The sequence below is a fragment of the Gouania willdenowi genome, chromosome 1 (assembly GCF_900634775.1).
Source record: "Gouania willdenowi chromosome 1, fGouWil2.1, whole genome shotgun sequence".
In the NCBI taxonomy this organism is placed as follows: Eukaryota; Metazoa; Chordata; class Actinopteri; order Blenniiformes; family Gobiesocidae; genus Gouania; species Gouania willdenowi.
In genome coordinates, this window is record NC_041044.1 from 38003269 (window position 1) to 38053777 (window position 50509).

The 50509-nt window shown below is 39.3% G+C and overlaps 2 protein-coding genes across 3 annotated transcripts; one reads left to right on the forward strand and one right to left on the reverse strand.

Annotated features, from left to right (window-relative positions):
* Positions 1-1244: 1244 nt before the first annotated feature.
* Positions 1245-16789, reverse strand: LOC114468451 (zinc finger protein Eos-like). The gene is made up of 8 exons (XM_028455361.1): positions 16553-16789; positions 16084-16150; positions 15814-15903; positions 10594-10926; positions 8634-8801; positions 6776-6892; positions 4441-4554; positions 1245-1880 (listed from the first exon to the last, which is right to left on the reverse strand). The coding sequence occupies exons 2-8, from the start codon at positions 16133-16135 to the stop codon at positions 1279-1281; spliced, it is 1476 nt and encodes a 491-aa protein (XP_028311162.1). The 5' UTR covers positions 16136-16150; positions 16553-16789; the 3' UTR covers positions 1245-1278.
* A 4085-nt stretch (positions 16790-20874) lies between these two features.
* On the forward strand, positions 20875-45849 carry LOC114468480 (insulin-like growth factor-binding protein 4). 2 transcript variants are annotated; one of them, XM_028455411.1, is made up of 4 exons: positions 20875-21690; positions 37862-38025; positions 39023-39148; positions 41319-45849. In XM_028455411.1, exons 1-4 carry the CDS (start codon positions 21315-21317, stop codon positions 41454-41456), a joined length of 804 nt encoding a protein of 267 aa, XP_028311212.1. In that variant the 5' UTR covers positions 20875-21314; the 3' UTR covers positions 41457-45849. The 2 variants fall into 2 exon arrangements, with proteins under 2 accessions (XP_028311212.1, XP_028311220.1); XM_028455419.1 differs by having other exon boundaries at positions 37865-38025.
* Positions 45850-50509: the final 4660 nt, after the last annotated feature.

Sequence of the window (50509 nt, forward strand, 5' to 3'; positions counted from 1 at the left end):
TGCCAACAACGCTCAATTGTCAACAGGGTTTAATTTAGACAATTCTAAAGCATGATGGATTTAGTAACAGAGATAATTGTGATGGGCAGCACAGAGACGTAGAGCTTAGCACGTCTGCCTCACTGGAAGAAGTCTGTGATGGACACTTGGTTGTTTTCTGTATGGAGTTTGCATGTTCACCCTGTGTTTGCTTGAGTTTTCTCTGAATACACCTGTCTCCTCTTACCATCCAAAACATGTATACTAGCTTAAAGCTGCAGTATGTAGAATCGAGGAACTTGTATAAAAACAACCAGGCTCCCCCCTCCCCTCCCTGTTTCAAAACCTATCATCCCTCACTGATATTCTTGTGAACGCGCACAACTGTAGAGCTCTGTGCAAATCTTTTCTCAATAGAGACTAGAAACAAATTTGGGGACTTTATTTTGTGTTAATAGAGAGTTTTGAGAGTTTTCTTTAGAGCACGTGTCAAACTACTATTATTATTCTACTAAATTAAATAATTGTTCATAATAACAAGGAAATGTAAGTGAATTTAAGTTTAAGATCACTTAATGCTTGGATATAGTTGGTCTCTTATATACTTTATATGTAATTTATACCTGGTAGTGCAAACTTATGCACATCAATGTTGAAATTGCTCTTTTTCCAGCCTAAAATCTGTGGCCCACTTGATATCAAACAGGTCTTTATTTGGCCCCTGAAGTAAAATGAGTTTGACACTCCTGTTTTAAAGACATGGAAGCACGTATTACTCACTGCTGTGAGAACTGTGCATGTTCTCTCCACCTTGGATATGCTCCTCTTAGGCTTACAGGGGATTAGTCCCGTCTGTTTTCACTCTCTCTCTCTGACTCGAAATGTGGGGATGACTGCGCGCAGACTGAATCCTTTCTGCCCCAACATGTTTGAGCCTTTTAACTGTTGCTTTTCCACTTCGGTCTTCCTTTGTTTAGCTTGCTTTGCCATGTAACTGCTGTAAAGCCGATATGGGGACTTCTCCTGCCGGTATATCCGCTATTGTACTTTTACTATCGATGGTACGAGAATGCACATTGACTTCAGTCGAGCAGCCAATAGTAACGCCCAAAACACATCATGGAGCACTCTGTTTGTAGGAACATCTCTGATTGGCTGATAATCAGCATTACGCTCCTGGATTTCTGAAAATGATTTACAGGGCCAGGAGAAGAAGAGAATCACTGTCCACTCAGAATCTTGACCAAATGACGGCAAAAAAGACATACATACTGCAGCTTTTATTGTGTTCTACTTCAGTTAAACCCGGTGCTCGCCACGGGCTATGTGCGAGGAAAACTCGTAGCGGTCTTGGCTACGGTGGCCGCACACGTTGCACTCGAGTGGGTCCCGAAAGCCGTGGCAGCCCATGTGGATGGTGAACATGACGTAGTCCAGGAAGATCACTTTGCAGTGACCGCAGGGATAGACGCTCCCCGTCCGCTCCCCGTCCACCTGCGCCATCCGCAGAGCCTCGATTGGCGACAGCGGGAAAGGCTGTGCGTGGGCGTTGCCGTTCTTGTGATTCAAGCTGCCCAGCAGGTGCCCCAGGGTGTACACAACGGGATGGGAGCCGTCGGAGTGGAGGGAGTCCACACCAAGGTGTGGCTGCTGGGTGGTGTGAGGAACGCTCTGGAGCGCCAGGCCCATTTTGGTGCCGTTGGTGAGGCTCATTGGGCCGACGCTGTTGCGGTGCAAGGGCACAGGGTAAGGCCTGTGGGATGAAGGTGCATCGCCGCCGTCAGAAGCAACGGATCGGTGCTGGTGATCGAGGCCTGGAGAGCTCGGTGAAGGCCCTTTGAGGTCATTTTGTTGGCTGGGATCCCGGTTAAAGCTCAGGTCTAAACAGACTCCACTGTCACCTAAAACCATCACAAATAAATAAAAACCACTCAAAAACTGTCCATCATCAAATATTTCCGCAGCAGACACAAGAAGCAGCAGTGAAATCAGCTTCAGGGACAATCCGTGCACACTGAGAAAGAAAAAGCCTCTCATGCAGCTGGTTTTCAAGACAAAAAACCATGAGAACATTGAGCAAGCGCTGGATCTTTGAAGACGCAAAGGCCTCCAGTGCAGCTGCAGCACCTGCTCACGTTTCCACTCTCTCACTGCGGTTGCAGGAAATTACTTCTTCTTCCTCCTGCGGTTCACATATTGACATATCACACTTTATTTGTCGACCAAATGGGACGCAGGAGAGTTGCAGGTTTTTACTTGTGCACTGTTGTTTGAAAGCAGCTCAGGGCTCGATTGCAAAACTACAAACTGACCTGGAGGCTGAGAACCAACAATCCAAATGTGGGTTTGTGTTCTAAACTCATGCTAAGTCATACAGTTCCTTAAACTCTTATCTGTCAGTCCTCAGGCAGCAGTAGGGTGTAAGTCACCTCGGGGTGGAGGGATGAAGAAACAGCAGCGTGTGAGGACAGGAGCTTCTGTGTTTGATGCTTTTCCTCATTTTCTACCTGTTTATCCTGTGTAGGAGCTACAAGTTCACCAAAGGAGCACTATTCTAGAGCAAAGCACCGCTGAAGCGCAGAGCGGAAGATTATGTTTTACCCTCCGTTTATCTGTCTGTTTGTTAGCAAGATAACTTGAAAAGTTATGAACAGATTTGGATGAAATTTTCAGTAAATTGATTAATGGGACAAGGAACGGGTGATTAAATTTTGGTGATGTTCTGGCTACCAAAAGAAAATATATATATATATATATATATATATATATATATATATATATATATATATATATATATCCCATTCATTTCTCCATCCACACTGTGGAACTTCTGTAAAATTCTGACATAATCGCTGTTGATGATGTCATCGGTCCTACCGATACAGTGATGACACTGGTATACTAGAACATGTTTGATTGTTCAATCATACAAAGAGAAAACAAAAACGTCAGGCACCGTGCACATTATGCTGAGTCAGCTTTTGGTGATGTTCTGGATTACCAAAAATGAGAAAATACCACTCGCGGAAATCACAATATGGGTGGATGTGAGCTGTGCCTGAGCCTGCTCCTTTAAGCACAGTGGCTTATGGGTAATGTCATAGTGGTAGGGAAGTGCATTGTGTGTACGTTCCGCCTCGTACTCGTGCTGTACTCTTTACGTGTTTGTGACAATTCTTAACAAGAATAAATGTGGCACCATTTAAATAAATTAGTGCACTGTGGTTTAATAAATCACTTGGCGGAGGTTTCACTCTCCGAGTGCTTTTCTAGTTTATGATGTGATATACTTGTGTTTCTTCACCAGACAATTTTATTTCTAGTTTGTTCCCTGTATTCCCTGTGATATCACCTCACTCTGCAACACTACATTTTGGCTCGATTTAGATCTTTCTGCAGGTCTTTCAGTCTGTGAAAACACCGGAAATGTGTTGCGAAGTCACTTTGCCACTGTTTTTGGTTGCAAGCACATAAAAATCATGGTAAGAATGAAGTAAAAAACACTTCTATGCACAGGACTCCACATCCCACAATGCAAAGCAACTTTTCCAAAAATCTCAATAAAAAGAGTGTTTACAGTCTACAAATTATTGATCTAGGATAACCCAAACACATTTTTTCCCTCTAATATTCCTCAATCCACCGTCTATATTTAAGGTTAAAAAAAAAACCTACAGACATTTTTAGCAAATCAATAACATCACCAATACCCATTCATGACATGTCTCTGAGTGAGCGTAAAGTTGAGAAAAGTGCTTTCTTCTCTGAGTGCGATAAAGACCAGCAATATGCTGACGACAAATAAAGAGGAGGAGGAGGCGGACGGGCAGGCAGATGTCGCTGAGTTCAGGAAAGCACATTGAAGACACATTGAAAAACAGCTCAGTCCTGTAAGCCAGTGGTTCTCAACCTTTTCAGCCTGCGACCACCAAAATAAATGTAATTTAGGAACAATTACTTTAAACTGGCAAATAATGAGCATGACAAATTGTGCATGCAAATAAATTGGCAAAAAAAAACATGAAATATGGTGAAGAGAGGTTAAAAGTGAAAATAATGGGTCAACATAGGAAACGTTAGGTGGGAAAAGTTGTGGAAAGGGTTTATAAATGCTGAAAAGGCATTGAAAGTGGAAAAAAAATTACAGAAAAGGCATTGAAATTTGATAGAGAAGTGACAGAAATGGGGGTAATGTTGCAAAAAGGCATTAAAAAGGAACAAAAATATGGCAAGAACAAGTGATGAAAATAGATTAAAAAATATGGCAAGTTCATTGTAGTTGCAGAAAAAGTGTAAAAATAAGCAAAAATGGGCTAAAATTGTTTAAAAAAATATTATTAGTTTTTTGAAGGCATCTGGCGACCCCCTCCCAGTGTCTCGTGACCACAAGGTTGAGAACCCCTGCTTTAAGCAGTAACAGCACCATGTAGGAAAAGTCAGACTTTCCTCTGTGTCACTCACCGATGAACTTCTGGGGCATCGTACTCTTCCTTTTGGCCACGTTACTGGCCAGTCGGTCCAGCAGCAGTGCACGCTCAGTGCTCATCTGAGTCCTGGACTCAACGTGGCTGTCCTCTATGTGACGGGAAAAAACTGTTAGAATAATGACACTAACAAATCTTTCGGTTAGATGGTGTAAAGTACTGACAACCTGCATATCGGTGATAAAAGAGGGAGTGATATTCATTAAATGTGTGGCTGTAAGTTCCTGATTTGAGTGAAAACAGCACTATAACTTAACACACATATGTCAAACTCATCCGGCCCTTTGGAGCATCCGATTCGGTCCGCAGGAGAAAATAAAAATGACAAAGAAAACAAGAATCATTGTGCTCACAGTTTTCCTGATGCTTATATTGCACGACTGCAGTCTTTTTCAATGTTAAACAGCTGAAAAAATTTAAAATTCTTACAAAATACTTACATTTTCCTCAAATTATGACATATTTCCCTCAATTAAATAGAAATTGGTCACAAAATCCCTGAAATTTTAATTTATCACTTATTGCTTGGATATTGTTGATTTACTACATATTTTGTATTTCATGTATATGTACAAGTGCAAACTAAGGCACAATAATGTTGAAATTACTAATTTTCCTGCATAAAATCTGTGACCCACTTGAGATCAACACCCCTGACCTAACAGCACACGCAAAGACATGTTGCAGTTGATTTACAAACCAGGAGCAATGAGAACTTTAACACTTTAATGAATATGTATCCTGGGCTGGTCTCTGCAAACGAATCAATTTAGCGCATGTCATGTAATTTAGGAAAGCTTTGGAAAGATTGTGGCTGTTTTTACACATTTTTCACGTTTGACAAGCAGGTTTTAACTGTCACAGCTTTACTCACAGATGGCTGCAGTTACAAGTGAAAGAGGATGAAATTTTTTGTCATGTCGAGTCAACATTTTTGGAATAAAATAAATAAATAAATGAATAATGGGAATATTTCTTAGGAGCAATTTTTAGTTTTTTTTCTACATGTCGATATTTTCGAAACTTCCTCCTCTGTTCTTGCTTTCTTCAAAGTATTGACTTTTTCTATAAATGGCCACTCCTATGGTATTTTTGTAGCTTATATTCAAATTTGATGGCTGTCATCTATAATTCCAATTATTCTTTTCTTCCACTAACACCTCCAACATTTCATTTTGCTTTTATGGCTTGGTGAACAACAGAGCGTGCAATCCATGTAAATATGCACCTAAGCCAGCACTATTTTGTGGGGGGATCTTTGTAAATATGGTGTAAACCAGATTTGACAAAACAGAGCAGCATCATGACAGTAAATTAGACAAATAGATATTGCTCCTATTTTCAAAATAAATGCATTTTTCCCATTTAGAGAAACTGAAGAGATTGAATGAAGCCAACGTTTGTTTAATTTGCCACATTCTGGAAGATTTGTATGTGTGTGATTCTGCTAAATGGTAACTCATTACAATTTTTAGAGCAGATATGGGCAACTGCCGGCCCGGAGGTTACATGAGGCCCTCGGTTTAATTTTGTGTGGCCCCAAAACGCACAAAATAATAATAAAACCATTAAAAAAATGAAAACATTACTCCAAATTATGAAAGACTGTACAAAAAGTACACAAATTTACTCTAAAAATTCAAAAGAGAGCAAAAAAAACACAACAGAGAAAAACAAAAAACGAGAACGCAAATGACTCCAAAAATGCACAAAAGGACTCATAAATTACAAAGCAACAAAAAACAAAACACCGAATGACAAAAAATACACAGTGACAACATAAATAGACAAAATGACTAAAAAAAAAAGCAAAACAACCAAACTAATGCAAATAACGACTCCAATAATATGCAAACACAAAATGAGAGAAAAATATGCACAATAAAAATTAAAACAGACTAAACCTGTTATTATTAATCTTCAGATTGGTTCGTATGCTTATGCTGAGATGATGAACCTATATTGTGGCCCTCGGATCAGACAATCACAGTTTTGTGGCCCCCATTGTGATTAAAGTTGCCCATCCCTGTTTTAGAGGATCTCAGTTGAGAAAGCGTTATCGCGTTGACTCGAAAAGATAAAAACAGCCACAATTAACGTGATGAATGCTCAAAACTAACTAAAACAGTTCCCAGGTATGTGCATGAGTAAAAACTGGAATTTCTGTCTTAGAAGTGTGAGTGAAAGTATTTCTTCAAAGTACTGAAAATACATGCTTTTGACCACTGTAAGTTGGTGCTGCCATAGCCAGAATACATCTGGTGATGAGTGATGACACATTGATACATGAACTGGTGATGATTTCTGCTCACCTCGCTCAGAGCGACACGTGCTCTGGATGTAGAGGTGGCATCGCTCACGGTGCTCTTCAAGGGAGCTGCGCTGCTTGTAGCTGCGGCTACACTGGTTGCACTTGAAGGGCTTCTCTACTGTAGGCGGGAGTTTCAGTTATTTACTCAACGGTAGACACTAGACACCAACATGCAGTCAAGTGTGGTTCCTATACCTCATTTTATTCAAATTAGGTTGACGTATGATGGCAAACAGGATAAAGAGATGAATAGAGCACTGTTTTTCAGTTAATGGAGGAGAAATGTGTGTGTGAGTCATGTGTGTCTTTTAACTGCCACCACGTCACCAGATAACACGATTACCCTTTTAAACAGATACCCAGCACATAAACTGCTGTGATGCAGTAAAATAAACCATAGCAATGTTCAGTGCAACACTTTCTGCAGATGAAACAGTTTCATCTGATGCTGCATCTTCCAAAACAACATTTTTGGTTCTTGCTGAAGAATTTTTTAAACAACTCTTATCATTTAAAGGTGCAATATATATGATAGATATATTCAGTAGATATAACATAATGATACCAGTACCTTTAAGATTGACTGGAAATCCCTCCAAGCCAGTAGAGTGTAGAGCATTAGGGTTTTAATGTGTTATAAATTGTTAGACTTTAACTAGTTTGGAACCAGTTTCAATATATAGTGTGTTTGTAAAGGCTTAATAAAGCTTGTTAAACACTTATTTAGAGCAGAGAAGTGTGTCAGTAGTGGGCAACTGGTTTCCCGGGGTCTAATCTGGTGAGACACACAAAATGACAACAAAAATACACAAAAGTACAACAAAACAAAACACAAAATCACAACAAAAACATACAAAATGACTCCAGACACATACAAAACAGGTAAAAAAAGGATAACAAAAACACATGAAATGCCAGAGAAAAAAAACAAAAATCAAAAGTGCAAAAAAACAAAATTACAAAAAAAGCACAGAAAGACAAAACACCAAGGGGGTATGCTACGAAGCGAGATTACCTCTTATCCCTCTAACTTTTGGGATTTAATCAGTGTGTGCTGAACTACAAAGCTAAATTACCATAGTTACTAAGGCTGAACGACTAGCCTGGAGGGGAGCAGGTTTTGTTCTGACTAGGATCTAAGCGAGTACTAAAGTCCCGCCTCCTGACCAATCAGTTCTCTTGGAAAACGAGATGTCCAGTAAAATGTGATGTGTGAACACGTCACCGTGTGGATCTGACAGGAGAGAGAATATTTAGACATGGATGCAATCCTTTCATTTACCGATGACATTCTATAGGAAACTAATTATTATTTGATGTACTGATGAAGTAAAATAAGTAAGATAAGTCAGCTGATAAAGCCTGCGCGCATCGGGTACTTTCAGACCCATGAATTAATTAATTAATTAATACTTAATTAATTAATGTGTTCTGGGGTACATCTTTTGTCTGACAGGGAATGTTTGGTGAGGTGAAGCCCGCTAACAGAGATTAATCCAGGATGTAATTATTTAGCTTCGTAGCAGAGGCCCCAAATGTCAATAAAAATACACAAATTAATGACAAAAACACACGAAATGACAACAAAACATTTTGTAATTTTCGTAATTACCTGCCAGCATTCCTTCCTTTGTGCTTTTACAGCAGCAACACTGTTGTTTTTGGCCTGATTTATGGATATTATTTTTTCATATTTTTACAATTGGTCCTCATGATGTTGTAAGTTACTCTGCTGGGTTTCTCTGTGTTTGTGATTGGTCAGATGCTGCAATCTCCGCCCCTTTTTTGTGAGCACGCACACACACCCAGGTTGGAAACTAGTCTAATGCATGCTCAGTGTGTGTGAGGTGAACAGGTACCGGAATGTGTGCGTAGGTGTCCGCTCAGAGCGTCCCGTCTCCGACAGGCGTAGCTGCACATCGGGCATTTAAAAGGCTTTTCTCCAGAGTGCAGCTTGATGTGACGAAGCAAGTTTCCCTTCTGGGTGAAGGAGGCCCCACACTGGGAGCAGTGAAAAGGACGCTCACCTGAGAGAGGAAGAATTAGCATGTCACAGGACTAATCAATCACCAGAGTGTCAGAATCACTGGGTGGAAGTGGGAAGACTTAAGCACAATTACCCTGATCAGCCATTACATCATGAATAACAAGTAAAGAGTCCTGGCTCCTGTCAGTGGGAGGGATTTATCACAAAGCAAGTGAACCTGTTGTCCTAAAAGTTGATGCAGGAATTACAGGAAGTATAGACAAGTGCAAGGCTTTGAGCCAATTTGAAAGGACAACCTCATGATTGTCAGAGCATCTCCAAATCGCAAATCGGAACGTTTTCTTGGTGTTCCATAAAAAGTAAACCAGACTCATGGACAGTGAAGGCTCAGTAAAAGCTGGTCCCATCCCTCATCCAAGGAAGTATTCGCTGACACGAAGACTCGGCAGTGGGACTCCATTCATCCATGTGATGTTCCTCTGAAATGTAGCTTGTACTTGGCCACCGCAGAGACTTTGGAAACACTGATAGAAACGGCCTCTTTCCATTCAAAGCAGGAAGGTTTTCGGAATAGAAGAAGCAGCTTAAATCTGCTTGATGATTTTATCAGATAAAGACACAGTGTAGGCCTCATAGATCAATAAATCAAAGATCTTTTGCTCAAAAAAAAATGTAAAAGGTTGAAATTGCTGCTCAAGTTTGTCTTGATCTCCACTAAACATTTGGTTTATTGACATTGTTGGAAAAGTTCCATGCATTGCTTTGTGGTGTTTTTACTTCTTCTTAACGTTATTTCTTTGTGTTTCTTTGCAAGGAGGACAGTGATTTGCTTGCCAGCAATTTTGTTCTAGTTTGTTCCCATATTAATCGTTACTCCGCAAGACGTTAAATTTAGGCCGAACTCGGATCTTTCTGTGTAAGCCTTAAAATAAACATCCACCATTGTTTTGCCACAACTTTCAGAGAAAACCAAAGAAATGTGTTGGGAAGTCATTTTGGCAAAGTAAGGGCAAAGAAATGATCATCTCCAGCTGCTTTGAGGTAGAGTTCTCTAAATTCCCAAATCTGAATCCAACCTGGTATTACTGAGATGTGCTAAAAATGTAAGCATCACTGTACTATTTCATACGTTCCTGAGTGTCAATAAATCACAAGGAAATTCCTGAGGTGTTAAAGTTTCACAAACACAAATCTGATATACTTAATTAATTGTGTTTTATTTTCATTCAGGCAAAACTAAAATAGCTTATTAGCCAAAGTTTGGTGCAGATTCCATAGCACAACTTTAGGAGTCCAGAGGAGTTACTGTCTAAAATGGTTGGTTTGTTTTGTGCCAATCGTCTAAATCTTACTATACTGAATTAAATAACGATTGTTCATAATATCAAGGAAATGTAAGTGAATTTAAATGTAAGTTCACTTAATTATTGGATATTGTCATTCTCTATACATTTTATATGTAATTTATACCTGGAAGTGCAAACTAGGACACGTTAATGTTGAAATTGTTCTTTTTAAACCCCCAGCTATAATCTGAGGCTCACTTGAGATCAAACTGGTCTGTATTTGGCCCTGAACTTAAATGAGTTTGACACCCCTGGACTGAATACTACAAAAATGATCATTAAAACTGTGGCTGATCAGTATATTTGTGCATGTCTTGTGTGAATGAAACACTGCAGAGTGATGAGAACATTTACATCTCCATCAACTCATCTGCATTTCACAACCTGAGTACATTTTGGTCGCTGTCCTGGTAACAGTGTGGCGGTTGTGCAACCGTTGTTGTTGTTTGAGGTCATGGTTTGCAGATTCTGTGTTCCTGTGCTCACCCGTGTGGCTTCGCTTGTGCACCAGAAGTACGTTGATGCTGATGCAGGACAGGCCACAGATGTCACAGCTGAGTTTGCCTGACGTCTGAGTGCGGGGGCCGACGGCACCGGACACGTAGGCGTTATCCGCCGCAGCCTCGTAATGAGAGTAGTCCAATAGCGACAGGTCCTGCGGTTCATTCGTGGCGTGTTCGTCTTCCTCACCCTCTGCGTCCCTTTCGTCGTCGTTTTCTTCATCGGACATCTCCTCGCTGACCTCCTCTTCTTCCTCTTTTTCAGTCTTGACAAGTGTCTCTTTTTCTTCTGTCACCTCAGTCTCCATCTTTACCACGCCTGAACACAAGGAGTCAAAGGAATCAGAGACACTTGATCTTTAATTCTGAGAGCAAAGAGGGAATGAATCACTGAATCAATGCAATTTTCCCCTCAGCTCTTCACTTTATTCAGGCTGATGCAAAATGACCAAACTCATGATAATTAACCCATCAATACATTTAAGTTTTCCAACAAGTATTCAAGTTTACACGCAGGATTCGTTAGATCTGCATTGTCAAAATGGCCTTCATTTATCAACCGTTCATACATTCAGATCTGAGCGTACAACATGGGTTCGACCAAATTTCACTATTTATCAATTAAAGAGTTAAAAAGTTGACCCATATGAGTTTTTTAAAATGATTCCTCAGGCCAATATACAGAGCTTGACAGTATCAATGCTCAGAGCGGGGCTTCCCTCTTGAAATACCGACTATGTAAGTTTGGAGAGACGGACCGTCTTTGGCCAGGTCATGTGACCTGGAGAATGCTTGGAAAACGTATCACCTTATGGTAGTCACGTGACCACAGGCTCGGATATACTCATTGGGTTAAGGCTTTTGCTAGTTTTTATCCGCCTGTTCAATTCCTGGTCATGGCCGAGGCAAGCAAAATGTTTAAAACTGCTTCTGAGGAAGCTAAAAAGACGCCGCCAAAACCCGGCCCCCTCTGCCAACCCGCTTTCCGCCCAGCGCCGGACAACGCCCCACCCACACCGGATCGCCCGTCCCTTGTATCCCCCAACCTCATCTGCTGCGCCGATCCCCGGGGAAAGAGGCCGTGGCGCGAGCCCAGCTCCACTTCGCACCCCAGCCCGACCAACCCAGCCCTTAGAGCCAATCCTTATCCCGGACTTACAGGTCAACTACTGTCTGCATACACAATCAAAACACAAGGCAGGCTGGCCCAACTGACTGTTTGTTGACTTTTGCGACAGTGCTGGGCCACTAGGGGTGCTGGACTTGAAAGTTACAGGTTTAGCGCCAAAAGTTACACTGTGTGCCTTTAAGGCTTTTTAAAGTGCATTGATCGTTAATTTCTTTTAATGTGATATTTATTGCATAAAGTGTGCAGACTGAGGTTGATATACTGTAAACATTATATCCGTGTGTCTCCAGGATCTCTGCTGTGAAGTTGCTTGCAGCGCACACAGGGGGGCAGACACCACCTGTTTGGTAACTGATTCTCTTCCAAAGTGTTCAAATGCACTTCTTAATTTCCAACTTTGTTTTGCTTCACCTCAGATGTGAGGATGCCAATTTCTTTTCATCGTGGAAAACTGTCTTTTCTTGTTTAACCTCAGTGGGCAGGGCCTCTGAAACAGGAGGGCGTAACAAGTTAATGATGATCAAAGTCAGCCGCCAGATCTATCAACAACCGATCATTGAGGATTGGCCAAATACGAATATTTCATGAATCCCACGTTGGTCCTGTTGTACGCCAAAATGGGATTTGCACCCGTTTTCACGCAAGGTTGATAAATGAGGGCCAGTGTGTTTAAAGATATTAGACGTATCCAGAGGAGCAGCTAAAAGCATGTCTTCTCACCTTTAAAGTCAACTGCAGGATATTAATAGTACTCGTACAGGTTAATTTAGGCCATTGCATATGAAATTCACAAGATGTGAGCTCAAGATAAGAGAAAGCCATTTCCTCTAACAAGGCTGCAAGCACCTCAAATGATCTGCTTAAAAAAAGTCAAGTTACATTGTCTGTTTCTTGCAAAATAATTTTTTTGCTGCAAATGCAAAACGTTTTGTGTATTTTGCATCATTTTATCATAACGTTTTATTCACCTATTAAAAATCATATTAAAATGTGAAAACAATGCACTTTCTTCCCCTCTGTGCTACATCTGTCCCTCGGTCTGGTTAGCAAGACCTCTCACCTAGTGTTGGTGTCAAACAACCACCTGCAAACTCGCCTCCATCCAGAAACCACACTGTGGTCTCGGTGGTGGCTATTGACGAGCTGAAGGGCTGTGCCTTGTTTTGTGGAGCACGCTCAGAGGTGCTATGGAAACTTTGCACATGCCGAGCACCGATAGAGTCCAGGGTCTCTGCAGAGAACCGCAGGCTGAGCATGAGCAGAACAGCAGGGTTTTAGGAAGCAGACTAAAATAAAGCATGAGAGACAAAGACCACACGTCCCAGTGAAACAATGCCTGAGTGAAATGGTCCCTCTGCATAAGCAACACTTATGCATGATAGTGCATGCACAGTGAAGAATATCAGACCTACAGCTTTGAGAAAAAAGATATGTACAGAAACATAAAAGCTATGAAATGTTACAAATTGGATATGTGTAATGACGTGCAGCGGTGGACTGGGACAAAAATTCTACCCTGGCATTTTCTGTGCAGACTAGCCTACTACATTATCTATCTACATTATTATACTACATAAAAGCCGTTATTAAGTCAGTGATGCTCAACATGTGGCTCTTTTAAACCTCTTTTTACCTTTTTTGCCCCTTTTCGAACACTTTTTCAGGCTTTAGCTACCTTTTGCCAATGTTACTGTTTTTCCAGTTTTTTGTGCATTTTTGTTTTTTTTTGACACTTTTGTCAAATATCTGTCCTTTCTTTAATTTTCTGACCACTTTTCATCCAAATAAGCTAACTTTTGCCCAATATATAACACTAGTTTCTTTTTTCCCCTACATTTTGCCTCTTTTTGTTCCATATTTTTCTCACTATTGTTTGCCACATGTTGCCTATTAAAGCTACCCTTTGCCATTACATACCACCTGGTTCCTCTTTATTTGCCCATTTTTTGGCCACTCTTGAATGCTTTTGGACTATTTTAGTCACTTTACACTCTTTTCTTGCCATGTTCTTGCCACTTTTGGACCATTTTTGCAAACCTGTTACCAGGTCTGCCTCTACTCGCTTGTAAAAAAAACGCAGTAGCTGACCGACTGGCCCACTTTGGGTCGCCGGCCCACTGGGACGATGCATGGTATGCCAGATGGCCAGTCCACCCCGATGATATGCAGCTGACACACTGCAGACAGAAACCTTCTGTGCATAAATAACCTCTTTCAACATCATTCAAAACAATTGAATTGTAAAGTAGCGGTAGTAACATTAAATTAATATTTTCTATACATTTCATTCCTACAAAGCCACGAAAGAGATGCGCAAATCTTTTTCATGGAGACAATCGTTTTTTTATCAGATAAAAACAGTGTAGGACTCATAGATTAATAAACTGATGATCACTTGCTGAAAAAAAATGCGCAGGAGAGTTTTTACTTACTTCTTACGGTGATTTCTTGTGTTTCTTTGCTAGACAAGGAGGACAGTAATTGACTCAGTTTTTGCTCTAGTTTGTTGCCAGTATTCCCAGTGATATCACACCATTCTGCCAGACATTCAATTCTGGCCGGATTCATATCATTCCGTGTAAGCCCCAAAATAAACATCTGCCATAGTACGGCTGCAACTGACAGTGAAAACACTAGAAATGTGCTGGGAAGTCACTTTGGCAGAGTTTTTTGGAGGCAAACACACTAAGGATGAAGTAAAAACACTCATATGCATCTGTTTACAGGACTCCAAATCCCACAATGCAACAACAATTTCAACCTTTTTCATCTTTTTTCAAGCAAATTATCTTTAATTCAGTGATCTATGAGGCCTACAATATGTAGCACTATGTAATGCTTTATCTGATAATAAAAACATATATAGTCTCCAGCAGCTTTAAATATGTTTTAGGTGCTCACATAAAACATCTACGTTTCAAGTGAGAGCTTAAGGGTTACACAGAAGTGTTGCACCTTACTCTGTTCCTACATGTCGATGTGTACGTGGTCAACATCCGGTGAGAATAACGCCAGCATCACTTCATTGTAACCGACATGCTTGAGTAAAACATAATAGCGCTTGCATTAACGTGTAGCATAAGAGACCTTTCTACGAACACATAAAGGTTAATGCCCTCATGTAAAACACTTACCCAAGCATTTTCAATAAAATATTAAAAAACACCAATATTTTTGTACATTCTCTATGATTCAGATTTTAGGACTTTTTCTACTACTCCTTTAAAAGAGTGGGAGCTATTTCCTTGTCTTTTATTTTTGCTTCCTAGTGAGAAGGGCTTATTTTTGCTAATAAGCACCAAAATGCATAAAACAACTGCAAAAGAATAATGCATCTTTAGCAGTTCTGATATGTCACACATCTGAGAGTGTTAAACATCCATCTCACATTTTAGAAAAAAAAAATATATATATATATATTGTTTACAGTCGGCAGCTGCTTTTGTTGATGTCAAAGGTCAAAGCAGAACACACAATGATTTTAGATAAAAGAAGGACAACAGGAACTCAAAGAACCACTGGTTACAAACAACAAAAGATCATCTTTGATTGTTCTAACACATTAAACCTTAAAGCAGTGGGTGTCACTCCACTCACTGTGGCTCTAGTTCAAACACAAAACCAAAAAAGATGTGAGAAACATTGTCTTCTCTGACTCTGTCAAGTCAGTACCTGCAACTTCCAGGGTATTTTCTACATGGTTTTTGGATTTTAAAGTCAGTGTAACACACTAAAGGAGAACATGCAAACTGACTTTTTATCTTTAAACCTTTTATCTAACAAATTGCATTGCTGCAAATTAACAATAGCGTGAATATTATAGACATCTTTGTAGCAATATTGGTACAGTTGTCTTTTGTCATTTTTTTTTGTTTTTGTTTTGTTTTTTGTTTGTCTGTTTTAGATTTACATGCTTTTATCTTGTGAATACTAATTGTGTCTTTGTTTTTAAAATGGACTCCTGAGTCTGAAATAAAGGATGATGATGATGACGATTATTCTTTTTAAACTGAAAAATTAATTCAAATAAATTCAAACGTGTGTGTGTGTGTGTGTGTGTGTGTTGGCTGCTCATACATGGATCATCAGCGCAGTTGACTGTGTTCACGTCTTCCTTGTCGACTTCTTGCTCTTGAGTCTTCACACCTGCACCGTTGCAACAGTCATCTGAAACAGAAATAATGCCTTCGCCTTCATCACCACTAACTTACGCGTGTCACACACTCATCTTCAAACCTTCGCCCTGTGCTCTTCAGCCTTCAGCTCTTAGTGCTGCTCAGTGTGTGCAAGCTGAGCTGGAGGCATTTTGGTGAGAACTGTGAGAAGTAAAGACACAATGTTGCTTACCCATCCCGTTGCCTTCTGAGGACGTAAAGTTGAAATGTTGATCTGCCTCCATGACGGATGAATTATTCTGAAAGAAGAATCACAACCACTAATCAAATCTAGACTTCATAACTGAGTGTATTCAGGACTTCATGAATCCCATTGGGCTTCCTCTGACCAACAAGGTCTCTATCAAAGAAACCTACAATGTTTTCATAAAACATACAATGGAAGAATAGAAATAGCAGTTAATATAATGAATAATGTTTAGAAAAACAGCTGGGATTTGAAAAACCATTCACTATAACCTGAAATCACTTTTAGGTCTCGGGTCAGTTATTGCCCACTTACAGTAAATTGCAAAGCATTAACTTGTCACAGTTGCAGCATAAAAACTGTACGATTACTAGTATAGTTCAATCATCTGCAGGAATATGCATGTTTACTTGATGGCTATGTTTAAGTTTTACAGAGGATGGAAGGATCTTACCTGCTTCTTGAACTGCTTTTCTCTTCAAAAGGGCCCCCAGATGTCTCTGAATGAAGGATGGACCAAACACCCGGTCCCTTTAAAGACACAGGAACTTCTTGTTCATACGGTGAACCATCAGAAACACCATGATTGGTGCACAACAGAAAATCATGCTAAACAATTTACATGGCTGTGTAGTGTAGTATTACCTCTAGATTTGGAAATGATGCACCTACACTGGTGAAATGTGTGTGAATAAATGATAAGAATGAAATGATTGGTTGGAAATTGGTTTGATATCACTTTGAAGAGTCCTCGTGGTCCCTGACGATGTTAGGGTAGAAAGAGATAGAGCTCCACCTGGTGGCCAGAGCCAGAAGCTACTCTGGGTATCAACCTATTCTATAACAGAATGGAAGCCAAAAATAAAAATTGTGTGGAATATTACAATAGAAAAAAATAAAAAGACTGTTTCCATCCACGTGGATGCTACTTTAAAGCACCTACAGATGTGTTGAGGACTGCGATCCGGCTTGTTTTAGATGTCTTCCTGCTTAAACACACCTGCATGAAGACGCTACTTTATCCTCAATTACTACAAGTGCTGTGAATGTTTCTAACTATCTACACACTTATCAACATCCCTTAAATTGTTGGTAGCTTCTACAGCACATGTATCAAACTCAAGGCCCGGGGGCCAAATCCAGCCCTTTAGAAAAAAATTACAGAGAAAATATGAATTATTGTGTAAATTACCAAATAATGCAGTTGTAGATATCTTAAAATCCCCATTTTAATGAAACTCCACAATGTTTTTCAGGGCTTGTATTTTTACTGCAAATTGTGGAAAGAACTCTCAATTTTGCCACAAGTCTTGCAATTTCTGACAAACAATTCCACAAATTTACTCTAAATTAGACAAAAATTGGTAGCAAAATCACAAATTTTCAATGTGAGTTGCACTGGGGCACAATGATGTTAAAATTGTTCTTTTTTTTTCGCACCTAAAATCTGCGGCCCACTTGAGATACTTGTCCCCTGAACTTAAATTAGTTTGAAACACCTGTTCTTGAGTAACCAAAGAACATAAATATATGGCGATATTTTAATAATGTGGTGGAATGGGTGAAATGGTGAACAGTTCCATCCATCCTATGAGTAGTCACTACATTATGTATTCAAAAAAGGAATGAAAAGAATGAGACTTTTGTAGCCGTTTCAATCTTGTAAAAAACTGGCCAATCCCTGCTCAGCAAATGGAAAGAACCAATCAGATGCCTTCATGTCGCATTGTTATTTTTTAGATCAGATGTGAGTACAAGCTTGTGGGGGTGTGGCTTTGGATGGGAGCATACGGGAAGAGGAGCTCAAATCTTGCTAGCTTTCAAACATTGTGGCTTGCACCTTTCATGAGAAAAAGACAAAACATTTAGCTGTCTAAATTTACTTAGTAACTCATCAACCCACGCTGCCCCCTATGGTTACTGATGGTGCTGCTTCATTTGAAACTTAATTGTACTTTTTCTGAATATGCACAGGATTACGGATGAAATAAAGGCAGAGAATGGATAGCAAACTCAATGTGTTTGTGTTTCACATCAATCTAAGTGGCCTTTAGGACAAAGCTGAGGTAAAAAAAACTAAAACATCGCTGATTGTATGTTTACAAGGAGTTCAATTTCCCCTCTTGAAACAGTGTTTCCTGATGGCTGTGGCTTCTTTACCCAGGACAAAGCTTCCTGCCACAAAACAGGATGGGCTCAGGAATGGTTTGAGTAACAAAAACTAAAACTTGAGTTGTTAAATTGACCTTTGAACCGAAACCTAAATTACAATCCTACATCTTACCAGCTGACCCTGGATGAGATGGCCTCCACCTCTGGTTTGAGTATTGTACTTCACTGTAACTTTAAGAGCTTTTAAAAGTCAGTATTTTACCTTTGCTTGTTTTGTATCTCAAGCTTCTGAACCTCTCAGTGTGTATTACTATACTTCATCTCACAACAGTTTGAGGTTGCAAAAACCGCCCGCTGATTCCTCATCCGGCCTGCTGTTAGCCTCTAGAAAACAGCAGTGCTGACCACTATTAACCTCTGAGAAACCAACATGACTCCAGCAGCCCCCTTTAAAACACACACACACACGAGCACCTCGTAAAGGACAAACATAGCTCAAAGGCCGGTGAGTAGCTCATTCAAGCACCCAATGGAGTCATCCTATCAAAGGCAACCATTAAAAGAGGGCAGATGTTACCTTCACCCTGTTTTCCCAAACTTACAAATAGCTTATAAATGTTGACTTGAATTCTTAGGTGTCATTGGTTCATGATCACCAGTTCTGAGAAAGAAAGTTTTTACTCAGGTGTAAGAAATACTGTAAAATGATGATTTCTCCATGAAAGGTTAACCTTCAACAATGCAAAAAATGCAGTGAATGAGCACAACAGAAAAACTGTTTTTGAAATAATTCAGATTTTTATCATCTTGGAGAATAAACCAAAGATGTCTACACTCAGCTTTACATCAGATACCATCACATGCATGATTTCTTAAAGTGTTTCACACTGAAGGTAGTTCTTCTGGACATTGGGAATATATTCTAAGCCTTTAGATGTGTATCTACATGTGTTTATCAGAGTTGACGATTCCATCTTATAAAATACAGCTCTCAAGATCTGCGTCAACATCCCGCTCTCCAGACCTGCAGAGAACAAACAATCTTCCACTGCAGCTAAATATTTAATAACTGCATTCATCCAGAACATCAGTTTCTTTGGTCTCTTGCAGTGCTGAACATCTTGGTCTTGTTTCCATGATTGAGGTTTTTCTTTTGCTTCCGCTTTCCTGTAAATATAACTTTGACAAGACGTTTCTGGACTTGCAATGGATGTTCCTGCATCCCACTCAATGATACTGGACATCTTCCGATTTTTAAGATGATGCATCAACTGGAACATCACTCAATCTTTGCTCATCTAACAATCTTGAGCATCTCACTGAGTCAGAGACCTTACTGATGCTGTATAACTTTATTTCATCTTGTTGCTGGTCTCAGTTTTATTGTTTGTGTGAAAAATGTGACAAACTGTCTTTTATCACCTAATCTTAGTGAACGAGTTTGTCTTTTCCTCACCCAGTTTGAAACCTCTTACGGAGCTGTTTCTGTCTTAGAAATTGATAGTTTGTTCGGCAAATCCATCCATCCATCCATCCATCTTCAAACCCGCTAATTCCCGTTTATCAGGGTCGCGGGGGTCTGCCGGTGCCAATTTCCGGCTGTCATTGGGCGCTGGGCGGGGGTACACCCTGAACAGGGCACCAGTCCATCGCAAGTGTTTGGCAAATCATCAACAGAATCTGGTTGATCACAAAACTAAATATACTCCCACTAAATCCACACAATGGCAGTTTGTAAGTAAAAAGTAGAAACAACAAATCTTGTTTTGAGTAAGATTCTTTACGTTACTGCAGAAAATGATAGACACCTAAAAAAGTTTTTATTTTATGCAGTTTAGTGCATGTTAGTGTTAAGTGTTGTTGGAAAAGGTTTCAGGGTGCTGAAGATCAACCTCAACACCCACCTTCGTGACGCCCGACCCTTTGAGCCTTTGCCGCCTGTCTATGGCATCCTGCCATCAGCGAGAGTGAAAAAGCCCGAAGAAGGCACGCTTACAAAGCGATACAATGCATGCTGGGTTTCCATGGCGAGAAGAAGGCAAAGGAGAAGAATAATAGGGAGACGCGGACCAAAGAAAGACACCGGTTCCCGACCTGGCAGGCACACACACACACACACACACTTTCATGATCAGGAACACGTTTAATAAACCGTGCAGCGTTGTTAAAACAAGGCTTTTTTTAGGATGGTGGGGGCAGGGCGGCTTGTTAGATTGTACATTTGCCTTTTATAGCTGTCAACCTCCATATAGCAGCAAAAGGGAGAAAAGGGGGAAAGCTGATGAGATGAAGGGAACTGACTAATGGACACAAAAACGAGCCCAGGACGCTTGGGAATGTGAGGTTTTTTTCAACACTCTTTTGGCCCCGAAGCACAGTTGTGTTTTTGGGGCATTTGTATTGATTAAAGGGTTGGATTTTGTGCTTTTGTAGCTTGTTGTGCTTCGAAATGTAATCACAGATCAATGGAAGAAAGTGACGGTCACATGTGCAGCAGTGTGTTTTCCTTTCTTCCTTCCAGTGTGTTCAGGACTGAGGGAAAGAAGAAGTGAGTGCATAAGTTTGTGTGTGTGTGAGAGAGGGAGAGCTGCAGTCTGTGCCTTTCAGTTGCTCTCACTGTAGAAAGAGGTGTGTCCATGGCCCAGTATAAAGTCCAACAAGAGCCACTGGTTTTCAAACCATTCTCAGGAGTCTCTTTGCACCGCGTGTAGCGAGTGGGAGGAGGAAGCTGCGGCTGGTAGTGAAAACGCTGACCTGCTTTGCAGCTGGATACAGTACAGCTGATTTTCTTGTACGGCTCACCTGGAAATTCTATTTCTTTGAAAGAACTAACAAGGGCTTGCCAGCTGAGTCGATCAGGGGCAGAGTCTTGTTTCTGCGCTCTGAAATTGAATCAGAGGAACCCGAGGGGCACCACAGCAGAGGCATTGTGTCCCTGTGATTGAAACACTAACCAGCAGAAAATATCAAAGCCCACCGTGAACAAAGCCGTCATCTCAGAGCTCCTCTGTGCGCCTGAGATCAGCAGGTTGAAGTGGGAAGTGATCAAAAGCTGTACAGCACTCAGCCGAAGAAAAGGAGGCTGAGAGGGAGATTGCCTGCAGATGCCCAGGGCTGCCATGGGTCGTGGAGGTGACACGCCGGCATCTCCTTGCTGCTGGAGCTGGATGTGGGCGTTTGGTGCCCTGTCTCTGGTGGTGCTCTGCTCAGCGGATCCGGCCATCCGCTGCCCGGTGTGCTCCGACGAGAAACTGGCCAGCTGCCGCCTGCCAGAAGGCTGCGAGGAGACGGTGCGAGAGCCCGGCTGTGGCTGCTGCCCCACCTGTGCCTTGCCAAAGGGGGCGCACTGCGGCGTCTATTCGCCTCGATGCGGCTCCGGCCTCCGCTGCTATCCGCCGCGCGGCGTGGAGAGGCCACTGCACTTACTGATGCACGGACAAGGGGTCTGCACTGATGAGAGGGAGGTGGAAGAAAACTCAGGTATGTCTGAATGGTGCTTTCCAATGATACAGAGCTACTGTGATACAAATACTAATTTAAAGCCTAATGGGTGCATTTGGTCTTTAATTATTTGTGTATAAGAAACAGAGCAAACCTGTGCACACCTGTGTTATACAGTCCTTTGTCCTGTTGTCACATTACAAATATTTTATGCAAATAGCATGAAAATGTAATCTGATAACAGTTGTGTCTCAAAGAAATTATGTGCATATCACATCTATTAAGACTGATCTATCACAGGTGCACAATAGCCTCATCACCAATGTAAATGTGTCTATAACACAGTAATACGGCATGTTATATAAAACCTGCCTTTCATACAACAATCACTTGACATTTAAATGGAGTTCATAACCAAAACATTAGAAAATGTAATCCTATTACATGTGTTTGTGATGCAATATCTCACAAACTGCAGGTTTAAGTCACAAATATCTAAAAAATTTAATTCTCAGAAGAAAAACAACCAGAAAAAATTTGTGAACTCTTGTGCAAAACGTGACCTCTTGTTGCATCACTTTGAAAAACGGTTGCTGCACAAAAGGGAAATAAGTAAAATCCCATTACATGTGTGTGTAATGCAGCTAGTCCACACATTACAGCTCTTTTTGCAGTGATTTATCCCATTTGCTAAGTCATCTACACCGAGTCTTTGCTCGGCTCTGTGCACGAACTCCTGTCACACCACTTGGTGGTTGCACAACTGTATTCCCATAACTCGCTGTCATGCAGTCACATTTCCTTTGAAAGTGTTGATGCACAAAGAAAGTCAGAAGTAATCCCATGACCTTGCCATTGTTTACTTACTAAACTCTGCAGATGTTACATCACCAAAACAATAAGGGCTCAGTTAATACAATTAAAACTGGACTTTCTGCAAGATAGATACCGAGAATTTGATCATGTGCACACTCGTGAGCAAACATTATGTCATGCTGCATCACTTTAGCAAGAAACTTTCAACAAAAGCAGGACAACATCAACACAGCTTCATGCATCAGATAAAGATGGAGTAATGAGCAACAGTGAGGTAAAAACTATCAAAACAGCTCAACTTTGTGTTCTTTGACTGTGCCTGAGGGATCTCTGCTGTTTAAAGATCAAACAGGAAATAATGCAACAATGCTCACCTTCATGATACGGTTATTTGGTGACTAGCTGCCTTTGTAGTTTTGTTTAATACATCACTTATTACGGCCCCGTATGCATGGGTGTGACAATGTGCTGCTTGTTTACCCTAATCTCATGCAGTGTCTCCTGCAGCTGCTTGTTAGGGAGAGGGCTGTGGTGGTAATGGTGGTGGTGGGTGGGTCTAAGTTTGAGGTGGCATATGTTGCATGTTGGGTTTGTTAAATGTTGCGTGGGTTGCATCTTGTTGGAACAAAAGCAAGCAAAATGTTACCAAATTCCCATCATTACTTCCAATTAACTCACATTAAAACGAGGTCCTGCAGGTAGTTGTGAAGGGCAGGCAGTGAAATTCACTGTGGTTAATGTGAGACCTGTGTGTGTGTGTGTGTGTGTGTGTGTGTGTGTGTGTGTGTGTGTGTGTGTGTGTGTGTGTGTGTGTAATGGGTGGAGGTAATAAAAGCTGCTGTATGAAATGCCTGTAATGGAGTGTGGCTAGTCTGGGGCTATTAGAGCTCTTGCAATCCCTGATCCACTCGGCGCTCTTTCATGGGCACCCCCCCCCCCACCCTGACCCTCCCTCACCCCCAACCTTGCAGATGTCTAACTCTTCTTCCTCAGCTGTTAATGTCTCTATCACAATCCTCTTTTGCCGTTGCATTCCTCTCACAGAGAACAAAGTCTGTTTCCACTTTCACACGGCAGGATGTCAAATATTAAACGTCTTATCTTCCTGCAGTTCCTGGTCAGCACTCTGACGTTACCTTGTTTGCGCTTTCCACAAAGGGAGGGGAGTTCACTTTCATTGTGGCATATGAGACAACTGTAATGATGTGTCTCCGACAAGGTTGATCTTCGATGTGTTCCAGATTATCCGCGTGTTGGCGCAGCCCTTGGCGGATGGTAGGAGGGTGTCTGATTCAGTCAGAGAACTGGATCCACTCCAGCCAATGGAAAACTCCCAAGACAATCAGCTTTGTTGCAGCATCTGTTTCCCCTGCCTGTGCTCACACCCCTCCACTAGCCCTCCTCCTCCCGGCCAGAACAAGCCTTCAAGCGCATCGCCCACCACGTTCAGCCTCTTCTTGAGGATGAGCTCATCAGCACTCTTGCTGCCAGAGCTGAAATCAGAGCCTGCTGCTCTAGGCGTAGGGCCAGCGTAGGTTAGGGCCCGGCACATAGCGTGACTGAATGAAATCAGAGAGAAGATGAAAAGGGTTTCAGGGAACAATAAAAAATGAAGAGCTGCTTTGGTTTGGCCATCTCTTGTCTGTTCACATCCGATATTCTGCTTAATCTTTCCGATTACGCTCTGACGCTGTTTCAAATACTGGGCTTCAGTGCATGAAGGCAGGTTGTTGGTTTATTAATCTTGACGGCGGAGTGGATAGAAGAATGCATCACAGATAATCTCAAGAATGCATTGGATTTTATCTTTCGCTTTATCATAGACACTCAAAGCGCTTTACATTGATGTGCATTATTCTTTCACTCCACACACAGTGGTGGTAAGCCACACCATCGGTCCCTCCGACCACACACCACATTCATACTAGGCAATGTGGGTAAAGTACCTTGCCCAAGGACACAACGTGACTTGGCTAGAGCGGGATTCGAATCCCCAACCCTTTGGTTATTGGATGACCCACTCAACAACTAAGCCATGATCAGAAAGGAAGAAACCTCTAGAACGAATATTATTAAGTGGTCAATACATCTCTAAGTTTACCAGAAACAGTGAGTATTTACTTGAAGTTTTATAAATATGGCTGACACTACGCTGTCATTAGCATGAATAAGGTGTCATGAAGGTTGTCATTAAGTGTCATTCGCTAAAATATGACACATTTCTTTAAATTATGACACTTTTGGAGCTATGTTGGCATTTTTTGCGTTAGGTGGAGGGATCTAGTGGGGTTAGGGTAAAGAACAACGCTTAATGACGGATCACTTTGATAGATTGATCACCTTTATGTTGTCTCTGCATTCAACGCATCCCTGGAGAGCAGAGGGCTGCCACGGTGTGGCGCCCGGGGAGCAGTTAGGGTTAAGGGACTTGCTCAACATCCCACAGTGATGGACCAGATGAGATTTGAACCAACCCTCCAATTACAAGCTCGCTTCCTTAACCACTAGGCCACCACCGCTCCACTGACACCTTATTCATGCTAATGACGAATAATGATGGCATAATGTCAGCCTTATTTATAAAACTTCAAGTAAAGTGTTGCCGAAAAAACACATACTGTATCTAATCCAAAGTGCTGTCATTTCTGGACCATGTAGTGACTTCTGTGACACCCCCAGGTTAAAACCTAGTAAGTGACACTTTTCTGCAAGTACAACAAAAGTACCAGGACCTGGATTGACGTGAAGCTTGTGGAATTGATTATCGTTATCCTGCTAGTTTACACCTACCTAAAATCTTGCCTCAAGTCTAACACGTAACCTGTCGATGCATTATTGTGCTACCGTCTGCCCTCCGTGGGCCGGGTTCAGCCAAAACATTGCTGACAACAATGCAAATCAGTTGCTGTCTGAATATTTTTTTGGTGAAATTGGAACATTTCTCAAGGCAACCTAGTATGTTACACATAGCACAGTGGTTGAAAATCCCTGATCTAAAGAAGTGGTAACTCATAAGTTGGGCCTTATTATTGTGATATATACATTTATATCAACTTCCTTTTATTAATCACAGTTGACTCGAAAACCATGAGTGTCAAACTCTTGCAGCACCCTATTCAAATCTCACAAGTGGTGCATGTAACTTAAAGTAAAGATATAAAATTATTCCAAGCAAATTAGAGGTTATGCAATGGTATTATTATTCTCAATAGGGAAATATAACTGAGGAAGCAGTTTTTTCAGTCTAGGGTTGTAGAAACCAGGTCTTGATGAACCACTTGATTGATATCAAGAGAACAAGTTCAGATGGCTTGATTTGAATTATTACAGCGCCATCTTTTGGCCAATTAATGTGATAAAAGAAGAAAAAATGGACCAGGTCAGGTTATTTGATGTTCCTGTTCTAATGTGGTCAGTATCTATCAATGAAGTGAACCAGAGGCAAGTCTCTGACCCATTCAGTAAGAGTAGGAAGATAAACTGTAATGTGCAACAAATAATATAAACATTGCAATATTAAAATGTCATGTCGATGGTATTAGTGGTGTTGGGATATCTTGAGGGGGGTCAAGCATGCCTTTCCATCCCTGCTACATTTGTCCCAAGTGAGCATGTTATGCAACTTATGCAAAGTTCATGCACAAAGAGGAATTTGTTTTTGAAGAATGACATAATGATTACATGATTTTGGTTCTGTTAACACATTCTCTATTTTGAGCGGCACCTTTTGCTCTTAAAAAAGGAAAAAAAATGTCTTATAGATATTATTGCTTATTTTATCTGTTTACATTCCTATTGAGTTGAAAAGGTAATGTGCAGAGTAAGTATTTAAGTATGCCCAGAGTTAAAGTCAAGCGTCACAGTTTATTGTCCATGACTCAAAAGGTGAGAGCTGTTTGGGAATCAGACAGGATGTGGGAATACAACCTGTATAACTTTAAAAAGAGTGGTGACTAGGGATGAAACGATTCACTCAACTCCCGATATGATTCGATTCCCGATACTGGGTTCACGTTACGATTCTCTCACGATTTATTTTACAAAATGGGACTGTAGACAAATTTTTTTTTTGGGAAAAAAACTAGAAAATACGGTACTATTTTCCTTTTATTTTTCATTGTCAAAAGAATTCCTTGATAAACTATTCAAAACAATGCAATTTAACTAAAAATAAATCTTGAATGAAATAAATAAAGGAATAATACAAATGAAAATGAAGCCTATTAATTTAAATTCTGGTTCGATAATAAACAATGCAAAACTGCATAATAGTTATTTTTCTTTTTAAAAGTGCAACTGAAAATGTATTTTGTGCCTTAACAATTGGACTTTAAAAAAAAAAAAAAAACCGTGATTGCAATGATTTACGTCATATTTGTTTGGACCAGCAGAGGGCGCTGGTAATACAGTGGTCGGTTGGCATGAAGATATCTTGCAGTGAAGAAGAGAAGCTATGCTAGCAGACAGAGCTAATAGAAAAACGTGACTTTTACAGATATTCAAGTAATATTACAGATTTTCTTTCGGTGCTAAAGGGGTAATGAATCATTTATTGACATATTTAAGAGTAGAAGGCGGCCAGAAGAAAAGTATTAGCAGACTCCGCCCGCCGCCTACACTTGTGGATAGCGCCCTCTGCTGGTTAAAAAAAGTACTGCGATTCAATTTTCAGAAAATCGATATCAACCGTGATACCTATGAATCGATTTTTAACTGCCTTACGATTAATCGTTACATCCCTAGTGGTGAGTGGTGTAACTTGACCCATGCTTCCCCACAAACCTCCTGTTACCTAAACGGAGTCATAACAGAGCTGGAACACTGTCTAATAACTCACTGTAAATCAGCCGCTCAACACAAATCATTGGCAGTGAAGGGACAATCAAAAAAGAGGGTAAGAAGACCTCTGGGAGACGTTCTTTGTGGCACAATCACCAGGCTTCTGCATTATTAAAGAAGGGGGTGCATCTCTTGAATACATGTCTGACTGACACTGCCTCACTCCTAGCAACAGAGAACACGCCGGATAAAAATAGAAGAATTTTTTATTTTTTTTAAAAAAAAAAGGACATTAAGATTCAGGCACTTTGAGAAGAGGGCACCGTGTTTGTGTTTGAGGGTTGACATCCTGCATTTTGAGACCCTCAGTGTTTCCTAGTTGAGGAAGCTAGCAGGACGCTAACACCCTGGCATGAATTACAGGAAGTCATTCTGTTTTCTGTGCACACCTCTCTGCTCTGACAGAGAATATCCATGGCAACAACAGCCACAATCCTGCATCTTATGTCAACCATCCTGAGGCAGATTTAAAGCTGTTACAGACAACATAAAAAAATAGATAAAGACATAGTGTAGGCCTCATAAATCAAAAACAAATTTCTTAAAAAAAGATGTAAAACACTGAAATTTCCACTCAAACGTTGGTTTTGAGTTCCACTGTAAACACGTTTATTGAAATTTGAAAAGTTTCATGCATTGAATTGTGGGATGTGGAGTCATGTAGATGGATGCATAGAAGTGTTTTTACTTCATTCTTACTTTGACTATTTGTGTTTCATCACAAGACAAGGAGTACAGTGTTCTGCTTTACTCCATTTTTGTTCTAGTTTGTTCCCGGTATTCCCCGTGATATCACCATTTAGTTTCAGATTCGGATCTTTCCGTATAACCTCCAAAATAAACATCCTCCATTGTTTTGCCACAACTTTCAGTCCATGAAAACACCAGAAATGTGTTGGCAAGGCATTTTTGCAGCATTTTAGGGGCAAACACAAGAAATCACGGAATGAATAAAATAAAAACACTTTTATGCATCTGTCTACAGGACTCCACATCCCACAATGCAATGCACAAAACTTTTCCGACAATGTCAATAAGAGAGTGCATACATGGAAAGTTAAACTAACTTTCAAGTGACAATTTCAACATTTTACATCTTTTTTGAGCAATGATTCCTTGAATTATTGATCTATAACGCCAACACTATCTCTTTATCTGATAAAATATTGTCTCCAGCAGTATTAATGCTTTATAAAATTGCATTCTAAAAAAACTACTGAGGAAAAGCTTCATTCGTACTTGTGCATGCTCAGAAAGATCATGGAAACTTTTCCTTGATGGATGTAATCACATCCTGGTGTCCCGAATCCACTGGAAATCACTGGGTCTGGTACATGTTTTCTAAATGCACCACAAGCTACAACGACCAATGTTAAAAAAAAAAAACTTTAGTTGTCTTCAGAGATACAGACACGCTGCCAAATTTAAAACTTTCCTCGTGAAAACTCATAATGTGTGTATATGGAGGTCGGCTAACCCTGAACTCAACCTGACCTTTGCCTGGTTTGACCCAAAAATATGTTCCCCATTGAGACTCATTAAAAGGTCAAGTCCCTGTAATTCAAGAACACATTAAGGACCGCACAGCAATTATAAACTTACACACCAAACTGTCAGAAGAAGAAAAGAGCAGAAACTCCTCCAGATGGATCCTGATCAAGATCAACGCAATCCTTCATTCTTTGAGAGATTTTTGGATCAAAATGAAAATATGGCCTGATCTTTATACAACTTCCTCTTTACACTTTGGTATATTAAAGAAGAAGATATATTGATTGAAAAGCCAAGATAAATAATAAACTAATGGGTCTTCATGCAGGAGAAACTGAACTGAGGAGGGATTGAGTTGTTTCTTCTGCTGGAGCTCCATATTTCTTCAGATCTGTGAGTTTTGTAGCGTATCAATGCCGCTCTGGGATAAATCAGTGGAGGATTAGAGAGAAACCTGCAGCTGCTGTGAATGAGGCCAAACAACAAAGGGGATTGTAAAACGCTTGATCTTTAGGAAAAATGTGATCAATTACGATTGATGTTCACTGCTGTGAAAGCGCACATTTAATGAAGTGTGCTTGTTTGCCCTTGTTTGCCCTTGTTTCACCTGCCCTCATGGGCAGGTGAACCCTCTGCCCATGAGGATTCACTTTGTGTAGATTAAGTGTGTGTCACAGCCGGGACAAAGTGGAATGTTTGTGGATCTCTCAGCTCTGGCTCCGAGATTGGGGGTGGGGGGGGGATTTGCTAATCACATTCATCACATTCATCACATTCACTGGTGCACACGAGCCCCAGCTGTCCACACAGCACAGCACAAGCCAAAGAAAGCAAATACACATCGTTACGGACATCTGCTCGGGGAAGTTTCAGGCCATTCGTGTTCAGAAAGCAACAATTTCAAATTTGCACAAAGTGTGTGGAGGAAATACGCTGCTTTCACAAACCCTCGGACATTTGTAATATTTGTCAGTGCCAGTTTCTGTGGCATTAACATTTTTATTGCAGTAAGAAGAAAGTCATTGAGTTTAGGAGTGGGACGATACACTGAGTTGATGATACGATAATGGCTTTGTGTTAATGATACGATACGATACTTTGGAAAGAAAAAAGGACAAAAAATGCAGATGAGTGTGAGCTTTGCAACTCAATAGGAGTATAAAAAATAAAACAAACCATAACAATTTGGTAAAAATTGTGTTGTTTTTCAAAATCTGACCCATGGCGATTAATCTTGAGACATTTTATTATCACTATATATATTGACACACCATATATTTTCCCACCTTTAGTCCCATCACATTACTTAAGGTTAATCTTTCCAGTAATTTATTTTTAAAAAGTGACTTCTCTGATGGTATGGCAATGTTTATGAAATGTCCAACCAGCCACGCCCCGACCACATCCCATCCCGTCATTTTACTCACCTGAGATACCGTCTTTTCCTCCTCAATACCTGATCTACGTGACCTCAGTTCAGGGATTTAAGTATATTACTAAGCCGAGGAAAAGAAACGACCTGGATTTCTCTCAGTGGTGGCGGGCAAAGAGAGACAAGCATAGTGCCGAGTCATCGTCCAGCGAGTGAACGTGGGACAATTAGGATGTTTAATTAACAAAAATTGGCCACTGCACATTGTTTGGCTCTTTTCTCATTATATATTTGCAGGATTTGTTTCATAAAATAAAACATAAAATGTCAACAATGATATAATAAAGGACTTCATCTGAAGCAGCAGAGAGAGCAGACAGAAAGGTGTGGAGAGGAGAAAAAAGGTTTGTGCTGAAAAATTCCAGTGAGAAAAAGAACATTAGGTGTGACTTGATATAATTCAGTTCCAGATGTTTGTAACTGAAGGGTTGATGTCTGCCATTCTCTGCAATCTGTTATTAACAGATTGGACAAAATGTTCTTTTTTTCTCCCACAGAATGGAAATTTGGATATTGCAGAAACAGTTATAAAAGGCACTTCACATGCTGGAAGAGAGAGAGAGAGAGAGAGAGAGAGAGAGAGAGAGAGAGAGAGAGAGAGAGAGAGAGAGAGAGAGAACAAACAACAAAATACACAAAATGACACCAAAAACACACACACTGAGATAGAATAATTTAAATAATACCAACACACAAAAACACAAAAATAAGAGAATAATATACTGAATAATATAAATAAAAGATAAACAACAACAAAATACACAAAATGATGATAGAAAGAACGTGAACTTAAAATACAAGTATCAGTCTTGGTTCCATATCAGGAGGGAGATGACCATGAATGATAAATAAATATATTCGGGAAGCACTAAATACTGTTTCATTCTATTTATTTACAAAATGAGATTCTTTAAAATGTGTGTTATCACTTATTCATTCCATCTTTGTGTTCTATAATTATTTTTTCATAGTATTCTGAGCAAAATGTAGGAGTCGGACATATGGGGGTACTTGCATTCAAAAGGAAGAGAAAGGGGGGGTACTTGAGCCAAAAAAGTTTGAGAACTACTGATGGATAGGATTTGGGTGTGGAATGATGTTTGCAGTCATTGGGGAAATACCCTGAGTTTTTTTTGTGTGGATATAAGAAAAGCTCAGGAGCAAACAAGTGCTGAACATTAATTAATCTTCTATATTGGATCATGTGCACATTTACATAGAGCACATCCCAGCCAGGGAACACTTTTAATTCAGTGTTTTTTCAAATGGTCGTCTGTGGGATGCACAATCCCCCATTTAATCAAATTATAATGGTTGAGTTTTGACCAAAGGGAGCAACAATTAAAAAGTTCAATGATTAAATGATTAAATCATCAAGTGTGACAAGACAGCACTTTCCTACACTAATCAATATATTTCAAGAATAACCACTTTTTCTGCACACTTTAATGTCTGTGGCCCACTGAAAACAGGCCCTTAAACCAGTTTGGGTGCCGAACTACAAGATTAGGACTTCTGATATTCAGTGATCTGAGAAAACGGACGTAAAAAAACAGAATTCACGTTGTGAAATTGAATTGTGAATTTTCTCTTTCTCTCTTTGATACCTCACATGCATTTAATCAGTATTTTTTACATAAAAACAGAAGATTTAATGTCTAGAAAGTGTGACAAACAGACAAAGATGTCCAATTCCGCCCATAATCCCATTCAGACTGTTGCTCTACATGTTACGTTTAGTCTAGTGATCATGTTATCCTGTGATTAAAATTAATCACTGGTTGGCGAAAGATTCAAAGATAATGTTATTTGATTCTATCAAAAAAAAAATTCCCCATTAAAGGGTAGCATTATGCCTCTACCTCCCACAATGCATCACTGCCAATCAACGAAAGTGCGTCATAACCTGACCAAAATGGCGGCTCTCCACAGTTTATGCCCCAAGGTATAAAATCATTCTAAAAAGTCATTTTATGTACTTTTTATAATAAAAAGGTGCACATATTTTGTTTATTGGTAATACATTAAACACATTTTTTGTTATATACATTTCCACTACAAGTACCCTTTAAAACGGGTGGCTGAGGGACTAGCAGTGTTGCTAACGGACATGTAAAGCTCTTGCGATGTATCCTCGCTTGATTTCAGTATAACCCTCCCATGTTTATAAATCATCTCAGGGATTAGCATGTTTGGTACAATTTTGGAAAGTTTAATAGCCAGTAAAGTCATCTCAACAGAGAAAGATGACAAAAGAGAAACAAAAAAAGAAAAGTGTGAAGCGTAAAAATTGGAAAAAGAAAACAAGATTCCATGGTTTAAACAGCACTGGTCAAACATCAGTTTATAGACTGCAATAGATCCAACGGGCTTGATTTTTGATAGTTGAAGGAAACTGGGAACCCCATACCAAGATGCAGCATTGTTAGCATGCAACAATCATTAATTCAAATGGCATATTGATTATTAAGAGGCTGAATAACACAAACCTGACATCCTGGTTTCAACAGACAATACATGTTCCCTTCCTGGTCAACCTGAACCTTTGATGTAGCAAATATTATATTTGGGTGAACCCAACCAAGACTTAAATCAAGGTTTTCTTTATTATTTTAAAGCCAACCTTTTTCAGCTTTAATCATATTTCTGTGTATTCCCACTGATTTTGGAGTGTCTCCTGAAATATACACTGCCAAACTGAGATGACAAAAATATTTACTTTAACGGATATTTGTCTTTGGCCTTAACAAGCTTGGCCTTGAAAGCAGCTAACAGGGGGATCTGCAATCCCACAGCCTTTTTGTGTTTCTGGTAACCAAATGGCAAAGCAAAGGCTGATCTGTAAACAGATGTGGGCTGGAGTTGTTATTGTGCAGATTACAGGGTAAAAGCCACAGTGACCCTGTGCCTTTTTTTTCCACAAAACGAAAGACGCTTTCTCTGAATGTCCTCGCAACTCTGACGGCTACGATTGCAGCAACGCAGCAGCTGACAACAAATATTTAAGTAAGGTTTGGGTAAGCAACGGGGTTGATTGTGCAAGAGATTTCAGATTTGTCAGCCAAACAGTAACAAGACTGGCTTCATGTCATGCACGTTATATAACAAGTTAAAAGTAGCTTTAACCTCCAAAGAAAAAGGAAATGTTGATTGTTTAACCTGGAAAGAAACATAAATGTTGAGTTTTAACCCTGCAAATGAATGGAATTGTTGAGATTTTGAAGCAAATTAAAAAAGACTTGAACTACCAACATTGTTTCAGGAGAAGTACAGCAGTGCATGCAAATGACATGGTTAGGGCTGCAGTAAACAATTCTCTTTGGAATTGTTTAACGTATCAATTTTTTTTTACCTATTAATGAATTACTCATAGGAGAAAATGCATGTTTTTCAGTCTATGCTTCTTGATCTTATTCCATAACTAACAGATTTATGTCACACAGAAATTTTCTTAACCAGGTTTAGTCAGTGGAATCGACCAATCACTCCAGGCCTAGACAAGTTACCTCTGACCCATTTTCTAGAACAAGTATTGAGTCAGAAAAGTGTAACCTGGCATAAAAAGAGGAAAGAAGAGCCCAAGCAAAGAAGAGTGAAAGTGCTGATGAGTGATACTCAACCAAAATGAGGCTAAAAATATAAACAGGCCAGAGATGCTTCTCCTCAGGGGGCATTAGGCAAGGAAGATGACCTCTGAAGTTGAAATAGCAAAGTAGTGCTAAAGCCTGGTTCAGAAGTCAAATAAGGCCTCAAAGAAGAGACAAGTATAGCATGATGCATTCGCCATCCTGCTTTACTGTGGTTATAATTTTCCTTACAATAGTGACTATTCTTTACAATGGAAATGTATGAACAGTTAATTTTAAATGGAAGATTCGAACGAGTGTGATGGTGGCATGCTTGTTGAGTCAAGGTGTGGGAGTGATGCGCTCACAAGCAGAAGTGGTCATTTAAAATATAATAAAATACCAGGAAGGCTCATAAAAATAAAATACATTTCATTTCCTAAATTAGATTCTATCTTTGGTCCATTGACTTTTGGTTTATATACTATTCTCTCTTCTCAGTCAGAAGCAACAAAAGTGTGCAATTTAAAGCATTTATGGCTTATGCTTAGAACTGTAGAGTAACTATACAATTCTCTCAGCCTGTAAAGACTTACAATGTTCTTATGTATCACTAAGGGTTTGTAAATCCCTGGTTGGGAAAAACCACAGCTGCTGTCTTGCTAAAAACCAAATACGAGCCATCTTTTAAGCGAGGTACACACTATAAGATTATCTCGTGATCTGAGGTGTGTCAAGAATGAATTTGTCACAATAGTTGGGAGAGAAAGCCAACAATTTCAAACTCGTGACCCAATGATTTGTGACGTGGAACAGCAAGAAACAAGGAAGCAGGTGTAAATAAAAACAAGCATAGCCGTCATAAAACAAGTCCGTCGTCACGCTGTCTGCAGGATCTTTTTTAGTTTCATCCCATCTTTTCGTATGTCCACTTCCATACAGCGTGTGGTGTTTTCCGGTTGTTGCTTTGTTTCTTCTTCTTCTTCTTTTTCATTTTTGTTAGATCACGTTTGAGCACACATTGGTGGTGGGACAGAATAGTTCTGTGTGTCTGGGCTGCATTGAGATTATCAGATCCTACATACCTAGTACAATGATAACAGTTCAAAGCCTGAGTTCTTATCTTCATGTGTGGGGTCTGTAACAGATTAAAAAATATCTTCCAATTTAGTGTGTACCCCGCTTCACACGTTTAGTGAGATTTTATGCTTCTGAATTTTCACACAGGTGTGAAAGAGGTGTGAAAGATGTTCGCGCTTCATGTAATTCATGTTCATGAAAATCTGCACTACGTAGTGGGCCTACTTCTTTCATTTTGTGCCCTTGTACTTTTCATGACATGAAGATGCTTTCTTTTTCAATCTATCTATGATCAGCCAGAATGCGAAAAATAATTTCAATGAAGCAAATCTTTCTTCAATGTAAGACTATAAAAGCAACACGGTAAATTTCAAGGGAAGTTTATTTTTTACATTATATACTGTATATATCTGAAGGAAAAGCAACAGCTTTATGTTTTTTTGTGTGTGTCAATTTTACTCTCACTCTCTAATCTCACTCACAGCTCAGTAAGCAGAGCACTTGGAGTCCCACAACTACAAAGGTTTAAAGTCACAGGGAGCCACAGCTCGTTGCTTCTTGTTTTCATAAGCTCTGCTTTCCATTTTGATGAGAAACATTGCTTCCTTTTTTTTTCTCCCATTGAGCATCACTAACAGGCTCTTTTTCCTCTTGTGGGATTATACAAAAAAGTTTGGAGGCTGTAAAATTTTCCTCAGGGATATACTAATAAAGGAAAACAAAAGGACCAAGGCACAGCTATCCTAAAACAGCAGGTTCAGTGTACAGTAAATGAAACATGCTTTGGAAGTCTTTGTGAAATGCAAATCTGGGAAAAGACTCCACAATATTAAAGAGGCTTTAGGACATTTCTTACATTGTTCCTTTGCCAACAGTAATTCACTGGAAAGCCTGGCACCAACCTTAGATATGTGTTGGATCCCAAATTTACTGGAGTGAGAAAAGACAAAGTGTAAAAGCAAACTTAACAAATGCTTTTATTTCAGTGCATGAAAAACACTGGAAAGACACATGAGCCACAGGTGAAAGGCGCATGTTTGCAGAGAAAGGTCCACACCACACACACAATCTGTGCCCACTGGTGACCGTATGAATACTCCATAACAACCACCATCTGCCACAGTCCGGGTTGTTGTGCAGGGGTGGAGAAAGGAGAGGTAGGCGGCATTTCCTCAGGAAGCAGCTTGGTGCCTGCAGGGCTACAGAATTACAGGGACGCAAAGGTGACTGTGGCACAGACCAAGCAGCAAAACAAGGAGGGTAACATTTTTTAAAACCCATCTGAACCTGATGAAGAGTAACGAAAGCTGGGGTGCAGATTATCATCTCGGACGGAACAAGGCACGGTGTCCTTGGCCTCATTTTCAGCCTAAATATCTCCATGTTAAGCTCGTATGGGCTGTACATTGAAGGTCAAGGAGAACAAGATGCTAACCTAAATTAGGTTCCTATTAGCTATTATTAGTGTTAGTTACTGTAGATGCACCAGAGTACATGTGGTCTCTGAGGGCGTACTCACATTAGGCAGTCTAGGCATTGCCTAGACTCTCCTGTGAACTAATGTCCGGATTGTTTGGATTGTCTGATGGTGTTATGCTTCAGCATGGCCGGCTTGGTTGGGAGGTAGGCCTGAGACTGCCATGCTAAGTCACGCAAGCATGTATGCACCGAGCGAGCATCCCTCCACAAAAAATCTGGACAGTCACAACTGCTGATTTTTTCTTAAAATTTTTAAACTTTACACTCTTCTTTAGAAGATGGTGAATCGTCCCCCAGGTATTTAATTTGCAGAAATTACACAATGTAAAATTACACAGCACTACTAATAACCAAAACTTAAGGCCCGTTTCTGTATACATATGAAGTTACAAGAAGGGTTGGGACGATACACCAAGTTCCCAATACAGTCTCGCAATAACGATATGGTACGATATTTTTGGAAAAAGAAAAAACATCAAAAAACTGCATTTGGAGAAATAACCATGGTTTTATTTTACTCTAACCTTGGACATACTTACATACTTACCCTGGGTATGACCTTTTCAACTTAAGAGTATATATATATATATAAAAAGAAAAGTAGTAGATCATGTGGATTTTTTAAAATCTGACTCCCTCCTTGCAATACCACTTGTACTCTGTGACGATCCATCTTGTATTGTTGTGTATTTATTATAATGATATCTTGTTGCGCGATATATTTTTCACTTTTAAAATTTACATACAGTAAAACTTTCATAATACAGGTTCTTCTCCTTTTCCTCTGCATCACAAGAGTTGTGTACTGGTCCAGCCTTTTTGGCACATGAGACAAAGTTTCAAGTTAACTGAGTCAGAGTTTAAAAGGTTATGAGTTTTGTTTGTTTATGTTCCACATTACTAGGCTTTGGGCTGTTTTGCTGCTAGTGGAGACAAAAAAAACCCAAATCTATTTAAGGACTAAGAAATTTCAAGAACCGTGACAGAAACTTGTCGGCCAGCATCGGAAAACTCTGTGGGTTTGAGTGGGATAACCAACCAAAGTGCACATTCAAGAAAAACAGTGAAACTAGAGTGGTGATGATAAAACCACATGTAAACCATAGAAAAAGAGAGCATAAATCTGCCACTGCAGGAAGAGAGAATGTCAGAAAGAATTTGTGTTGGACTTTAAAGGCAAGGGCCTTACAGAAAGTAGTAAAAGATTGCAGACAAACACAGAGTCGCAAAGTTGGTCAATAAATGGTAAATGGACTTGATTTATGAACTTTCTTTAAAGTTTTTTTGTGTCATGAATCCAGGAGAGGTGAGCTCCTTTGACACAAGCCGGGGACGGTTCATCCCTGGTTGATCTCTAAGATGATCTGAAACCTGAAAATTCCAATGTCCTTGGGACTGTCAGAGAAGGGAAGGTTATATTTGTATAGCATAGTGATCTTTGTACTGTTAGCCAGTAATCCATCTGACGTTCCTCCATTCATAATGACACTGTTATATTTTTGCTCAGCAGTGGAAAGGCAGGAGGAGATCATCCCTGAGCATCCCAACAACAGCAACATCCGGTGCAGTCCGCAGGACAAGCGCTGCATACAGAAAACGTTGGCCAGACACTCCCCAAAATCCACCAACCTGAGAACCAACACGGCTAGGGAGGAAGCCAAGGCTGTGCTGGTGAGAGAATTGATCTTCTGCATCACAGTAACCACACGCACGCACTGGAAAACTGGCTTGGGTTTGATGAGATTCAGCTCTAACAGGTGTTTCACATTTAGGTTCTACAGCCTCAAATGGCAACAAGGTTACAGTGGGGTTATTAATAATTAGGTATATTTACAGACTGCAACATTTAAAGATGGAATAGTAAATACCTGTGATGGTAACAGATGGTAAAAACTACAAAAATCTGGCCCATTTCTTTTTTCTTTCTCTTTATTTAAAATTGGGCCCCAGCATGAATCGGATTTTCCTCACATGCATGTGCTGGGACAATATCATACTGTACATTTACACGCAATACACGGGTGATTGAATGTCAAGAAAGTGTGACAAACGGATTATTATGACTGCATTCAAATCTGGAGAGGCACTGGTACAAAGACAGGTTTAGCTGATGGTGTACTAGCTGAACTGGTAATGAGTTTACCTGGTGAACCATCACAGCAGAAGTATCTCCGATCACACATATGTGTGGAATTTCTTGCAAAACATGAGGGTGATTTGCCGTTTGGCAGTAAAATAAAGAGGGCCATATTTCCATGGGATTGTTCAGGTTAAATGGGTGACTGAAGGGCTAGCAGTGTGGCTAACAGTGTTCTTGCGATAAAATCTAACGAAATTTCTGCGTAACATTTGCGATTTTGTACTGAAGCATTTATAATGTAAAAATATTAACAGAAGTTGACTCTATTAAACCTATTTAACATGTTCAATATGATTTCGAGGAGTTTAATAGCCAGTAAAGTCATCTAAACAGGGTAAGAAGACAAAACAGAAAAGTGATGTGGAAATGGGTAAATTCCAATTAGAATTTGAACATTTTTTAAACAAAGATTCTGCAAATATAAGGAAATAATAATGTAGACAAATGCATATTGTTCAGTGTAGTGCAATGCTGTTGGGCAGCACATACAGTACATTGATTACTGATCCAGTCTCTTCTCTCCAACAGGCCCCGTGTCGTGCTGAGCTGCAAAGGGCATTAGACCGCTTGGCATCCAACTCGCGCACACATGATGATCTCTTCACCATCCCCATTCCTAACTGCGACAAGAATGGGGATTTCCATCCCAAACAGGTCTGTGAGCCCCAGGAACACACACAGAGTTTGAGGTTTACTAAAAAGTCAGATCGCACGGTGAATGTGAATCTCTGTCATTGAGCTGATCCAAAAAACATGTCTTGATGGAAAATCTTGATACATTAACCGACTCCTTTCAAAGTCCATCAATGATCAACCAACTGTAACACTAAACATGCGTGCAACTGATGACATATTCCATTACTTGTAAAAGTGTCTCAGAGCTAATGCCAAGTCCCTGTTTTTCTGGCCAGGAAAACAGTGAAGGATCAGAAGCGCCATTTAAAAGCCGTTTCCCTTTAAACCGTTGGACAGCAATCACTTCACTGCAACGATGGATACAAGTTGTTTATGGACACAAGTGCTCTTTTTTGTTGTTCTTCTGACTTTACAAGACTGGGCAAACACGCAAGATAGCGTAGAATCTAAGATAAGGCTTCACAGACTCAGAGTCAGCGATAAAAGCAAAGCAGCACTCTAACGTCTGAGTAATGTGGATTGTGTAACCCGGTTAAAGTATCTCTGTCTGTTTGCATTCACAGGCATCTGCTTACTGTTGAACTGAGAGTGCGCAGTGATAAAAAAAACGATTGAGAAGTATAGCGCGGGTCAACGGGGACAACTGGGAATAGTTTCACAGAAAGAGCTGCTCACAGATTGTTAACTGGTTTTGTGGGGAAACGATCACTATGAGGAAAGCGCAAACCTTAGCATAAATAGTAAATTAATGATGTTTTCACTATCCTGAGATGAAAGCCTCTCTGATTCATCTTTCTGTTTATCTCATGTCTGCACATCCACAGAAAACAAAACAAGTTGACAACACGTGTTAAAGATCCAGTTTAGTTTGTGTTCAGCCAAACATCACATGACCCGTTTTCCTGTAGGAAACTGTGTATCTGAATTTAACATTGAGCCTTGCCATTAGGTACAAAATGAAAACAATGAGACTGAACAAACAATACAACAAATGTTCATAGGCTAACACTGAAATATGATAAAAAATAAAAAAGAAAGAATGTCCTACACTGATTAGACCACTTTTCATACTCAAGGCACTTGGGCAAAAATTTGACCCAATCCAATAAGGCTTTTTACAGAAAAAGTTACAGGAAAAACTCAAACTTAATACAGTTTAGCTCAAGATGTTTACATTAGCAAAAAACCTATCTCACCATACAGTGAACTCTTGTTTATCGCTGGATGTTGACAGAGTGGACTATACAGTGGCTTAGCATTTAATAATTGAAACTCAACACAGGGGTTGCATTTCAGCAGGGGACGTGGAAAAGCATTATTATTTTATATATTAAGCCTTAAAGACTCTTTCGACATGCCATTAACAAAAAGTGCTATGATACTGTATATTAGACCAGATAAAAAAATTAAAAATAAATTAAATGATCTACTACACATTAGATTGTTATGCTTTGTTGTTTTTATTTTGTTTAATATTCTATCGAGTTGAAAAGGTCAAATAAATGCAAGGATATTTTTTCAATGGAATATTTTTGGAATTTTTTCCTTTTCGATAAAAATTGGATTGTATTGTCGATTGTGTCGTATAGTGATCTCAGTATATCATCCCAGCCCTACTATTCACTAATTTTAACATTTCAAAACACACTTAGAAGTGCTTTTAGATGAGGAATACGCTTTTCTAGACCTGTAATATGTCTAAAGAAATATGCATTATTGTGTAAAAATGTACTTGTAAATTTTCCACTTGATCTAATGTGTTGAATTATTCTACGATCATACCTAAACATAAACATACATTTTGAAGACATCTGTAAATTAACTAAAAAAAAAAATTGTTATTCTAATTACAAAATCCATAAAAATAAATCTTTTTACCTCAAGATTAAATCTACACAACGGCCTGATTTAGTGATGTTGATTCTATTCTAGAAATATTTAAGAGAATATATTCACTGATAGATGTATGAAATGGGAGAGGTTCCTTTACTGGGTTTTTTTTTTATCACTCTGAAGACGATATAAATGCTGGTTGAAAATGAATCAATCAGTTTGATATGAAGACCTTCCCTAGTAATTCTCCATTAAATTAGAATTTATTCCTAACAAACCAATGTCGAGTGGCTTAATACTGTATTTGCACGTTTTTTAAAAAGTAGTTCAGACAAAGATGTGTTTTATCCAACAGTGCCATCCTGCTCGTGACGGCCAGCGAGGAAAGTGTTGGTGTGTTGACCAGAAGACCGGCCTGAGGCTGCCAGGCCCGCTGGAGCTGCGAGGGGATCTGGACTGCCACCAATTAATGACGGCAACTCTGAGGGATTGAGGACAGGCGAGCGGCAGCAGAAGAAGGAGAGAGCGGGAGGGGTGCAGGACCAGCTGAAATCTACTGATGCTTGTCAGCAGAACGACACGTCTAAAGGACTCAGCCTGCGTGAGGCTGCTGGTGCTTGAGCAACAAAAAGGAAACCAGTGAACTGGATTAGTTTTGTTTTAATGTGAGTGTATGAGTGTGAGAAAGTTTGATGTAAGTCCTTTTAGCACATGTGTTTTGTTTCTAGGTTGGGAACCGAACACTGTCAGGTTTTGGATTCTGATGCTTTAAAGCACCAAGTGCTGGACAGAAGTTAACACATTTTTATACAAAACAACATTGGTTCTGATCTGTGTATGCTCTTTTATCAGGTCTGAATTAAGTGAAGTGTTTCTTAAAGGATACCACTTCACCTGATAGTAAAACCTTAGAGGGCATTTGCTCTGGTCTTTGTAGAGCCCTCTATCAGGTAGAAAGAACATGTACATCTTTCTACATGTTCCTCCTCATTAAAGGGTTCAAATATTGTATAGAAAAACACACAAGTGACCCCACAAACTTTAAAATATTCTCAGAACTAATGTTCTGTTTAGGGTAGATATAAAAGACAAGATGAGACCAAAAAACCAAACCAAAACAAAACAATGACAGACTGCACCAGTGGCTTTGTGTTTAGCTACCCAATGATATAACACCAATCATGAAAACCAAAGTGAAAAGTTAATATAATTCCCAAAAAACCCAGAGCCAAGTGCTTCTTCTTACTAAGGAAAAAGGACTCCCTGCAAGACTCTCCCAACTCCAGTACGACAAGCACATTGTTACGACTATGTTTCAGTGGTCTGCTACTTGGTGATTGTGCCAAAAAGAAATCGAAAGACAAAAAAAGGCTTTGGCACTTTTCTCCCCAAAGAAAACATGAGCATCAAAATGTTTTTAGTTTTTTTTTTTAGCTTTAATTAGCAGCCGGAATTACTTTTGTACTATTTTAATGTAATGTAATGTTTGGTCACACGGCCTTATACAGGGCTTTTATTTTGAAAATATCATTATTGAAAAGAAGTAGTCTGTTTCATCTATCAGCACAGGGATGCATACAGATAGTTCTCTACTAATAATCACTACCGTTTCTGTTATTTTGGTGTATTACTTTTTTAACCACTGTGTAGTGCAATGCTTTCATTTGGAAATAGACATTCGAAGCAGCTGAAATTCATATTTTTTTTCTATTTTACACTTTTCTTTGAGGCTGCTCATAGTTAAGTCCTTCAATAATGCATTGAATACCACAACAAATCCAGAGATTCACCTTTAAAAACAGGAATATGGCGAAGAAGAGATGCATCAGCATTGAACCAAAACCAAACCATTACACATATGATCCAAGGTTTCCACTGATATTTTAATCAACACTGCCAAAGGCCACAGTTGACCATCACAGGGTATGTTGGGACTTTAAATACCTGCTATATAGCTGTATGGTTCCAGAGTAGGTGAAACCCTACGTTACATCAACAAAGTTAGCAGCTAGAGAAGTCAAAAATAGGAAATATTAAAATGAAATTAATTTAAAAAAAATCTTGCGCAGTTTGAATAATAATAATAATAATCACTTAATATTTAATTCAAAGAATTTTATACAAAGGCCAAAAAGTGCATCAGAGAAACTCAATAATAGAAAAAGTTTTAAAGTGCAAGTAAAAATAATAATAGAGAACTGAGTAGAGTTCTGAGAACAATACACAGAAGAAAGAATTAAGTATCGATTTAATGCTACCTATTATTAGAAGAGTGAATAAATTGCAAAATAATGCAAAAGATATAGAATCCAATTAAAATAAAGAAAGAAAAAAGCTCCAATTTTCATTTTTTTTGAGCAGGCAAAAGCCCATGCACTAAAATGGATCCATGAACCAATTCTGAATCCCGACTCATGGGTTTTGAAATTCTGACCAAGTGAAAAGTATTTCTTAGCTATTTTATGGTTTCTGTGTCTCCTAGCTTTAGGTAGGGTCCTCGTTGTTGCATATGTAGTCAATAAATGACAGCAGGGAGGAATATTTCCACTACAAGCAGTGATTGTGAGAGGAATTATGCTGCTTTCCTGGAGGTGTTTGTACCTGTAGTAAGGTATTAACGTGCACCCAGAGCCTTCTTACTGCATGCTCGTACATTCATAAGCTAAACAATGAAATACCTTATTATGCATCAAATCAAGGCACTGAAAAAGCATAGGGATGTGTTTGTTGGGTAGTTATGCAGTCCTCGGAATATTTGCGATATACAATGAGGTCTAATAAATTAGTGTGAACAAAAGGCAGCTTGAAGGATTACCAATATCTGCACATTTAATGGAAATAAAACAATTGTTTTGCTCATTCATGATGATGGATACATCATGCATTCTAAAGCTATTTCTGATTTCTTGCTTCTGTTTAAATTGTGGTTCACCTGTTGCACAGCATGATGTCTACAAGTGTTCTTAGACAACATGCGTTACGTTATATCATCATCATTATTATTATTATTATTATGTACACATTATAATTGAGCTGAAATAGGGCCTCAGATTTTCTGTGATGGTGGAAAATTGACGGAAAAAAACTAATTTGAGTTGCGTTTTTTCCCTCACTCTCTCTTTATTTAAAATTGGGCCACAATATGACAAGGAAATGTCTAAAATGCATTTTTTGGGACAACACATATTTAAGCGCTATTTTCACCGGAATATGGATGACTGAATGTAAAGTGAGATGAACAAACCAATTTCTTTAATTCCGCCCAAACTCTTTTTAAAAATCTTGCGCTACTTGTTACAGTTAGACGAGGATCATGTTATCCTGTGACTGAAAATGACTGCAGAGCTTCAAGCTGAAAAGGCTCTGGTACAAAGACTGGTTTTGCTGTTGGTGTATTAGTTGAACTGGTGATCATTTTACCTGGTGACACGTCACGGTAGAAGCATCTCCAATCACACGGCTGTACAGAGTTTTTATGTAGTACCAGGTTAGTGGTGATTAAAGGTTTCACAAATAATGTTTTGGGGCCATATCAAGCATTTCTATGGGGTTTTTCCCACAAAACGAGTAGCTGAGGGTTGAAAGTGTTGCAAAAGGACATTGTAAAGCTCTTGAATGTAATCTGGCATGATGTCAATTAAACTACGGATTCCGGAAGCCCATCTGAAGCGTAAATTAAATTTTAAATATCAACAGTAGTTGACTCTGTTTAGTAAGTTTGGTATGATTTTGGGAAGTTTTATAGACAGTAAAGTCATCTAAACAGAGAAAGACAATGCAACAGACACAAAACGGAATCAGGTGAAATAACGCCTTGACACGGAAACGGGTAAACACTGAAACAGAATTGGGGAGATTTTTGAAATGGAAAAATCAGAGACACTACTCAAAATATCTTCTTAAAGGGAGATCTGCAAATTTCAACAACGCAATCCTTTAACAAAGCTGCAAGCTTTCTCGCCATGTTCTGTTCTCATAATGGGAACTAACTTTTTAAGTTTAAAAAACCCAACATGGATTATTAATGTTTTACTTTTCATCATAGAGGATTTTTCTGTTCTGAAGGCGATGAATTGGAAGCCTAAGACATACGTTGGCGTTTACACTTGCCAAGTCTTGGTTAAAAAAACACAATGAACTGATAGTATCATCTGACTCAGGGTGCTAACAGGTGAAGTGAACAGATGACTGTATTGTATAAGTGACTAATATCTCTTTTACCAACACAGACATGTTTGAATGTAAGCTGAGCATCACTCTCTGCGTTGCACACTTTTGCCAATGCAGTATACTGTAAGTTTGATTGATGACATGTATCCAAAGAATGGTCACCAGAACTAAGACACAAATAAATGTCTCTGCTACAGCTTGGAAGAAGATTAAAAACCAAACATTGTGTAAGATTGCCCAAAGATCGCTGGCTGAGAAAACAAAACTCCACAGAATGTTCGAGGAGAGTTTTATAACTCTTTTATAACCCATTCAGGCACATTTCTCTGTGTCCTATATTCTTTGACAAATGGTTTCAGTTCTGGTTCTGTAAAGTCCTCCTGATGGGGAAAAGACTTTAAGATGTAGTAAGTGGTTTGATTTTAAACTTTGCTGTACTGAACTGTAAATGTTTTCCTTGAGAATAGAGCGTTGTTGCTTTAAATGATGTGTTAATGTGTTAGAGGATATGAACTAATGTTTGCATGCATTAAACTGACTGGAGTCTGGGACGGCTAAGGTGGAGTGTACGTTGTGCAGATTGTGATGAACACTGAAGTGATCGAAGGACTGAAATATGAGGTTTCAATAAACTTCCCAATCTGCTACATTGTAAATGTTTCTCTGATGATAATGTACAACATTGTAATACAATTAATAAATCCCTACAGAAACTACTGAAGATCTTATGCATGATTTGTACAAATCACAATCATGGGAATTGACTGTATGTCACTCAACCTATTTGCATTTATATTTAGGTATCTTTCAGAAGATTGCAAAGATTTGGTCTTAGTGGATTTAAATGTTGGTGGAATTATTGAACAAATCAGAGATGGGCAAGTTTAATTATAAAAAATGTGACTGTCTGATCCGAGGGTCGCATTAGGAGAATTCACATCAGCAATAAGATTAATTACCGATCTAAACATCATTATTGTAATTATTACACATTTTTGTTGTTTGTTTTGATCGCATATTTTGATTTAGTGTTAGTCATTGGTCGTGTTTGAAATCGTATAGTTATGTACTACTAATACTGAGTTTGACATTAAAATGAGTATGTAGTAAGTTCACATTAGGTAGTATGAAAAGATTGAGTATGCAAGAAATACATTTATACTATATCAGGACATTTTTTAAGTATACACCATGATGCTTTGCGGGCGTACATCCAGAGAATGTAAAATTGTCCTGGGACCGACTTCAAGCTAAAAATCAAACATCCCCTTTTCAAAACAAAAGCGTCTCTTTTTTGTCTTCCATTAGTTTTTAACGCTTTTGTAAATAGGGCTCTTGTTTTGAGGTTAACCGGAAGTTTCGTCAGAAGCAGAATGGCGGGCAATATGGAATCTCCGAAATGTCGGAATGAAATGTCTATACGCAAGATTTATGGATCAAATGATCACATGTTGATATTCTTCTTGGTCCCTTTCTCATTTAAAATGCTTTTAGATATTTAGCCTCAGTGAGCTTCAGGTTTTTGTCGTTGTAGGTTCAAAATGCATCTTGGGAAACTTGGAACTATATTTTAGTGGGAACGCTCATCATCCTAACCATAATTATAGTATATAGCAGACAGTATATACTCCTTGAGTTTGTAGTGCATAGTACGTTAATGTGACATTTTCAATACAGTCATAGTCTTTTGACTAAAATGCAACTTACAGTAGTTTCATTGTAAATTTAGTCACTATCTTAGTTATAGCTTAGTTTAGTTAACTAAGTGACACAAAAATTTCAGTCAACTAAATCTAAAATATACATCATAAGAGTTTATGGATTTTTTTTAAACGATTCAATTACTATTTATCAACCAGATGTTTGAAAATACACACAGACAGATTTGATGTGATTAATGTATAAGATCACAAGTTCAGATGAATTCTGATTGGATTTCGTCCCAAATGATGAAATAATAGTTTTGTTTTGATTAGTAGACAAAATATATATATATATTTTGATACATTTTGTCAACGTGTATTTTTTAAAATTAGTCATAGTCTAGTTATTGTCAAAAAATATTGGTGAAAACTATAAATTTTCAGTCGACAAAATTAACGTCAACAAACATCCAGAAAGAAGGAGGACATTGGTACAACCCAACAGCTCTCACACTCAAGACTAAAACATGTCTTGCTCAGAGAAACCACCAAAGTGATCCCATGATTAAGTTGAAGGAAAAACAAGGGGAAAATCCCTCCATCCATTCCATCCATCCATTTTCAGACTTGCTTGGTCCTATGTCAGGGTTGCGGGACTCTGTCTTCGGCTCACACTGGGCTCGAGGCGGGAGTACACCATGGACAGGGTGCCAGTCCATCGCAAGGCAACACACAGACAGACAGACAACCACTCACACTCACATTCACTTCTACAGACAACTTAGAAACTCCAATCAACCTTAGTCATGTTTTTGAATTGTGGCAGGAAGCCGGAGTACCCGGAGGAAACCCACGCAGCATGGGGAGAACATGCAAACTCCACACAGAGAGGACCCAAGTGTCCACTGTCCACCCAAGGGAAATCCCAACTCTTTAACTTGAAAAATAAAGATACCTAAAATGACTGATTACAAATCAGCGCCCACATTCTGCTCTACCCATGATAAACCAACCAATCAGCACTCAGCAATGTTTAAATGTGATTAATATCAAAAACTGTTACTGTGTCTCTGAGCCAACATGTTGGATGACAAACCTGTACCTTTGGATGCAAACCAAAAAGATCCATTGAGAAACAGTCCAGCGGTTCTATTTTAGCAAAGTTCCATGATGCTACTTCATTAAAACAAAGAAAATAACCCTCAACTCTGAAATAAATCCCATAGAATTCATGGTTTTTCAAATGCCAGTGGACCAGCTGGAGTTTTATTTAAAGAAATATATCTTTATTGATCCAAAATAAGATTTATATGTAGATAAACAGTAAACACATGCACATAAATATCTTTGTTTTAAGACATACTCATGTAAGTGTGAATATAGCCCAGATGTCCTTTCCTGCGGTGGATTGGTTGGTTCATGATAATACTCGATGCCGTTGTGTTTCAGAAACACATATTTTTCTGAATGCAGCACCTTCTAAAAATATCTCCCCCATGAATAAACTTTCAGGTCTGCTTAGTTTCACTGCCTGCGTCTATTTTGGAGAACTGTGCAGGCTTAAAAAATGGAGAGTGAATCTAAGCTATCAAAACAGCTGCACGGCTTCTCGTGCTGTGAATCTGAATGCCCTGGATCCTGTTATGCCCCTGGGCATCCCACAGCTGTGCCTAGGAGGCCCAGTTAGGCTTATACAGCAGCAAACAGGAGGCATGTGACCTACGCCCTACCTCCAGATGCCCTCCAATCACAGGTGCCCCAACGCTCCATACGGCCGGCGTGGAATTCACCCCCTTTCCTTTGTGGCGAGGTCAACGGAAAAGAGGGTGTAGCGCTACACCTGTGGATGAGAGCACAACAGTGTCTGAATGTATTTCGTGCAGGATGGAGGTCAAGCAGAAGAATAAATAAGCTTTCAGAGGTGCGCAGCAAACAGAAATAAACGGGGTCACAATGAACACAAGCAATTAAGGAAGCCCAAACGAGAACTATTCATGTTGAATGTGCAGAGATGTAGGCTAAATCCCACCGGCTTTGGCTTGTCATCTTTGAGGGAACACACTATTACAACCATTGAGCAAACAATGTGAACAAGAATGCAAAGTATTCCCGTTTAAAAAACAAGGCAGCGCTGAATAGAGCAACCTCGATTCACTCCGAAGATTGGACCAGTTGAAGCGGCCATAATGCAGCTTTCGGTACGGTGACATAAGAAATTATCCAGGCTTTCAAAGATCTCAGTTAAAGAAGGCACGACTGCTGATAAATTCAATAAAAACTACTTTTTCCATGCATTTACCTTCATGGCTTGGTTGTTACCATTGAGGTAATTATGCTTGGCATTAAAAAAAGAGAAAAGGAAAAAGATTCCTGGTAGCGAAACATTCATTTTGTCCGTATTTTTTGCAGAATTTCAAAAGATGAGCGATAAGGACCAAAAACACTGGTAACATTAGTAAATTTTATTAAACACGATGAAGCTTTACTTAGTTACACAGATGAAATGTGGCAGAACGAAGGTGTTACATCACTACAATCTGAGAACAGAAAAACAAGGGGCATGTTTTGTAACCTAATGCCAGTGTTCTTGTCAGAAATGGTTGAAGGTATGATTTAATGTTTAAGTCTGGATTTTTTGCTCTTCTTCTATTTTTTTGTACATTTTTTTCAACTTTTACTGATTTTTAGAGCAACCCAAAGCAGCACGAGTTGTCATTATGAACTCAACGGGCTGAAAGGGGCTATTTGTGTCATCAATGACGTCATTTCAACATGTCGGCGCACAGGCTCTCAAATGGTAAAGTAGTCACATTTTTAAAAGTTAATAAAACAAATATGGTGCTAAAAATAATGTGTTTTGTTAGGCATAGATCTTCTGTTAAGGACATTTCAAAGGTTTTAGGCCACATTTGTAAAAACAGTGGAGGATCCCTTTAAAAAGCTGATGGTTTGTGATTTATTCATGCATCTCTAAATTATGTCATTTTTTTAATATGGAGTTTTCCATTTGCCTTGTTTTTACAGAGTTGTGCTAAATGTATTTACTGATGTAGAGGAAAATTTACTTTAATGATCCCAAGGGGTAATATCTTTTGCTACATGTTGCACTTTTCTTTTTCTTTTTTGTTGTTGTATTGTTGCCATAACAATTGAAATTTGGGTGTGAATTGTGGTGTGCCTCAGCGTCTTATATTTACATATATACACACACACATATTGGACACTATGGCGAAGGGGCTTTGTCAAACTGCAGTAGATAGGTGTTGACATACATGTGTATGTGCATTTGGTTGATTATTAATGAACCACTGATCTCATATATAATATGTTTAACATGCACATGCATATGAACTGCCTCGACCCTAATGGGTTTGATCTTTTGTTGTTTATTTGTTTTGGAGTTTGAGATAAATAAAGATCAAAACAGCTTATTTTGTATCAAACTACTTGTTTTAGGAGTAGCTGCTTTCACTACTTCTCAGAAAAACATGAAAAGCACAGTTAGATGGATTTCTGAGTGCGTCCTAACCCAGACCTTTCCATAAACAAGTGCCACTACAGAACTCACTCACACGTGCTGTCCCTGAGGAGAAAAAGCCCAAAGTAGCACATATTGTGCAGCAGTTTGTTAATAAAAAAAATGTGCCTGTGTGGCAATTTAACCCATAATTGTCTTTCTGGTCAGACTTCATTCAAATTTAAATGATCAAGATTTATATCGTATGTCATCATT

Coding starts and splice junctions, on each gene's coding strand:
- LOC114468451 (XM_028455361.1), bottom strand. CDS start 16,135: ATGGAGGCAGATCAACATTTCAACTTTACGTCCTCAGAAGGCAACGGG. Junction 8,802..10,593: donor GCACAAGCGAAGCCACACGG/GTGAGCACAGGA, acceptor TTCCTCTCTCAG/GTGAGCGTCCTTTTCACTGC. Junction 4,555..6,775: donor CACGTGTCGCTCTGAGCGAG/GTGAGCAGAAAT, acceptor CCCGTCACATAG/AGGACAGCCACGTTGAGTCC.
- LOC114468480 (XM_028455411.1), top strand. CDS start 21,315: ATGCCCAGGGCTGCCATGGGTCGTGGAGGTGACACGCCGGCATCTCCT. Junction 21,691..37,861: donor GGAGGTGGAAGAAAACTCAG/GTATGTCTGAAT, acceptor ATTTTTGCTCAG/CAGTGGAAAGGCAGGAGGAG. Junction 38,026..39,022: donor AGGAAGCCAAGGCTGTGCTG/GTGAGAGAATTG, acceptor TCTCTCCAACAG/GCCCCGTGTCGTGCTGAGCT.